We start from the raw sequence: 62072 nt of genomic DNA on the forward strand, positions 1-62072 counted from the left end.
GGTAACATCCACAAAAACGCATTTGTCAGCAACAGAAGACAATGGGCACTGTTCATTTTAAACTACACTGTGACAATAATACATAACATTATTTATCGTTATTTCGCCTTTTCAACGTTTAACAAATTACGTAGAGGTCTTACAAATTTAATGTGCTTAACGACGCGTTTTAATAGGTAACTACATTTCTTACAATGAACAGATCGTTCATAAACTTTCACAATTAGAATTAATTAATAGACCTCCGTATGTAGATCACTTAACCAAAACAACAATGTTCATAATCAACTCAGTGTTACAGAAAATAAACCGACATTGTAAACACAACAAAGTTTGTTCGCTATTTGGACATTGTCCCCCATCTGTTTTGTCATCTATCATCTATCAAAATGAATCATCTCTGTTCATGTTAATTAAGTTTGAAAGTTATTTATTTACGTCCATGTACAAACCTTCCACACAGGCAATAACTTAACTTTCGCTTAAAATGACGTTTTTATGTCGGGGATAGTATATAACTTTTGTTTAACATCTCCTTTCAATGTTTTATTTAACGAAACATATAAAGAAACCTTTTTAAAAAAAATTTCAAAGGCACTTTTACACTTGTTTTGATTTATATAATATTGCGTTAGAACGAATCCCATTTTACGAGGAGACTTCCGATTTGAAAATGATCGATTCGCATTTTGGTCATCCAACTCTCTTTGTAAGAGTGGAATGAAGGCATGTAAACGATGAATAGTGCTTAATCGATAATATCATTATAAAAACATGATTGATTTTTATTCAGAAGTTATGAAAATATAAAGTTGCATAATATTTTCTTTACAAAATAAAATGCGATAATGAAAGAAAATGTGATTGTGCAATTGATGGCATTATGTTAAAATCTAAATTTTAATATTCTTGATTGCAAAATACACACACAAAAATGATAATAATAATAAAATAAGACATTAGTTCTGTCTGATTTTGTGATCTCTTTTATTAAGTTTTTTTATTATCTTGTAAACCATTTCATTCTTATATCATAACTTTAGCCTGTTTTCTCTTGATTATTATATCCTTTTTTTTGTTTTTTAAATGCCGCCTCATTTAATTATTTTGGTTAAAATAAATCAGAAGAAAAGTTCATCTTTGTCATACACCGTAACTTAATTGTATTATATTAAAAATATATACCAGTTTACCAGTTTTGTAAACAAATAATTTTACCTTAGTTTATTTTAACCCTTAACAGTGCGTTTATCTCTTTTTACTTAAAACAATAACTGTTTCATAAAGATGAGAAATTACATAAATTTCATGGTGATCAATCAAATGTTATTTAATTTCTTTCTGTGTAATGTATAAGCTGTTTTTTATAGTTGTATGTTAAACACTGTATCATGTTTGCTTATTTTATTTTTATTATTTTGTTGTTGTTTTTTTCTATATAAGAAAATGATTAATGTTAATTAATGTTATAATCAACTGCAGCACAAATATACGATATAAATATAAGTTTATTCAAACTTAAAACATTTTACAATGTTTTAAGCATAAAATGTATACCTTTACAAAGAGAACATGGTATTTTTCAGGCATTAATACACGGTACAGATTATAAAGCGGAAGACTATTTGGCCACCGATAAATTTAAAACGTTTGACATTTTTATAGATCATCATGAAGTGTACAATTATGATTGACAAATATAAAGTGTTAATGTATTTAAAAGCGTTATTTTAATGTGTAATATGTCTATCTGACGCGTAGAAAAAGTCGTACATTGTATTTATATACGTTTAAGACTAAACTATCACGTTTTTCAGTCATTGTTAAACAATTTGTGTACTTGTAAAGCGCTTGAAAGATGGCAATTTGTATGTTAACTTTAAAGTAATTTAAAAGAAAAAGCAAAATGTGATTAAGATTCAACCTCATTGCTGCTGATAAGATGTTCATATTATCTAACTACATGTACACTTTTATGAAAAGTTTGTTTGATCTGTTAACACTGTTTTATTCGTTTCAGACGACATTAATAAAACTACTTATTTTTCACCTTAAACCAACGAATTGTCAGCGTTTGAACCACGTGATGTTCTAATATTTATCAATATTGAATCAATTTAGTCTCGTTTCCATTACCAGTGTCCAAAAAGTCCATGTGAAATGGATATTTGTCCCATATAATTTTGACAACTGTGTACTCGTGCAACAAAATTAGGTATTGCACTCAACAATACAAAATAACCTCGCTTTAAATTGTATACTGGCGTTTTTTATTTTAATGATTGAATCGGAACATATACAGATCTTTTTACGACACGGTCTGTTGCTATAAAAATTGACCAGGTGAAGTATTTTCTCGCGCATGCGCAATCTGCGTTAGGCAAAAGATGGGTCAAATGGAACATATTATAAAAAAATCTAAAATCCGTTACGGTATTTTTCAGGATGGTTATACAGATGGTGAAATTTGGCCTCGAGCATAACATTTCCAATTTGATTTTTATAGAAAAATATGCGGATAGACGGGAAAAATGAGAACAATCGACATTTTATCTTTTTTATTAAGCTATAAGCTGTTGAGGTTATAGTAAACATGCTATCTTTAAAAACACAATTTATCCGTATCGTTACAGAGAAATCATACACATTACGTTTGTTTGTTTTGTTTTGTTTGTTATTTTTTGTTTTTTGTTTTTGTTTTTTTTCGTTAAAAATGAACATTAGAGTAGTCCGGCAATAAATGTCACATAAAGCACTTCAAATTCGTCCTAAACAAAACTAAATATAATAGCGACATATAAAAAGTGCGAAATTTATACCAATCTCAAATATTGAATTCTAGGCCTTTGATATAAAATGTAAAGACAAGGGAAGTAAACCATGTCGTTAAGGCAACTACTAAAACTGCAAAACTATAAGCAGTGTCTTTATACACCTATTCATACAACAAAAATACTGACAAAATAATGACTCTACAATAATCTTTTAGATAAAATGCTAAATTTGTAAAATGAGGCTTCTTTAAAAACATGACAATAAAAAGATTATATAATTTCAAAACATTTCTTAGCATGCATTGCATTTTTCTTAACTTTTAACACGCACACGCGCATGCGCATACACACGCGCGTGCGTACACACACACACACACACACATACACACACACACACAAAACAATGTGAACATTTATAACGCCTAACAAGTTGTGTAATCTTACTTGATATTACTCAAACAACCTTTTCTGGAACAAATTGTATTCTACATATACATATATTTGCTACAATATGTTACTCAATGCGTAATTCAGTATGTAATGATTTAAAGTTTCAACTGTTCACAAATCAAATTTTAAGCCGTTCTTTTTATAAACAAAAAATTTCTACATAAAACAAATTCATGATGATAAATACACATCAGAATATGATATAAACGATGGAATAGGCACAATATATGTGAACTGGCCAATGAAGTATATAAATTGTGTAAAGGTCTGTTTATGATATTATGAAAAATACAACATCTGTGACGCCCCCTAGCACCGCCTTAAGATACATTCAATACTAAATGGATTGAAATGGTGATAAAAAGGTTATGTGACAGATTTAACAACTTCAGAATAATGATATGGCTTCTAAGCTGAGGTCAATAAAAGCCTACGCATATACATTTTATAGTTATTTTAATTTTTCAATATTTTTTCAAAGAAAGTGTCAATGACTTTCTTAAAGATGAATGACGTGTGAACTGTTTTAAAGACAATTTATAACATAATAACGCGAGGTCATTTGTACTTGTTATCAAAAAACAATAAGGAACACAGGAGCTAAACGAAATTACTTCCTGTTTTAACAAGAAAGGTACAAGTTAAAATATATATACTCGCTAGAAAGGTACAGTGCTAGAAAGGTGCATAAATCATTGTAATAAAACAATATCTGAAGAAAGAGTGATCCATCGGAAGTATCAATCACAACAAAATTACATGCAAATTGCAGACTCGGTTTAATTGAGTTCGTACATGAGAAATGACGAAACAGTGCAACATCCATCACGCTCCCCAGCACCGGCTTAAGCGGCATTCAATTTTCAATACTTAAAAGTGCTGGAATCAATGATCCCTAAGGACCAGAACAAATATAACAACACCGAAGTGAAGTACGGGGCAACATTTAACAGCTGCCAAACGGCACTTGACATCTGCTATGTGTAATGTATAATAATCTGGAGAAAAAGTGATCCCTAGGAATCATTAATCACAACAAAATTACATAAAAATTTCAGACTCGGTATGATAGGGCTGTACGTGACATCGTACATAATGAAGTGTATAGGAAAGCAAGACATACTACAGTGATGTCGTTTATCCAATATGAAGAAAGTATTTGTATGTTCTCTTAATTAATATTTTCAAATCATGAGCCAATCTCTAACCTTTAATGATTGAAAGCATGTTTCGTACATTTACGAAAAGCACATTTCATGTACTGATAAAAATGTCTATACCGACACCAGGAGAAAGTATTACCGCTTTTCTTTGATGCTTATAGCTTTGCAGTGTTGAATCCACTCCATGATTTGATTTAGTCGATAATCAAATATAGTAGCATACATTTTGGACCTTAATTCTTTTGATATGGTTCGCATTAATGGTTCATGTGATAATGTAAATTCCCAAAGAAATTCAAATGCTGAGGAGTGCTCTGAAATCTTCTTCAGTCCGTCTACGAATGAAGATTGAAATATACACATTGTTTTGAGCATTTTGTCGTAGAATGGAACTATTCGAATGTAGTTATACGTTGAGTCAAAGTATTTGTAGCGGTAGAAAAATGCGGATTCATGGTCAATCAGCCATATCTTACCATTTGAAGATTTTACACTATTGTGCAAGCTGTCTGCATGGACATCATATCTATTCTCATCACCATAGGGTTGCATTCTTACCAATCTGAAAAAGATATTTCTCTTAATGTCAACTGCGATAAAACATATACCAAATCGGTCTTAAGTCTGAAAACACTTTACGAAAAGGTAATTGCAATTTCTGTTTGGACAATGAATGAATAAATTTAATCGCCTGATTTTAAACTCTGTCAAAAGATATTTTAAACAACTTTATATATTAATCATTTGAAAGAGGATTGATATGTGTTGTCAGCCTGCTTTTATTTATTTGTTTGTTTCGTGTCTAGACATCGATTTTTTTTAGTTACCAATAAATATATAAAGTTATCTATACCCAGAATGATAGTTGATGATGGTCATCATTTACGTATGTTAATTAAAGTATTTAGATATTGTTTACCCCTTTTCCTTGCAACAAGGACACACACCTAAATATTTGACTTGTTTGCATCCCTGTTAAAAATCTTTACGATAGTAATAATTACAAGTTTTAAAGGACATATTAAATTACACAACTAGCGCAATAGATGTGTTTTTCAGGAACTAAAAAACGAAAAGTTATGAAGACAATATTATTTTTACCTGTCAAAATGGCCAATTAAATCATCAAATATAAGTATCGTTCCCCATTGTATAAGTTCAGATAGCATGCCAGGATTGTTTTGAAGTGTCCATGAGCTGTTTATTAACTTGCTTGTAATTGTTTCTTGTCTAAAGTAAGCTTCTCGTATAGTTGCTGGCATGAGTGTTTTGAGTCTGCAATAAAATGATTTGCATTGTATGAAAACATGAAAAAGAGAATGAAATATGTAGTCAACTTGTTCAAGATTCTACGAGAAAGTCGAAATTGTTTGGCAGGGGATGAAATCAAAATAAAGTTGATAAAGGCATATATCTGTTTGACATTTATTATACTTTTTTGAGGAGACATTTTTTCGGGTGGGGGGTTTACGTCTCACCACACAGTAAAGGTCATAGGACTTTCCAGCTTTACTGGTTAAGAAATATCTCGTCAGATGCTCCTTCGTGCGTTATTTCAGAAACAAACAGGTACCTTAGTAGAACCACCGATGTTCCGTAAGCTAGCTGGATAGCTTCCTTACATGAAATAAAGGGCCGACATGGAAATAAAAATTAACAACTTAAACATTTCAAACAACTCATCTTTAAGACAATGTACCAACAGAAATACTTTTATGACACTTATACCTTCTAAACGTTCTCTTACAATTCATTAAACAATATATAAATACGTTTTCACTATACTTTTGGGTCACACTGTTTAGTCTAGGCAACAATTATCAAAGTAAATGTTTAACCGAGGTGTGCTTCTATAGTAAGATTTATATTGCAGAACAAACAATCGAGCTTTGAGATGACATCTGAAAACAGGATAAGTTTACATCAAACAAACATATAAGTCGCACGAAATGTTTGACAACATTCAATCATACTTTGAATAGTAAAAACCAAATTACTTGCAATTCTTCTGCCATGTCACCAAAGCAATTATTTCGTCCTCGTCCCATGACAATTTTCTAGGGTCAACATCTTTCCAACGTGGTGAGGATGGATCAATTCGTGCAAGAAATACCTCCGGAATGTTATCCATATTAAGAAGCCGCGATAGATAGTATGACAGAACTTCAGCTTTAATTGTAGAAGATTGTACAAATGAGCAAACTGACGATTTTGAGTATTGCCTTTCTTATCTCAAGCACCAAATCTTTAGGGAACGGTATACTAGTATTTTGTTTGCCTAGACAAAGGTATGTCCAAGTCGTTTTAATAATGTTACAGTATTAAAATTTAATATTTTGTTCTTTTTTTTAATTTGTTGTATTTTAAGTAGCAATGACTGAAAAGGTTACATTTCGACTTTCCAGATAAACTGTTGCCTCTTCGTATATTATTTCATGTTAATAACATTGAAAATGAACAATTTATTGCAATATTATTATTAGAATAACGAAGTCTTTTAAAGCTATATCAAAAACAAATTATTTTCCTACAATATTGAAATTATATTTATACATGCAACAATTATAAGATATTTATATATTAAAATATTTTGTAAAAGCAACCTAAATATGGTTTATCGATTTGTAACGATTATTAGATGAGTATTTACCATAAACCGATCGTTGTTTTCTCTTATATTTAGCACACATTATTGTACCATCTTGCAATGTCACAATGCCACCCTTTGAAGTTCCACACATGTAAGTAGTTCCCTCTTTCAATGTGTTAATTTTCTGTGACCTCAACTTTTTAATTAGCATAAAACTATCATTTTTCGATGATCCTAAAATTATAAAAGTATTTTGTGCTTCGAAATTGTAAATGATATATATGTTTGTGATGAAATACAATGTAAGAGGTTACTAAAAGCTTGCAAAATTTGTCCCGACATTGTACCAAAGTTTGACACTTAGAAACAATGGCAAATCGATTTCAACTCAACAAAAAATAATTTTTACAAGCATAAAAAAATTATTGTATTTCTTATACAGTGAAACATTGTTATAATGTTCCTCATATCCGAGTATACGCTATATCCAAGTTCGCTATAAAAACAACATGTTTATAATTACTTATGACTAATTTAAATGACACTAGTTATTAATTTTTAAAAAAACATTATTTCAAAATTACTTTTACCTTTCGGCACACACGATTCTGCGTAATCCGACCAGAAGATTCCATTCTTTATTAAAGTTATACTTTTTCTTTCGATATCTTTAACCACGATAGTTTTATTGTTATCAGTAATTTTTGCCGATGTTATTTTATTATCATTAGTTTTGGCAATTCCGTTGAGATCCTCTTTTTCAATGTTAATTAGACTCCTTTCTGTAATTGCCAAGACGTCTGAGTTTCGTAAAGAAATCAATACCGAGTACGGAACGACCGAAAAAAACATGATTTGTAAAATCCAAGTTCGGTTCCCCATAGCGTATATTTCTGTGAAATCTCATTGCGAAACGGTGATTTCAACGTGACATTAAAGTGTGTATTGGATTTTTAATTGCTGTGAAATACGTTAAATCGAAATATAATTGTTAGGTATAAAAAGTTCGTAACAAGTTTTTTTCAACAAACATTTTGTCATCAATTTGTTCACATGAATTAGCAAAGTTTTCAAAATAGTTCAAAAGATTTCATCTTCAATATATTACCACTGTTCTAAGGAAAAGATTTTGGAAGTTATTTCTTGTGATCTCAATCTGATATTATCGTAGAGTTATAGAAATGATTCAGTTGACACCTGTATAGAGCAGTTGTGCATTTCATGCGTTTTTCAAATACATTTAGATATGAATTTTTGTTTCAAAAGAGACCGCAAATTGTCATGTTGAATTTCCAATCTTTTGAATTTCAATATAATATTTGATGTGGAATAAAAGTCCATGATTTCATGTCTTTTACTTCTTGTTAAAACTTTTCAACACAGACAATAATGTTGCTGACGTAAAATAAAGCATGTCAAGAAAAATTCGCCCTCAGGTAATAACCATAACATTAGATAAAAATCACCAATGTCACAGCTTAAATATTCCACAATCGATATAAAATTATCTTTGTGTGAGGTTTTGTTTTTAATCAAAACCATTGTAACTGTAAGAACCTACATATTGTCGCGTCTGTATACAGAACAAATTAAAACCTGTTTGAATTTCATGCTTTGAACTTTTGTACAAAGCAGTACCATTTACGGCATCATGTATGGGATTTCTTTATAGCCGACATAGGAATATACTGATATTTAGACTGGATGAATAACCCAAGAAATGTACAAGAAAAGCATTGATGCAAAGCATCAAAGGCGACGCCAAAAACATTTGCCTAAATACTTAACAAAATATTTGTACTTTATAGCGGTACCATTACATGTGACCTGGAGGCTAGGCCAAGTTTAAGTTGAAACTTAAACCAAAAATAATAGACTCTGTCTTGTCAAGATACAAAGACAATTTATAGTCAATTAACCAATCACTTATAAGACTCGTGCCATAAGAGAGAATTTCTTAGATTTATTTTACAAGATACAAGGATACCTGAGCCATCAGCATATAAAAAAAGCTTATTGCTTAAGGTTGCAGACAATGTCATTGGCATATATTAGACATAAAAGTGGACCTAAAATGAACCTTAGGGGGGGGGCACCTTAGGTACTCGGAGCAGTAGAAGAATGAGTACCAGCCACATCCACCAGCTGCTGTCCATCAGAGATAAGACTTGAACCATGTACGAATGTCATTACTTTTGGCAGATGCTTGAAGTTTCATGAAGAAGACGAAGAAGAACTTCTTCATGTGCAGTATAATATGATCAACTTATCAAATGCCTTTTATAGATCTAAAAGTATCATACATACAATACGGTCTTTGTCCATTTCAAATTTAATACAATCTGTTAAATGAACCAAACATGTGTCAGTTGAAAAACCCTGACTGAAACTGCTGACCATGACTCGAACCCATGACTGTCAGAAGACCAATTGAGCTATCCGGCTGGCTACACATTTTCTCTTTAATAATGAACAGTTCTAAGCCACAACATATTTTCCCACTATAATGATTTGTGTCCTTGAATTTCTGATGTTTACAGAGCATAGTGAATTACTAGTAAACTCAGGGTTATATGCAAGCACAGGATGAGAAAAACTTTCAGCTTGACCAGGATTGAAACCTGTGACCCACAGAATAATGTACCGTGGCTGTAGCATTTGAGCTATCTGGCCGCTTACACATTTTCTCCCTTAAATAGTGAACAGTTCTAAACCCTGACAGATACTTTTAGATTTTTTAATTAACAGGTAGATTAATTCTAAATAAAACAAATAAGAAAAAACTTATATACCCATGTCTTAATCAAAATAACAATTTATATATTGTATAATTAATTTTACTAAAAAAGGGCTACGACAGTATTTGGTTGTGCCATTATTTATAACCTGTCAATTTGAAAGTGAACATAACTGTACTAATACATGTACAATATCTAATTTTTTGTACAGGTAAAACAACTAACCTTTTTTCTATGATAAGACATTTTATGAAGGCTGATTTGTATATTTCATCAGGGGGCACCGGGCGAAAACATAAAAATACAACAAACGAACTATGTTGTGGAAGATTGTATTTTCATGTTTTCATTTGGCGCCCGGTCACTTTTTGTACTTTGTTGGTTTTCATGTGGCATGAATCACCCACTTTAGTGCGAGTAACAATCTACTCTATGAAAAGTCTGTTGTCCGGCCGACTCTGGAGACCTGAAGGTAGAGACCGGTGTCCCTCCTTTCCACATTGATAAGACAGAACTGTCCTTTTCAAACTATGCACATGTTAGAAAAAAATTAGAATAACAATTAAGAATATGATTTTGTGAGACTTTATTAATTATATTGCTTGATCCAAGTTTAAGGGCATTTTCAATCAATACTTGTATTATCATTTATAACTTTAAATGAAAGTCTTCTCCCTTTAGTAATAATGTCATAACTGTAACTCTTTAAATACAGAACTATTTTATGTCATATCATATCCATATACTAAGATATACATGTTGTATGCACATAACATTAATAATTCCCAGTTTCTATTAAATAAATATGAAATCCTAACATTAACAATAACATTGTTAGTAATGGATGGAATTTAAAAAGAAAACTATAATGTATAAACTCTATTATAGATACTATTATTAGCCAGCTAACACTGGGTAGAAACACCTATAACCTGTAGACTTATCAATACATGTATTATCATTCATAAATTTAAATGCAAGTCTCATCCATCATAACTGTAACTCTTTAGATACAGAAATATTGTAAGTCTCATCATATCCATATACTTAGATACAAATGTATGCACATTACATTAATAATTCCCAGTTTTCATTAAAAATAAATGTAACATCCTATTGCTAAAAGTAAAAAAAATATCAAATAGTCTATATCATATAATAAAAATTGAGTTGTATGAGTGTCTAAACATTAAATGCATATCTCTTACAGTAACAAATACTGTCCCTCTTTTAATCTTCCATTAGACTTTACTATATAATTAACTGCATATATATCAAGTGTTTAAAATTGATAACTTCAGGATGTTATCCTTTCTCTGCTTTAATATATGGACATGAGCACCTATATGCATAGCTTTATTTTCTACATGTACCTTTCATTTTATGATTTTGTTTACAATTTATATACAAACAAATATAAAATAATAATTAGTTTCACGTAGTGATTAGAAGATTCCTGTAACAAAAATAACTGTAAGTATGTACTAACTGAACAGACTAGAAAAATCCAGTCTATGGTATATAAAGCCAGTAAAAAAATCTATCAATTTTCACTCCTCAGGGCCTCTATGCTTTTGATGAGCTTACAACTGGTAAATTTTATACAACAAAAAAAGTAAGTTATACCTAAGATAGACAGAAAAGACCAAATATTTTAGTAATCCTGAATTACTTCCCCTTAAAAAAGAAAATAGAGAAAACCTGAAACCCAAAAGAACGCCCTAAACAGCAAAATTATAAAATGTTGCAGGCTCAGTTTTATTAAGCCATGCAAAGTAATGGTAAAGTATTCATAAAAAGTTAGATGACCATGTGACAGCAGTGATTGCATAAATTCGGATAGCTTTCAACATCCGGATACTGGTACACTTTGAAAAAACAATCATTCTGTGCAATAGATAAATGTAATATGGATAAAATCAATAGGATAATCGTTTACAACAGTTCTATTACCAATCCCAATACTCATTTGCAGGTGAACGTTCTTCTTGTAGGAAAAATATTTTTGAAAATATGTAAATGAATGAAAACGAATACGGCATCAATGTAGACCACAACGATATTCGAAATCCGGGTTTTAGTATTGTCAATAAAGCTAAGGGACAAGCTGTTAAACCGAGCCTGCAATTTCGTGAAAATAATATCACAATGCACATGCTGTTTACATAAAGTTATTAAATACAAATATAACAACATATTTGTTTACTTGATTTTTACGAATCGAAATAAAACTAATTAACACAACATGACATTAACTGCAAATAATAACAGCTCCTTCCATAGGCCAAAATAAAAAGCATTCCATAAGAGACGACGCCGCTCACCGGCGTCGCCAACAATTAGATATGCTCCTCTACAATATATATTTGTCGAGGTCATGAAAGCTAGGTTTTCTCTTCTCAGACGGCTCTATCTATATTTGTTTAAAGCAGGCAGCTGACTTGACATGCTGCTTAAGCCAAATGATATTTCATATTATGTACATGTTGTATACCAGTTTGTTAAGAAATATTGTATATTATGTTATTTATTTGGTTCATTGTTGACATTGCAATGCAATCATTTTATAATCATGCTAATATATGTTATTTTTTATGTTATATTTTAGCGTTCCTGTAACATGTGGTCATAGCACAGGTTCGTTTTTATAAGGATAACATATTTTATGTTAATATACGAGTAAGTTAGAACTAAGGAAAGCTAAAGGAGTTACAGAACGTTTTGGCAAGAACTGTTGCTTCTTCATTTGAAGTTGCAAGGCATTTGCTCTTACATTGGTTCATTTACTCTGAGGTTGCATATTCTGACGACAGGGAAAGTGTTTTTTTATTTTATTTGTGCCAATGAGAACATCAATCGCTTGGCAATCTGAGTTATACTAGTGGGCTATGTCCCCTCGTACAAATCACAAACCCTCGTGTTCCGAAGCTCTTTCTGTTACTTAATATTCATGCATCGGGAATTTTTTTTAAATGCTCTTATTTAAACATTGTCACAAAAAAACATGAGCATATAATACTGTGAATACAAAGTCATTCGTATTATTCAATCTGTCTACAGATTTGGAAAAAAAGAAACAATATTTTTCATAACATTAACTTTTATTTGTGAATTTTATTTAATGTTATATAGTTATTATGAACTATTGCTAATTAAACATACTGATAACATATCTTAGCTCTTACATTCACATACACACAGTATTGTTCTGCAGGAGTCATTTACACAAAACATAATTCTGAAAACATAACTGTGCAGGTTTGTGCCGCTAATTATCTACTCACAGTCGCCACTCAGTCTGTTCTAACTCCTAAAACGGGCGTGCTTCATAATTTACAATTCTATTTGTACAAATGAATCACAATAAAAGAAATATTAAATTCTGTAACACTGTTTATATCATGTTATATTATAAATTTGTTTCATGACACGTAAACCCCCTATGAACAATCGTCCTACACGGATGCATAACTACACATGCTGACAAACATTTATGAAATGTTTTATTGACTTAAGGTCAAAAACATTTAAGTAAGACTCGGCACAAGTTGAAAATTGCATTTTTAACAAAGTAACAGGCAATTAATGTACTGAAACAAAAAACCGAACGCGAAATCACAACTTTACATGCTGATAAACATTCCTGTACATTTGTTGACTCTAGCTCAAGCATTTTTTGAGGTACATGTGACCCAACATTTTTGAATGGTTTTACTAAGTTATGGGCAATTTATAAATACTAAATAAATATGCAAGCAAAACATCAGGTTCAAAACTACACATGCTTGCATTTCTGTGAAGTTACATGACTCGAGGTCAAATACTTTTAGAGCTGAAAATTGCAGTGTTTACTAAATCAAGGACAATAAGTCCTTATCTCAAAACTGAATCAATCCAACACCAGGTGCACAACGTCATATGCTGATCAACATTACTGTCAAGTTTGTTGACTCTAGCTTAAGGACTTTTAAAGCAACACGTGACACAACATTTTGGAACGGACGCACGCACGCGGGCTAACAGTTAATAGTTGAAATTCAACATGATCCATGTCAAGCTCTTTTCTGTTAGTCATCTGATATTGACCATCATCATCAATGATGTCTCTTCTGACTTTACAATGATAAACATGATGAAAGAAGTCAGATAATTTGTTCAGGATATTTTACAATTTTGAGTGAAAGTTAAACTGTCAAATACTGAAATTCCTGTCTCCATTTCTGCTTGCCTTCATTTTTCAAAGCTCAAAGCTTTACAATGATCTATCCAGTCAATGATGTCATCAAGGCGTTTATTAAAAAATCTAGCGAATTCATTGAACCGATAGTCTTTCTTGAAAGTAACAAATAATGGCTCAAATGTACTGGCATACATCCAAAGATGGTGAAAAGGCGAAGGGAGGTTTGAAAGTTTTCTTAATTCCACCACAAGAGATGATTGAAATATACACATAGTTTTCAGCATTTTATCATGAAAGTTGAGTAATTGGATGTAATTGTAAGCAGGGTCTCTGTATTTGTTTTGATAGAAGAATGCAGATTCATTGTCAATAAGCCATATTTTCCCATTTGGCGACTTTAAGCTGTTGTATAAACCACTAGTAATACTTCGCCTACTAATTTTACGTTTTCCAACTGGTTGATAAAGTATTAACCTGTTATTTAAAATGAAATATCACTTTCAGAGTAATTACATCAATATTTCTTTTTTCCAAGTATATACTTTTCTTATGGAACACACCATGATGCAAATCAAAGCACGCTACTATCATTTAATAATATATACCTGTTGTATAAATAATTATGTTTCTTTTATTTGGGGGATTACTTTAAAATTTTTATACTCACAACAGGCATCAGTGTTGTGTTGCAGCTGTAAATATGCCCCGAACTTCACTTCGTTCGGGATCATTAATCCAATACTTTATTGTGTACTGATAATCGCGAATCTAAGGGATGTAAGAACAGATTCAATCAAACTAAGTCTGCATTTTTTTGTTAACTTTAAACTTTGTGTTCAATACGCTCGAGAAATCTACCATTTTTAAGAATTCTTTTATGTTTTAATTGTAATAGAATTGTTTTTGCATTGATTTGAAATGATTTCAAAAATACCTATCATAGTGACCAATCAAATTGTCGAAAATTATCATGGTTCCCCATTGCATGAGCTCGGCCGTTGCAGTACTGTGAGTGCTATATAGTGGTGCTGTATAATGAATGACGTCACTGTTTACCGGCTTTCCTGTTCTGTAAGCATTTTGTATGGCCATTGGCATAAATGTTTCAGAACTGTAAAGAAAAACATGAATATATATAAGGAATTCATATTTCGTTCGAGATTATATCATGATTAAACAATTTAGATTTCTAGAATATAAACTATCAGAGTATGAATTTGAAAGCCTTAAGAAAAACAAAAAAATAAACAATCGAAATGTTAAAGAATTGCATGTAGAAAATATTCATTAACGAAAATGTAATCAATGTACATAAAGAAACGTCTATTTTACGGTACACTAATATGAGATTCACTAAAAATGACATAATAGAATATAGATCGAAAAATTGAACTTTTATCTAATAACCAAATCATAGACACATCATATATAATGTGAGGATACTACGTCATGGTGGACCTGCAAAATGCTCCCAATCGGCTTGTTTTGTGTTTTTGGGTTTTTTTTTGTAAACATCCCGTCGACTCGGAGGTGAACTATGTTTTAATCCTAATAAATCGTCACAATATCATAAAATAATGTAATAATATATCCAAATGTTGGTTTTAGTGCTTTTTTCAATTTTTCAAAACGTTTAAAGTTTTACTGTCTGGTTTAAGCCTAACAATGGGATAGAGATTTTTTGGGAGTCCGAGTAAAACAATTATCCTGTTTTAAGTTCTACCTTGCGTTTTGGAGCCATTTGATAAGGGCAACTTCAACATTTTCTTTCCAATTTAGTTTTTGAAAGTCCGAACCTTTCCACTGATCCGAGGATTCATCAGTTTTTGAAAGAACTATCTCTGGTACGTTGTCCATGCCCAACAAGCGGGACAGGTAAAACGCCAATGCTTCCGCTATGTAAAAGAAAAGATAATTTCTTAACATGTGAACCTCGTTTCATGATTATAAAGATTAATTAAACTATTTGTTAGAAAAAAATAATACTCATTTATATTTTGCAAAGCAACATATTGAAACATGAATTCGTATTTCTTTTTAAGTTCTTGTGACAGCTATCACGATTTAATCTTGAACGAAATATGAATTCCTTCCCTGCAAACTTGAAATATTCATATTCAAGTCATAAGGTAATAGAATAAACCCGATCTGATTGTTTTGCTTCAAGGATTCTGTGTCAAAGATATAGATTTCTTACATGTCAGACAGGATTGTCTTCCGTTTACACCGGTGCTAGAAAAACCTGTCTTATACTCCCCATGTAAGACAAGTCACGTGCTTTAATTGACGTCATTGCCGCATTATGAATGAATTATGAATGAATTGCGTTCTTAGGAAGACGTCATTTTACATTTATAAATGAAGTTGTAAGTTCATATGCTACTATAAGAAAAAAGTGCGTAATGAGAATATCAGTTTTCTAAATTTCTGTTCCGAAAATAATTGACATGTAATATGCAAGAAGAAAAATCAAACACTGGCTGTCGGTACAGACAGGAATACGAGCAACCTTTTAGCGGGAATTCGACAGAGCCTCGTTACCGCCGTAAACAGCTACCCTCGAGCTAGATATTACAGTCTGTACGGCAGCCAGTGTAAGATTCTTATACTGCAATGCTCATCTTTATGTTTTTATTCATCTTTATACTTTTATTGCAAAAAATTATTAAAATGTAGGAAATTCTTACTGAATATGTCTAATATGAATAAGAGAATGCACAAACTAGGTTTGGAAAGCTGCATTTCTTATACACTTAACAAGTCAGTTTAATTGTGGTATTTCTTAATTACACTATGTATTCATACTGAGTTTGCCTATAGTGTGTAGTGTTTAAAACATATCTTCTATGTGTGTACTCAAATAAGTTAAAAAAAGAAACTGTATATAAATAATCAGAATTTTCAAATATAAAATTTAAACATAATACATGCATATCTTTAACTTTCTAACAAATATAAGACTGAATATTTGGCATCATTATGAAAACATATATATTTTTATTGAGCAAAATAAATTGTATTCAGTAGAAATTGCAATATTATTGAAGGTATTAAATCATTCTTTCAGAGCAAAATTAATGATTTCTTCTATTTTTGGGTAGTCTATTGTGTATCTTGAATTACCAAATATAAGATATTGGTTCTTTTCGTATCTGGCACACATAGAAGTACCGTCTTCAAGTTCAACAATGCCATTCTTTCCGCTGCCACATACAGACTGTCTTGCATTTGTAATATTCTTTACTTGTTGATGTCGAAACTTCTTAACTAATTCCATACTATCGCTGTGTGGTATTCCTTGAAATTACAGAAAGAGTATTAAATATCAGATTTTATGAACAAAGTTTTAAAAATATGAACAATATTATCTTAGTCTAATTTATCTGAATTAATTCCGTATTAATTAAATTCATGATATCTTTTTGCCATTAATCTATACAACTTGCAATTTGCGATCTATTTGTCATCAGTAAATGTACAGTCGGGTTTTATTTTTTCAATCTGGTAAAATCGTTCCATTAGCGTTAAGTTCATGTACCTCCGATCCATCATCCTTCGTTCAATTTGCCATTACTGTTCCCTTTTCCATCAATCCAAACACATGAGTTATTTCTTTTATCAGTTCAAGCACTTTGTTCTTTTTACCATCGGTTCATGCACCTTCGATCTTTTTGTTTATCAGTTCAAGTACAATTGTTAAATATGCCATCAGATTCAAGAAGCTTTGAAAAAACTCATTTTAATTTAATATCCCGCAGTAAAGTGTGGTTTTGTACAGTGCAGCGACATTTTTGTTATTACACACAAAGTTAAAGTTAAGCGCCTGACTAATGCAGCAACAAAAACATATTTAAACACAACGCTTTAACTTTGACTAGCAACAGTTTAATTATCTGAACAAACGCTTAAAGTCGGCTTATTTACTAATTGCAATGCAACGACGTTTTTGAAATCTTAGATTCCTGACTAATGCATTTGTTAAATATTCCGCTTAAAGCTCCTATTCCCGGTCAAAGCAACGATATTTTTATCAATTTAAAATCAGGTTTACAATTGTGCTTTCTGACTGACCATCTATACATCCGAATATTGTGAACAAGTATACTTCCGAGAAAAAAATATATGCATATTTAACACTGAAAGTTACTCGAGAAGTGTATCTTTAATTGATCTAAGTGTGTCTATGGCATTGTATGAGACGTCAAATGAAAAAAGTGTCTCGTTATGCATGTACCGATTTATGCTTAAAGTTACATTCAATAAATATGTAAAAATATTTTGCCGTCGACCTTAAAATCAAGCATTTTACAGTATCATTAACCTGTTTAACAGTATTGTTGTAAATATCATCAAATATTGTTCATAAATTAGGATTTTAAACGGAAAACCCCACGGTAACACTAAAGTTCGTATACGAATTTTAACATGCAAATGAAGATTATAATCAGCTTGTGTATGCGCTACGTCACAGTGTAATAGCAGCTCAAATGTGACATTTTCTTGTGCAAACACATTTTAACCGTTTAACTTCACGGTGCATTAGGCCCGAGGTTCAGTAAAATGTAATCATCTCATAAAAACAGATTGAATTTGTATGAAAACATCCGTTACAATGCGGAAATATACCGTTAAATTAGAACTGCTACTTATAGTCATGTTTGTTGATTTAATATTGATGTACGGATGATCTGAAGGCGGAGTTTCCCATGCAAACAGATATTGAACTTCCGAATTCGCCACAATGAGGTTGTCCATTTTTATGCTTATAAAACTCATTTTGGTTGTCTGGACACCAAAATAAGATCTGGAGTCGATATGAAACCCAATTTATTAATGAAATGTCGCTATTTCTGTTTTTATGAATTTTATTAAATGTAACTTTAAATAGTTGAAAAAGATAGCAAAGGGTCATTTTGTTATTTTACACACGAATGACTGAAACATATTTAACAGAGATTCCTATTATGTCTAAATTCGTTTTGCAGTCAATATCTCTTAATCTTGCGACAGAAAAAATCTATGGGTCTTTGTGACAGATTTAACAATGTTAAATATTATAACATGATTTAAATGCCCATCAAGCCTTATAATCGCTATTTTTTATTTTGCAAAAGCTTATCTTTTTTTATGTCCTATTACAAGTTACAAGAATTACTCATCAGTCAACCTCAGGTGATAAGCAATCAATTCTTCAAACTTAAATAACATCTTTTAAAACAAACGTTTTCCCTTTCTGTAGCAGAAACAATCTAAATAATGATTTCTGAAGCGTAACGTGGCTTTAATCGTTAAATTACAATGTATGTCACTTAAGGTTAAAAGTTTAATGGGCAGAATGTTACAAATATGACCTTTTTACTATGTGCCATGTTGCTTTTTTTCTTTAAATGATTTGAAATTAAACAAGTATTAAAATTTATGGAAATAAGAAAAAAGGACATTTCAATTAACGAATACAACGTTTATTTTATACGAATTTATTTTAGTTCGATTGTGTTAGAGGCTGTAAACTTATTGAAACACTCTCGAATCCGTTCCTTGGACTAACCTGTACTATGCAATGAATGTAAAGTTTCTTGCTCAATGAAACAACAGCTTGCTCCTGATGCCATTCGGCCAGGTTTCACATATCAATTAAAAATGATCTTACATTTTAGAAATATGATTTGAAAAGTTTCGGGGTTTTAGTAAAGGCAAACCAATATCGCTATGTTAATGTTATTTTCAATCTTCATATACAATCTCAAACAATCAGAAGCAGAATTACGGTATTTATTTTTAAGTTTTCAATTAAATGCGGATTAACAAAATTGCATTAAATAAATGGGAACTTTTATTGCATATCCAATTAAAAAAATCAATGTATAATTTCCACTACAAAATGTCAATTACAAATGTATCCTATGTCCTAGGACGTCAGGTCAACTTTAGGTCTAGCTAACTATGAAAAGACGACTCAAACCAAGCCTGCAACACCCAAGTTTTTAATTCAAAATGTCACCTTTATCATGTTTAAATGTCGAATTCTGCGTAAGCCGGTGCTAGGCAGCGTGGACGCAACCGCCATAATTTGAATAAAATTATTTTAATTATTATTTTATTTTTCTTAATTCAAAACGTCACCTTTATCATGTTTAGATGTCGAATTCTGCGTTAGCCGGGGCTAGGACGCAACCGCCATACTTTTATTATTTTTTATTTTCTTATTTTTTTAAGTGGCGAAATACTGACTTACCAGGTGTTTATTGGATTTATAAAACATATTATTGTACTAAATTATGCAAATAAACAGTCCTCACTCTGCCTTCCTGTTGCAATGCTCCTTCCTTAGCAATATTTTATTAAAGAACAATTAAGTACTTTTAAACTTAAATCGCGATATTTTCCCCGAGAATTTCATTAACTTTTTACCTTTTTTAATCAGCTGAGGGAATTTGTACGTCTTGTAAATAACAAAACTTTCTTACCTTTTGGCACGAACGATTCTGCATAGTCAGACCAAAATATCCCGTCTTTTATTAAATCTTGATCTCTGTTTTCATGTTTAGGAGTTTCAAGTTCTGCAGAAACACTGAGCGGTGCTCGTTTATATTTGTGCAGTTCTTCACCAGACGATTTAAATGTAAATAACGAATGTCGTTCAAAATTGGTCTTTCTTTCAGATGTAGTAAAAGAAAAGACAATGAGGCAAAAGGACGGTATAAACAGCCGCTTCAACCTCCAAATCATTACTGTTGGTCTTCCTTTTCAATGTCATAAACGCAACATCCTCACGTTCTGTCAGTCGCCACACCTTTGTTTCATCTTTCCTCTTAGAATAAATCCAATGAAAAAGCGAAATATAAAAAGAAAATCCAGTCATATGTTACAGACCTGGTGTATTAGATTGATAACTTTTATTGCTTGCTGATGTAACATATTTAACTTTAGTAACGGTTTAAAGATTTCTTAACGTGTCATCTTGAACAATAAAGATGGTTATGCATTAGCAGCTGATTAAAAACACGCCTACGAGGAGCGTCACAGTTTTACAAGTGTACGTCAGAGTGGGCTTGATTATTAGTTGGAATGTTTTGTACGCCAATTTTAGCACATATTTTATCACATCTCGGTGGTCAGCTGACTTTACCGGCTTTCCTTAATAACAAACCAGTTATTATTAATTTTGCAAATGACCCTTATGATTTATGGATCAGCAATGACAGACATTTGACAGAGATCATTTGTCTCGGAGAAACTTCGACTCGCCACAGAATTTAACCAGCGACCTCTGTATTTCAAATAATAATCATACTCTCTTTATTGTGCTAGGCCGGCAGATTTGATAAGTTAAGGCCTCAACAGACGGTAGGATTTAGTTGTACAACACTAATTAGAGATAAGATGTACAATTTTCGAAGCAATACAACACTTGCATTCAGACCATAATTCTGCATTGTAGGAATCATCTAAGGGTTCCCTCCCAATTGACCCCTTACATACTTTACTCACTAAATATTTTTTCTCCATCAGTAATGATTGAAACGACAAACGACTCCATTTTTTTAAATTGTTAAAAAAAAATATTTTTAATGTGCAGCCTGACCGAGACTCAAACTTTGGACCCTCGGAATACCGTAATACGGTTCTACTGACTGAGCTATCCGGCCGCCTAGAAAGTACCTCCCCTGATTAGAGAACAGTTCAATAGCGTGACATAAACATTTTCGGAACAATTTGGGATTCGAACATACCACAATGTTGGGTCTCCAGGATAGTTTTTCAACATCATTTTACCCCATCTTTCTACTATGTTTACCTTTTTGCCCTAATTATTCTCGAATTTCATTCATTACACCCATTATCAGGAGATAATTTGGTAATCTGTTACTTGTCATTGTGGGAGTTCTGTAGAAATCTGTACGACAAGATTTTCAAAATAGAACATGTCCTATCCCTTACATCCAGACTTAAAGTTTACGAATTCAAGAAATAGTAACCTTCACACATAAATATTTGCTTGTACATCTTAGTTTTAATTGGTATTGTACTTAAAAGTCCTACCCTTAGAATACATGTTAAAGTACCGTCTAAAAATAAAACAAAATATTTAATATTCTGACCTCTATGACTTTTTTTGATACTTGATGAAAGCTTGAGTGTGTTCCTGGCTACCTATATGATATCTAATGATATGCATGTCATCAGATGTCAGGATTTTCTGTTTTCTTTTCAATTAAATTTAAAAAATATTCACAAAAATAACAATGCATGTATTTCATTTTTATCTTTATATTACATAGAGCTGTTATTTATTACCCAAATAGAGAGAAATAAGAAGACAAAGTTACAGAAATGCTATCTTCAAGCCATTCAGTGGATTAAGTGGTCACGGACATATGTTATTTAATGACTTTGATAACACGTGTCCAATATATAATTGTAAGAAACTTCTTCTTATAATATACATTAATAAACCTATTACAGGCTTATAAGTTTTATCTTATTAAGATAATTCCTGCCTGTTTCAGTGGCTACTTTTATGTCAGAGGGAGCGTAATGCTTACAATGAAACTGCCAAAACAGAAATAATTGACATGGATCAGGAAACGTCAATCCCGTTCTGCTTCATATATGACAATCTTTAAAGTACGGAAAAGGAGTTATAAAGTCCTACGTAGGAGTTTGTAAGTCCTACTTAGAACTTTAAAACTCCTAATTAGGTTTTCATATCTCCTACGTAGGAGTTACAAAGTCCTACGTAGGAGTTATAAAGTCCTACGTAGGAGTTATAAAGTCCTACGTAGGAGTTATAAAGTCCTACGTAGGAGTAATCTTTTTTATAGAGCATGTTCAATTGGCACCAGTACGCTTCCGTATAAAAGTCCAAACAAAGTACAAATGTACTAGTAACGAGTTAAAAAGAAATAAAAACTTCTGTAACAATACGACATACCTTAATTTGTTACTTTGCTGACAAAATAGTTTTCCTTATAAAACTAGCAGCATGATAAAAATGGCATTAAATCCTAAAAGCGAAGCAGGAAATTCAAGCAACTTTCTTGAGAAAAATGCATACAAATCATATACAAATATTTAATTTAAATATTAACTATTAAAACAATTTTCACAGGGCAATCCATTTTCACAATTATAACCCAAAAAGTGTATCAATAAAACTATGGTTTGGTTTTAAATCACGTATTAAATAATCACATTTGCCTTAAGACAATCATTTATCGAATTAAACACGAGTTGCAATCTTTTCCGATTAATTTGAACATTGTTAATTTTTAACATTGCACGTAAAAATGGGTTACAACTTAAAAAAGCAAGCACTGTAACAGGTAAATGTTCTAACATTAACCTTTAATACATTTTCATGATATGTAGATCGATCAAATGACATCTATATTGCAACAATAATACTGTGCGCTTCTTCCAACCGACATTTTAGGGCTAATTCCTTTTGCTGTTCTCATCCAATCAAGTTGCATTGTATAAAGTTTGGCAATGTTCAACCCATTCTAGTATTTGACCGAGCCTAGTATTAAAAATCTTAGCAAACAACTCAAAGCGAGGATCCAATATTACATTTGCAAGCAGAGGTTCATATGAACCTGCAAAGTCAAATAGGTAATGAAAGGCCGAGGGCTGTCTGGAAAGTCTTCGTAGCTCAGCAACGAGAGATGATTGAAAAATACACACTGTCTGTAACATTCGGTCATTAAATTTAAGTAATTGAGTGTATTTATAAATTGGGCCTTGATACTTTGATTGATAAAAGAAAGCAGATTCGTTGTCAATCAACCATAGTTTGCCGTTTGGTGATTTCAGGCTGTTATATAATCCTCTTTCTAAGCTCCGCCTACTGTTACCTAGTGGTCCGATTGATTGGTACAATACAAGTCTGAAATAGAAACAAAACTTACGTTTGTGTATTTATGGCACCACATCCTAAACTATAACAATTATCCAACACCATATATATATTTAATTGTTTTATTTTACAGATATTGTAATGATAATGTTGTAATATGTTATTATATACAAAAATGTAAAAACTGAAATTTGATGGGTTTTTATGCCCCCACAAAGTGAAAAGCATATAGCGTTGCTCTTGTCCGTCCGTCCGTACGTCTGTCCGCACAAACATTGTAGGTATATGAGCTAACTAACGGTGCACTGGGACAAAAGAGAACAAAGGACTTCATTCCGTAAATAATAGTTAGCTCATAAGGAAACAATAGTTAGCCCACAAGGAAACAAAAGAAAAGAACAATAGAAATAGCTCATAAACCTGAAAAATTGGTACCTCCGTACGTCTGTCCGTCCGTAGGTCCGTCCGTACATCCCGAAATCTTTTGAACGCAACTCCTCTTAAAACGGATGGCAGATTTTGCTTAAACTTCCAGGGATGAACAATCTTAATGTGTAGATGGTAGTAAAGGAAGGAATTTTTGCTGCGACCAAATTTAAGAGAATTATGGCCCTTTGTTGTTGTTTTTTCACTATATGCTATGAAGAAAGTTTGTGTACGCAACTTCTCTTAAACCGGATGGCATATTTTTTGAACGCAACTCCTCTTAAAACGGATGGCAGATTTTGCTTAAACTTCCAGGGATGAACAACCTTAATGTGTAGACGGAAGTAAAGGTAGGAATTTTTGCTGCGATCAAATTAAACAGAATTATGGCCCTTTGTTGATTTTTTCACTATTTACCATTTGGAAATTTTGTGAACGCAGCTCCTTTTAAACCGGATGGCAGATTTTAATTAAAAGTTCCACCTATAAATCTTACATACATATATGCATGCTCTTGATTACGAGCACATTTGCACAGTGGGGGTATCCATGTCCTTTGGACACAATTCTAGTTAATTAAATTTTGATGATGATTATTGTTATTATAACATTTATATATTGTTTTAATTTTTGATTTTGCAATCATTGATTCAGATTATCAACATTGAAATTAGTTGTATATAGGATGATGTTATTTCAAAAGTCAGTCATTTTGCTTGCTATTTTTCCAAAATTTCTATTGACATATTTATATACTTTTTTATTTGAAACACTATTTACCTATCATAATGGCCTATTAAATTGTCAAAGACAATGATAGTTCCCCACTGTATAAGCTCCGCCACAGCATGAGGTTTACTTAGAAGTGGTTTTGTATATTGTGTAATAATATTGCTTGTCACTGGGTTTCCTGTTTTGTAAGCGTTTGTTATGACTGGAGGCATAAAAGTTTCCAAACTACAGTGAAAAAAAAATACATTTCTTTGAGAAAAAAAATATTTTTGCCGCAGGCAAATAAAAAAGGAATTCATTTTTCACTCTGATGTTAGTTTACTATATAAGACATACATTATAAGCATTTATTACCTATATACATTTAATTATTTGAAATATATTCTATACAAAAATGTTGAGGTCGGCTTTTGTTATTAAACTTAAAAAAAGTCAAGCATTACAAGTTACCTTATACTTTGTAAAGATATTCAAGATATGTCGAAATAACATTTCTAGACATTGTCTTGCAATATATAGTCGGCTAAATTGAAGTGCAATTTTACAAACGCTTATATAACGATTCAATTTAGTGGTAATATATATTTTGTTTCAATTTTTTTTAAATTAGAAATTGTCAGCTAAAAATACTTCATCAAAATTAAAATATCAAAAAAGTAAAGAATTAGGCCTGGCAATTTAGATGAGCTGGATGACCTTGGATACTTACAACTTAGGCAATGCTAATTACTTTCAGATACTAAATAAAACAAGTTTTACCGAGCGTTATCGAGCCATTTTATCAACGCTAAAGTTTGATTGTCTTTCCAGTTCAATTTACTAATGTCCAAATCATTCCATCTTGCTGATGAGCTATTTGCTGTTGCTAGGATGACTTCTGGAACGTTATCCATGCGCAATAAGCGGGATAGGTAAAAAGTCAAAGCTTCCGCTTCATGAAAATAGTTCCAGCAATAAGTGTTTAGTTTACGTAAATATTAGTATATTACTAGTAAATTTCCGTACATTTCAATTTGTTAACAAATATTTTTACAACAGCATCAAATTTGAATATTGAGTAGAAAACAAAAACAACAACAAAAAACATTAGAATGTTTCACGAAAACTATTACTCTGGGTCATCTCTATTTACAGCTTTCGTTTTGAACATGTTGACTGAGATACGAAATTGTAAAAAAAAGTCAACAACAACTTAATAATTTCAATATATAGAATTAATAGAAAGTTAAAGAAACAGAAATGATCTTTTAATGTAGTATCTTTTTGGATGGCAGAATTATCATACCGTATACTGAGAGTTTATACTTTTCATTTCGTGCACACATTTGGATGTCGTCTGCAAGTTGTACTTTACCATTCCGTCCACTGCCACAAACACTCTGGCTAGCTCTACGAATGCTTTTAACACGCTGAGTACGTAACTTCTGAATTAGCTGCATGCTTTCATTGAACGACAATTCTTAAATTGTTTTACAATTTTACATATTTTTAAAAGTATTTAACTTCTCATACAATGAAAATAATAGAACGTACAATCTATTTGAATATGATAAAAGAAAAGTCAAAAATAATATAATATTATTAAGCATAATTATACATATATTTCAGTATTTCACAACATATCTTACATAAACATTATAAATGAGTTCCAAATAGTTCTAATTCCTGTATTTGTTTACCTAACCTTAATTGAATAAGTGTATTTGGAAAAGAACATCAAGAATTTTATTATTGTAAACCATGTATTAATAAATTAATAAACAACATGTAGATATTTGATTTATACGAGGAATTGTCTCTCCAATATAGATTTTGTTATCTTCTTAAATACTTAAAAAAATATATAACATTAAAAGCATTCGAATATCAAAGTGTTTTAGAATACCTGTATATTTGAATAACTTACCTTTCGGAACCAATAACTCAGCATAGTCTGACCAGAAGATCCCGTTAGTTAATCTAGATAGTTCTTTGTCGTGATCTAGGTTATTTTGGCGTTCAACTTCGCACGATTTATAATTAGTACCATTACCTTTCAGGTCTTGAAGAAGCACAATATGTTTTCTTTGTGCAAAAAGCACATTTGTATAAGAATTGAATTCGACTTTACCTCTAAGGCATGAAAGTAAAATAATAGGAAGAATGAGATTTTTTATCCGTTTGCTGATCATAATTTGTATTTAGAATAACACATCTTTGTTTATTTAAGACAGTTTTTATCACCTTAAATTTTAAAGTTATTTCAAAGCATGTACAATTTGTCGTTTTCTGGTCATAATTTGATTAGAATAACACTTATTGTTTATACAACACAGCTTATATCACCGTAAATTTTTAACTTAATTCTAAACGTGTACGATTTTTACATACCCAATTAAAAGTCACATTTTTTTCAGGAAGATAACTAACTTAAAAACAAACAAAAATGCCTGGGGTGATAACAGCGTGTCAGCTTGACAGAAACATATTTCCATGGTTTTTAATATTTCATTGAATTTGATTGCCATGTGATTGATGTAATGAAGAATTAACTTGGAAGCTAGCCAAGATTGTATATATGAAAACCATTTCATTTTATTTGTCATATTTGTGTTTCTCTATACATATGTCAATTCGCACTGTAGAACAATTTATCAGTATTTTGTAACTCTAAAAACATTTAAACGAAACAAATACCTGTGCAACTAATTTGGTATGCAAGCAAATGGCACGTCGCTTATTAATTGAGAACATAGTTTTATCTCAACAACTCAAATATACTCATATACACGTCGTTAACTAGTTCCCCTAATTCAACCAATATTTCGAAGCGAATACTATATATGTGAACGCACTAACCCTGAAAAGCTGATTAAAAATTATTTCTATTGACCACATGCATTATAAAGCTCAATCAACTTGCAATGCAGGTCTGGCATTATGCTACTGATAAGACATTCAACAATGAAACGAAAATGTTAATAAATGATAGTAATAATGTACAAAGTGTATAATGTAGCTTTGATGTGTCAATGAAATTCAAGGTATGTTTGTTATACAAATCTTATCCTTATTATTTAACACAATAGGCATTTCCCTGTCCTCTTATTGGATTAACATTAGAAATTGCCAACTTCTTTATTTATAACTTCATTAAAAATGCCGTGTCGCGCATATAGACTTAAAATATGAAAATTTCAAATTAAATTAATTTTATAATATTCACTTTCTGTTTAATTTTTTGTACTCGACAAGCAGTGTGGTATATCTTTTCGCAATTTAACGCACTGTCTGTATTGGTTTTATCATTTAACCCAAACACATTGCCTGATGAGAAGCTCTCACATGTATGATACAATAAAAGAGTTACCAATTAAATGATGAAACACTGAAGGTACAAATAATTTAAGAATGAAATTGTTAATAGAAAGCATTTTGGAAAAAAACACAAGTCAAGTGTTAAGTGTTCCCGTTTTTGTATAATCACTTCTAAGAAATAGTTCTTGCGCTTTTATGTTTCTGATCTTAGATATACCTATATAAATATTTTGTTAGTTGCATTGACTTTAGATGTCAATGAGTTCTCTTAATTAATTAATTCTGATATACTTCAATCAAATCACATCAAGAAAAGCAGAGCCTGAACTGATTGTGGACGAAGGTGTTGTTTCTTTGTACAATGCAGCAACTTTATCGAAACTCCTCTTTGATCTCAAACTTCCATTAGGCCCAGGCATTGAATAACATTGCTCCCTATCTCGTCGAATATTTACATCTCCGTTAAATGTTTCTTTTAAGCTTTTTCGTTCCTTTTTTGATTTCCGTTCAATTATTGACGCTGCAGTGAGTTGATAAGTATAACTGACTGATTGAGAAGTGTAATCACTTGTAGCTCTATGCTGACGAGATTCTTCATCTTTGTTTTGCTTACTTCTTCTCTCCATGTTATTTTCAGTCACATGACTATATAACTTACCGCCAGAAACACTATTGTTTAAAGGAACAGATGGTTTTTGTCCTCCCGTACCAGAATTGATGTCTGATTTGTAAAAATCTGTTTCATTAAAGGAAACAGACCCAATTTCCAAATATGATCCGTCATCATCATTATGTTTGTTACATCTTTTTCTATTGCAATTTTTTCTTTGGATTTTTTTCTAAAAAAAAATTAAATTATTTGTTATAAAGACTAGTGTAAAAGAAAATGAGACAAAAATGTTAAGCAGGTATGCCCCATTTATTCTTGCCTTTATTTTGCGGCTTACTTTTGGGGAGTAAAATGTCCAACATGAAAAGTATGAGTTGTGTCCAAAAGACTACAAAGCGGCATCTCTTGTTTGACAATATAAAATATACAAATTATGAAAATACACGTATATACTGTGGTATGCGCATTAAATTACTTACTTTAAGGCAGTACTATCATTAACAACATTGTATGATAACTTAGTTTACAGTAAGATTTCCGTGGCTTTATAAAAACTTACATGTGCTTTCCATCGACGTTGACACCAAAGAAATATAACACAAGTTATTCCAAAAATGGCAAATATCAAAATTGTTAGACAACTACCATAAGGAAGGATGATAAGCCAATGTAAAGACTCTGAAAAATACATTTATAGATGATCAGAAATTATTTATATGCAATTTGAAACTTTCATGTTTATCATCAACGTATTATGTTAACCACTTATTATATATTTTGAAATACATGTATAACAAGGCATTTTAACAAGGGTATCTTTTTATTTTGATGTTACTATGATAAAGGTTTCTAACATCTATTTTCAGGTTTTCTGGACATGTACCCATCTTATTTTACCATTTTTATGTTTAAAATTTGAATCATTCTTAAGCATTGCTAGGGAACGCTGACGGTACCTTGTGCCTACCACTACCGACCCATTAACAGACTCAAACAAACCGTTCCTGCAAGATTTTCTATTTCGTTGTTATAGGAAAACAGGACAATTTTATATAAAAAGAAAAGAAGGCAAAGTGCCGAAATTTATGATGAGCATTAAAAATTTTGTGTGTTAATTTGCAAGATAAAATACAAAACCTCCATTGTCTTTCCCACTTTTATAACTGCCATTGTGTTTCGCAATATCTGATGTTTTTTTCGTAAAGATGTTTGTTGTTGCAGAGGGGATAATAGCTGTTGATCCATTTGTTAAGATATGTGTTGTTGCAGTAGTGAAAGTAGCTGCTGTTTTATTTGCAAAGATGTTTCTTGTTGCAGTCGGCATTGTAGCTGTTGCTCCATTTGTTAAGATATGTGTTGCTTCTGTCGGCATTGTAACTGTAGTTCCATTTGTTAAGATGTTTGATGTCGCCGTCTGAATAGCAGCTGATGTTCCATTAGTTAAGATGTTTGATGTCCTCGTCGGGACAGTAACTGTTATTCCATTTGTTAAGATTTTTGATGTCCTCGTCGGGACAGTAACTGTAATTCCATTTGATAAGATGTTTGATGTCGCCGTCGGCATAGAAGCTGAAGTTTTATTTGTTAAGATGTTTAATGTCGCAGTCGGGATAGTAGCTGTAGTTCCATTAGTTAAGATGTTTGATGTCGCCGTCGGGATAGTAGCTGTAGTTCGATTTGTAAAGATGTTTGATGTCCCCATCGGAATAGTAGCTGAAGTTTTATTTGTTAAGATGTTTAATGTCGCCGTCGGGATAGTAGCTGTTGTTCCATTTGTTAAGATGTTTGATGTCCCCATCGGAATAGTAGCTGAAGTTTTATTTGTTAAGATGTCTAATGTCGCCGTCGGGATAGTAGCTGTAGTTTTATTAGTTAAGATGTTTAATATCGCCGTCGGGATAGTAGATGTAGTTCCATTTGTGAAGATGTTTTGATGTCGCTGTCGGGATAGTAGCTGTAGTTCTATTTGTTAAGATGTTTGATGTCGCCGTCGGGATAGTAGCTGTAGTTCTATTTGTTAAGATGTTTGATGTCGCCGTCGGGATAGTAGCTGTAGTTCCATTTGTTAAGATGTTTGATGTCGCCGTCGGGATAGTGGCTGTAGTTCCATTTGTTAAGATGTTTGATGTCGCCGTCGAGATAGTAGCTGTAGTTTCATTTGTTAAGATGTTTGATGTCGCCGTCGGATAGTAAATGTAGTTCCATTTGTTAAGATGTTTGATGTCCCCGTCGGGAAAGTAGCTGTAGTTCCATTTGTTAAGATGTTTGATGTCCCGGTCGGGATAGTGACTGTAGTTCTATTTGTTAAGATATTTGATGTCGCCATAGGCATAGTAGCTGTATTTAAATTTTTTAAGATATTTGATGTCCCCGTCGGAATAGTAGCTGTTGTTTGATTCGTTAAGATGTTTCTTGTCGCCGTCTGGATAGTAGCATTTGTTCCATTCGTAAAGATGTTTGTTGTTGGAGTCGGCATAGTAGCTGTAGTTCCATTTGTTAAAATGTTTGATGTCGCCGTCGGGATAGTAGCTGTAGTTCCATTTGTTAAGATGTTTGATGTCCCCGTCGGGATAGTAGCTGTAGTTCCATTTGTTAAGATGTTTGATGTCCCCGTCGGGATAGTAGCTGTAATTCCATTTGTTAAGATGTTTGATGTCGCCGTCGGGATAGTAGATGTAGTTCCATTTGTTAAGCTGTTTGATGTCGCCGTCTGGATAGTAGTTGTTGTTCTATTTGTAAAGATGATTGTTTCTGTCGTCGGGATAGTAGCTGTTATTCCATTTGTTAAGATGTTTGATGTCGCCGTCGGGATAGTAGCTGTTGTTCTATTTGTAAAGATGTTTGTTTTTGCCGTCGGGATACTAGCTGTTGTACTATTCGTAAATATGTGTGTTGTTGCAGACGGCATATTGGGTGTTGTACCATTCGTTAAGATGTCTAATGTTTTTGTCGGCTTAGTAGTGGTAGATTCAGTAAACAATCCTCTTGTTGTTACATCAGTTACGGTTGTAATGTCCTCCTTAACCATGTAATCCGTCGAAACAAGAAGATTGTTGTCTGAAGGAACAGACACCGGTGCCAGTCTGACTAAATCTATATGAAAAAAAATATGATTAAGATGCATGGATATGTATCTATTATTTAAACATACATGTACATGTTCATGTTTTTTCCAGTAAAATATTATTGAAAAAGACCATTGAATTCATTAGGTATAACAACTCAAAATTCCTACAGATTAAAATGATTTAAAATAATCTTATATCATATTCCCTGATTCATTATAATTATCGTATTTCTTGAGTCAGATAAATTTTTTAATTTCTAGTAGGAAATTTCCTCTTATTTTAAGATATTTAGCTTAAAGTTTCGTTTGGTGAATAGTGAATAAAATATTATGTTTCTGTTTCGATGTGTTGTATCTTGAAACGTAAACATTTGTCCATGGGCAGCCTTCAAAGTATTTGAAGTGGTAAAATGTTATTAAATTCATTGTTGAATCAATGAATCTAGCACATTTATTAAAACAATGACTGGTGTTCCAAATTAAACTTTGACTTGTGTTTAGATGTAAGCTACATGCATGGTTATTTTACAAAACAATAAATAATAACCATAGACAGACGGTCGTACGAACGAACAGAGACAAACCGTGATACGAACTGAATATATAACTTAAAACGTCTGTTAAAAAGATATATTTATTTTGATTTAAACTATGTAAATGGTATTTCAATGTAAGCTAAATAGTAGTTCATTTTTTGAAAAACAGTAGTGCGCAACAATACAACAAAGAGACGCGCGTTTTCGATTCCTTTTATTAATCTAAGTATATTTATATGTGTATTTAATGCTTATGTCATTAACGGGATTTCATTGAAATCTATTTAAAAATCAATTGTCTTAATTTAGCAAGGCTTTGAAAGCTGAAAGCTTTGGGAACGATTGCAATAACATAAGTTACTGAATAATTAAGACCAATAAAAACGTAATACTATGCTTTTGTGTTACATCAATGGTGTTTAAGCTCATACTTCGTTATTTCAATTATTTATGATTTTTTTACTTATCATTTTTAGACGACCATTTTTAAAACATTTAGGAATAAACCTTAATTCTTTAAAAATGGCCTCCGCTGCATGCAACATATGGCTTGAATGATAAACTTTTAATTACTTGACATTTCTAAATTGATAAAGTTCAATGTTTATAGTTCTTTTGATCGTCCTACAAGACTTTAAGTTCGAATCCGCATGAGCTTGAAATACATCACACACTTGTGCATGAATAGTGGGCTTCGGTTTAGGTATACTTACTAAGTTGCAACACTAAAATCGCTGTTTTAATTAACATCCTTACATATATCTCCATTTCAATTCAAATCTACTTTAAACACGTATTTATAAATAATTCAGCAAAGCTGAATGTTAGTTCAAATTTATAATTTAAATTAAATTTAAAATTTAAATTTGTAATCTTTCCAAATCATTGCATGAATTTCCTGTGTGTGTAAATAAATATATATATATATATACATGTATTATATATTTAGCGCTTTGGAATGATCTAACTTTACCTAATTCAAATCTTATTGAAGCATAGTAGAACTATTATGCGATAGATAAACATTACGAAATACCGTAATAAATGAACTTAACAAATACTTAAAACTGTTATATTGTCATTGCACCATTCTATTGATTTCAACGCCATGCGTTCCATGCAGTATCTTATTGATATTACGCTCATTACAAAAGGGAATTTTATTTTCTTAATTTCAAGCGGGGTTAGTCCTCTTTTACAAAATAAGTTTCATTTAACTGTGTTAAATTGATGTTTTGTTAAGTAATACGTAATGATATTTATTTTGTTAAATTGCCATCATTTTTAATACAAATTATGAAATGAATCTCGCCATATAACTATTGTCTTCTCTATCAATGTACAAGGAATAGGCATCGTATTTTGCGCGTCGAACTTTTTTGCGATGCAAAAATACTTTATTGTGAATTAAATATTTAGTTTGACAGACGGAATAGAAATATGATGACAAAATTTAATCTAGGCATTGAAAAAAACAACGTTTTTTTTAACATCATACTCATTTTACATCCTCAGATTTGAGCTGTTTTAAAGGTGAATATTTTACGGAAAGGAACGTTCGAGCAAATTGCACAACCTTAGACTCAAAGCAAAAAATGAAACTGCAGAATTATCTTATTCAACTAGATTATAAATATAACAAACAAATTAGTAGGTATAAACGATATATTTGTTCATCCAATATTTAAACACACATATATAATAAAGCACATTATTTCAAACAAGATGCAAGTAAAAGTATAAGTCGGAGAAAATGTTATATTCGCTTGTGGACAATCTTAAAGTTAAACAATCAACATTGTGAACATGATATGGATGGAAACCATTTTAAACTTATATTGAACATCATTATATTAACAGAACGAGTTCATTTTGCAAAAGACAAAACCATGTTGCAACATCTTCCTCAAAAGCATATTTTAAAAAGTTTGTCCCTTTAACATACCTCTAAAAATTTCTAGAAATCAATCCGGAAATATTTGATTTTATTTTCAATTACATGTATAAGTCAAAGATTATACAAGCTTGCAACGAGAAGTGTTATAGTGTTTTGTTAACTGGTTATTGCAATGAATGGTAAAATAACATAACTAAGTGTGTTTGAAGTCAAATTTACAACATAAATCGTCGCCAAAAATGATAAATCATGCTACAAATGTTAGACAAACACAAATGCGTATTATCGTTTACAAAATAAACGTATAGGTAAAATCTGGACACTTTATAAAAAAATAATGATTAAACGCAAAAAGAGCCACCAGTTTTGAGGAAAACAAGAAGTAAAAATAACTTGAATGCAAAAAAACAAACATTGATCTAACAGGGATTTTCGGCAACACAAATGTGACTTTTTATGTCAGTAAAACTGAAACAGACGATGTCAAGATTTTTTTCTAAAACATTCTGTATGTTGTAAAATTAATAAATTGTTTCGTTAATTTTTTTACCACAAAGTTGAAGAAAATAATGTATTTTTGAAGAAAAGCAGTAACTGTTATATATGTCGTCTTGAAATTCATTTGTCGATCGCACGCTTAAAATGGCTCAACCCAAAATTTAAGATATTATAACCTATAACCAAAATAAATCGCAAAACAACCAACTATTTTACCCGATTTTAAAAAATGTATGGTTATTTTTGCCTTTGTTATGACTTAATTTTCTAGTTGTTCTGTTATCTTTTTTGTTACACTAACCCGTATTTCTATCGACTGTGTAATGAATGTTGCATTTGATTTGTCCTCTGTCACTTGCGTTGCGCTAGTTTTGTAAAAATTGTTTTTGTGGAATGAGAAGCGCTATTTTCGTTTGCTTCGGTTATAACAACTTTTGTCGTACTAGTATCTGTTGTTACATTTCTAATGGCATTTGTTGTTGCAGTCGGAAAGTAAAAATTGTTCCATTTGTTTTGATGTTTGTTTTTGTCGACAAAGTAGCTATTATTCGATTTACTTTTAATTTTGTTGTTTCTGTGGCCAAATTTGCTTTCGTTCCATTTGTTTTGATTTTTGCTGTTTCTGTCGGCATTAAAGTTGAAGAACCACTTGATTTGAAAGTTTCTATGTTTGTTGTTTTTGTCGTCATAGTAGAAGTTGTTTCATTTGATATTATATTTAAATCTGCCCCACTTGTCTTCATGTTCGTTATTTCTGTCCACACAGTAGCCTTTGTTCCCCCCTGTTACGAGGTTTGTAGTTTCTGTCGGGAAAGAAGCTGTTTTTCCACTTGCTTTTGTTAGATTATTTTGTCCCAAAATGGCTGTAGTTGCATTTGCAAAATACTTTGTTTCTTTTATTGACAAAGTAGCTGTTGTTCCGTTTGTTGTGATAATTGTTGTTTTCATCATAAAAAATAGGTAGCTGTTGTTTCATTTGTTATGCTATTTTTTTCTGTCGGCAAAATAGGTTTCGTTCTACTTGTTCTGATTGTTATGATGTCTGATGCTTAAGTAGACATAGTAGAAGCTGTTTTATTTGTAACGATTGTTTCAATTGTTTTGATGATTGTTGTTTCTGTAGGTATGGTAGCTGTTGTTACATCTGTTAAGACGTATGTTGTGTCTGTCGACAAAGAAAGAAGAAGTGGCGCCGTATGTTTTTATTTTAATCGTTTCCGTAGGCATAGTTCTTGTTGTTCCATTTGTTATGGTGTTTGTGTCTGAGAAGAATATGTAGCTCCACTTGTTTTGATTTTCGTTGTTTCTGTCGGCAAAGTAGCTGTTGTTCCACTTTTTGTGATGTTTGATGTTTTTGTAAGCAAAGTAGCTGTTGTCCCGTTTGTTATGCTGTTTGATGTTTCTGTCGGTAAATTGTCTGTTGCTTCATCTGTTATGATTATTGTCTGTCAGCTTTTCTCTATCTTGCTCTGAATGGAGCGGTTACTCTCGATTGTGTTACCGATGCTTGATTTTCTGTTGATTGCATAATAGTTGCATTACTCGTTCCTTGTCCTACTGATTCCGAAGTTTTTGATACTGTCAGACCTGCTCGTGGTGTGATTGTTGCATTGTGTGTTGCTGATATGTACATTTACAGTTAACGTTTCTTTTGTTGTTTTCTCTGTTGGGATTTTTCCGTAACCACATAATCCGTCGAAGTAAAAGGATTGTAGTCTAGAGAATCTGACAACGGCGCTGCTCTTGTCGTAGGGCTGCTTTGCCCGTTAATAACTTGTTCAGACCCTTTGTACAAATATTCGGTATATCGTTGAGTTCAAAATGGTGAAGAAAACTAAAAACAATATTGTAATACTCGGTATAGGACGAGGTGGTGTGTTGTCCTCGGTATTATGATTAAATAGGTATATTCTTGAATGGCCTGTACGCAGATTTATACTAATAATGGAATTAAGAAAAGACTTCACCCTGTTGTTATTTATCTGCTTAATTTAGCTCAATCTGGGTATGTCCAATTTAGTGGTGTAATACCTTTTACTGACTATCTTATAACAACAGCATTTAAAACATTTGTATATTTATTAAACAATAACTGTAATAAGAAATTATATTTGAACACAACAAAACTGGATTCTCTTTATTGTTCTTAGTAATAATATATAAGTGATGTTAACTGTCTTTTCTCGGAAATGGTGCCTTTTCGTTTAATATATAAAGGATACCATAGAAGAATGGTTACGGATGCGCGGTTACGTATATGTTTAAAGTAAAATCAAGAGAAAAGGTTACGCCGTAACTAGAATGTAACAGTTGCGCACACAAATATACACAGTAACTATATAATGACTTAGTTAACATTGGTTACGGGGTGGTAATTAGTTACGGACAATTTACAAAGTTTTCCTAGTGGACCAAATGTTTTCTTGACATTGGTTACGTTTATTCAAACCAGAACCGCCAAATGAAGTTCTTCGCCTCTATTTATAGACTTGTTGTCGCGTATGAATTCCGTACCGTAACTAGAAAGCAGTCTATGAATTCTATTGGTCGAGCTTTCCTGGAATTGGTTGCGGAATGCGTTATTTGCCTGGATTCATACACTTCAAAACTACAGTTCCGTAACCAACTTGCGTAACTCGTATTTAAAGTCATAAAATACTTTTGCAAGTAAACTTATTATTAATTCAGTATTTGCAATAAATTATCTGTCAAAATGTCTTTCTGTTATTTAAAAATCTTTCCGTATAATAACTAGCGTTTGGGCACTATTTTTGTACACAAACATTTGCAGACATCGTGACAGTATGAAAACATACACAAATATAAGCTACTCTCTGGATGTTATGAGTTCATTCATAGTTGACATGAATAAAGTAAGGTCTATAGTTTACATTTTAATAGATATTGTTTTTAAATTGACTTTATGTTTAGGTTACGGATCATTTGTAACATATTTCCGCGATCTTTCAAAAGTCGTCCCGAATTAAACACAACACATAACATAGCTGTATGAAGTTTATTTAGGCAACCATTTCCTAACACTTCCCCCACCTCAGTTTCAAATTATCCTCCTGGATAATAACCAGTTTTTTTTCTCTGTTCTACTTACATGTTTTTAAACTTATGGCATTTAGTATGAGAACACAGATTTAACAGCTCTAAAATTATTAGAACACATTTAGTATTAACAAATACTGAACAATTAAAATATTAAACTATTAAAAGAAATACTATAAAGTCATTCAACTTAATTAACAACATTAAACACTAGCATTATTTTCAAGTTCCAGTCGTTTTCTTCCATATACATGTACTATTTTGCTTCTATGCGAGCATTTAAATATATGCTCTTTAGAAACTCTTAACATAAGAAATATTAATTGTAACATTAAAACACAACTCTTATTTTATAAAAACTATAAGTTTTTATGTCTTTGTTATACTAACACGATAAATTAATATTTTCAGGCACTTTTCATAATGTTGTATGTTTAGCTTTTCAATTATTATTGATCACTTTAGTTTTGATCCACATATGATTCCCCGTTTTGCAATTGAAGTGGTGTGGTGAAGGTGCTTGGATCCAGTGGTAAATTTTGATAATTTGTAAATGATTGTAATGCCTGTAACTGTTGGATCTCTTTGCAAATGATGGTTTCTTCCCAGCTGCTACTGCTTTTAGAAATTTAAAGTTATGGAATCGTGCCCTTGTTGTATCATCCTCTCCTTGCTCCTTGCGATATTTTAGAGCTCCTGGCAACATTAGAAATTCATACTTGTCAAGGAGGTAGCACCTTGACATCTCTGGAGCAACTTTTCCTTAAAAGAAAGCCTCTAGAGTCATGGCCATCATCTTTACAGTAAGTAACCGTTTGTCGGGCGTCATGTTAAGCCATCCTTTAGGCGGCCATTGTACTACCTGACCGTTTCCTAAATTTATCTCTTGGAGTGTATTAGGTCCTCATTGACGTCGTGCTGGAGGACACAAAGGCATGGCACCTTTCCTCAAAATATGAATTGCTGTTTCCATATGATTCAGCTCTTCTGACTTATCTGCTACTTTGTTTCGCACTGTTTCTATGACCTCAACCCTCTCTTGATCTTCAACTGTTTCCGTTACCTAAACACTTCTCTGTTCACTATTGAGCTTTCCTGATTGTTTTTCGTCCTTATCGATTTCATTATTTTTGTCATTGTTATTTGTGTCTTTTATTTTCCTCCATATGTTGTCTTCTCCTCTTTTCATTCCCATAGAGTCACCTTTTTCATTTAATATTACTTCTCCTCCATCAATTACACTTACTCTTTCTTTTGTCTGTTTACCGAATTTTACTTTCTTCTGTTCATTTTTGTAATTTGTCTTTCTCTTTTCCTTGTGTTTGGTTTTGACTTCTTTTTCTATAATTTCATCTTTCGTGAGCTTTTGTGCTAGAAATTGACTTACAAATTCCAGTTCGCCTTCAAGCGGGTCAATTAAGGTTTCTTTTTCTCATTTTCATTACCAATATCATCATTAATTTCCCTTTCATCTCTTGCTTTATTTACCTCTTCTACCTGTTCATTTGCATCATCATTTTCTACCCATTCACAAATATCTGCCGCATTACCAATTCTTGCTTCCTGCTCTACTTTCCCATCATAACCAACCTTTACATTTTGAACCATCTCCTTCTCTACCATATTTATACTGTCAACACTTACTTCTTCCAACAACTTCTCTTTACCTACAACATTTCTTTCACCAACACTCAGTTCACTTCTACCTTTACACACTTCATCTGCTTCTTTCCCAACTTTGTCTTGACCCTCTTTCACCATCAAACGCCTTACCCCATTTTCATCAAACCTAGTAACTACCACATTTACATCCTCCTTTCTGTTTACTTTCTCATGTTCAGCCTCACTCATTGGAGGGGTCTCATTATTTGGAATGTTTGGTATGATCATGTTTATTGGATCAGTTTTAAATAGTTCATCATACACTGCCTTTGTTTCTTCCAATGTTCCTTTTGGTTTCCTTCTCTTTGCAGGTGCTTCAGTTTCTTTTATGTTCTTTCTCTTTTTTTATTCTTAGTTTCTTTTTCAGCTTTGATTTCCTTTTCTCTCTTATCAATTCCTTCTGCGATGTCTAACCCTGCCTTCCAGCCCTCTCTTATCTCTTTTCTCATTGTATCTTCTGCCTTTATTGCCTCTAGGAGATTCATTACCACCCGCCTTGCTTCAAAAGCAATTGTACTGTCATACTTCTGAATTTTTGTCATAGTTGCATAATCTCTTGGATATACCAAGATAGAAACAATTTGGAACAGACAGAAAACCATCAGGCATCAAACTATACTCTCGGAAATGGACTATGTCACAATGTCTACTTAAATCACTAACACGTGTAAACACATTAATTTTCCTGCACCAAGGGCATCGAACTGATAGTCTCCGGTGTGTGGCGGAAGACATATGATGGAATAATTATTTCTTTTGTTTGAATGTCTTCGTGCATAGACTGCATTGTAAACAGTCACTGCCACTGTGTTCATCACTCATTGTCTGTAATAAAATAAAATGAAATAGTGTTGTTGTTGTTATTATTTTTCATTGTTATCACTCATTTTAAATTGTTAATCAAATGTATGTGTTTCTGTAAGTTTGAAGATTTTAAATAGCTGGACTATTGTTTATTTATTTATTTAATTTTTATATTGTTTCTTGTTACTTTATACTTTATATATTTATTTTATTGTGAATGCTCTCTTTACAAACATCACTTAATTTTACAATATCTGTGAGATAAATTTCATAAATATGTCTTTCAAAACAAGATTATAGTAGTTTTTTTTTTAACAATTTGTTTTAAATTGCAACTGTTACATTCGAGCTTTTTCGCGCGTAATCCATAATGGAACATTTACTCCGGAGTAAGGCCAAAGTCTATCGATGTGGTATGCTTTCGGTTTCATTAATTTTGAGCGCTTAACGAGGCAGACAATGTCATCTAATACTTTTGTGATTAAGTAAGGACCTTTCCATTTATTTATCAGCTTAGAGCACACACCTTTGTGTCTTGTAGGATCATGCAGCCAAACACATTGACCGGCATAATAATTTCGTTGTCTTGCATTAGTATCGTAATGTCGTTTTTGATATTCGAAACTTTTCCCGATATTTTTTCGAGCGAAGTCATGAATGCATTCTAGATTTGTTCGTAACTCATTAACATAGTCATCAACAGTTTCTGTTTTATTTCTTTCAGTGATTGGTCGACCTATTGCAGCCGCCATAGGGAGAGTAACATTTCGCCCATAAACCATTTTATTTGGAGATATTTTGGTACTTGAGTGACTTGAACTCCGATACGCCATCATTAATATGGGTAGCAGTTTGTCCCAATGCTTTTGAGATTCTTGACAATATTTAGACATCATAGACACCAATGTCCGATTAAATCGTTCCACGACCCCATTGGCTTGTGCTCGCATACTAGTAGCATGTGTTTTTTCGATAGTTAATAATTCACAAATTTCACTAAGAAGTTTTGATTCAAAATTGGAACCTTGATCCGTGTAAAGCTGTAAAGGTACACCAAAACGACTCACAAAATTATCAATGAATGCATTTGCAATTGTTTTTGCTTCCTGGTTTGGCAATGGAATAGCTTCGGTCCATTTAGTAAACCAGTCTGTAATAACTAAGATGTATTTATTGCCACTTTCTGTTGTAGGCATAGGACCTAATATGTCCATCATTACACGTTCCATTGGCTCGCCAACTGCATATTTACCTAATGGTGCTTTATTTTGTGATTTTGAAAGGTTACGGGCAGTGCAAAGGTCACATTTATTGCAATAGTCTTTAATGTATTCAGTCATGCCAGGCCAATAAAATGTTTGTTTTATTTTGTCGTTAGTTTTGTTAAAGCCTAAATGTCCAGCTGTTGGTGCGTCATGGTAAGCACGAAGTACTGTTGAACGTTTAAATTCGAGTACAACTAACTGCCAAATGTGTGGCTTGGTATCGGTGTCAAACCTACGATATAATATTCCACCTTTCACAGACAGTCTGTCCCATTGTCGCCATAATGTTTTCAATTTGGCCTTACCAGCAGAAACTCCTGACCACCGAGGACGATCTAAATTATCTAACTTAGCAGCAAGTATTGGCGAGATAGACGAGTCATTCAACTGAGCAGTTTGTATGTCGACTAGAGACCACCCATCTAATAATATATGATTTTGAGTAAGATCCTTATTTTGAGCTTCTGCTTGATCAGCCCTTGTGTCGCTGCTGACTTTGGTTTTACAATCTGCTTCACCATTTTTGTTTTCAAGTTCTTTGTCAGGCACATTGTCGTTAACATTAAGGGAACTATATGAAGTTGTTTGGGATGGTCTTGATTTTCATTGATAAGCTTGTGCCAGACTCTGTGTTGACGCACTCGTTATTCTCCATTTAAGTTTCTGCTGTCGCGAACATGTGCTACATAGCTTTCCTTGATAAAGCGTCTGCGGTTACCAATGCTACGACCAGGCCTGTGCAATAACGTTCATATATATGTACTCAACTCTTGTAGCCCAGCGAGCTGTTTGACCAGTTTGGTTGCCTTCAAGGTTACGCATCCAGCTTACAGTTGAATTATCTGCGAGTAGAAAACGAGCGACCATATAAATAGTGGGTGGAAAAAGTGCTTGTAGAGACTCTTACTACAGCCAAAAGTTCTTTTTGGTAATACAATAAAGTCTTTCATGTTTGTTCATGGTCTTGCTCATGTATGCTATCACATGTCTTGCCTCCTATTTACCTTGCGACAAGACATCCCATGTAGCATGGTCACTAGAGTCCGTATCTAGGATGAAGTCGCAACCTGGCTGTGGGTATGCCAGAACTGGAGCAGTGATGAGAGATTCTTTAAGTTTGTAAAATGCCACTTGACAGTTTTCTGTCCACGAAAATCTTGTGTGCTTTTCACATAACTTGTGTGATGGTCTTGCTATGTCAGCATAACCATTTATAAATTTTCTATAGTAACATGTGAGACACATGAAGCTTCTTACTTGCTTCTGAGTATGTGGAATTGGCCAATCTTTAACTGCACTTATTTTGCTCTCATCAGTTTGGATGCCATCTTCAGATACCACATGACCTAGGAAGGTGATTGACTTCTGGAAAAAGAGGCACTTTGATGCTTTCAATTTTAAATTGTAGTGTTGGTGACGTTGGAACACATTCTCCGGCCTTTCTAAGGATTCCTGTACAGTCTTTCCTGGTGTGATGATGTCATCCATATAAAGTAAAGACTGTTTCCATTGTAGTCCCTGAGTACATTTTCCATTAACCTCTGAAAAATTGCCGGACTGTTAACGAGTCCGAACGGCATGACTTTGAAGTGGTACAAGCCGTTAGATGATGTTGAGAAGGCTGTCTTATGTTTGTCACTTTCATCCATCTTTCACTTGCCAAAATCAACTACAAAGGTCCATACTGCTAAACCATTTGTTTCCAGCCAGTGTGCCTCCAAACAATCGTCAACGCGAGGAATGGGGTAGGCATCCACCTTTGTAACTGAATTTAATTTCCTGTAGTCGACACAAAATCTGGTTGACCCATCTTTCTTCGTTATGAGCACAATTGGCGAAGACCATTCACCGGCAGATGGCTCAATTACACCCTTTTGAAGCATGCGTTCTAACCTCTATTTTTTTATTTTCTCGTTTACCTAATGGTTGGCGCCTTGGAGCTTGTTTGATTGGCTATGCGTTACCAGTATTTATTTTATGCTTAACTTTATCAGTGCATCCCAACTCTTCGATTGATGTAACAAATATATTCTCATTTTTATTTAACACGCCTGCAAATTTTTGCTTTTCTTCGATAGTCAAATGAATTGAACTCTTTTTAAATGTTTCTTTTAGATGGTTTGGTACACTTAAAGGGTCATGACTGGCTTTTACATTTGCTGAAATGTTTGCACATTTAAATAGCTCGCTTTCCTGCTCTTCATATGATGATTTACAAAGTCCAAAACTTTCTCCTGGTTGAAGAAGAAGACTTTCTTTACTATTGTTGATAATACCTACTCCTACATTTGAACTATGCGGATCAATAAATCCTTCTATAACTTGTACATTTTGATCTTTCATAGTTTTGATATTCTCTATATAACCATTTGCCGGAAGTTGTTCACTTTCAGGAATCGTTACATTTACATATGCATATGATTGCGAAGGAATTTCAGTGAGCTCACCCACGGTTACTCTACAAACGCGATTAGCTTCATGACCCTCATAACACTGAACACGCTTGCCTGACCTTAATACCAATTGAAGATCATCAAAATCTAACCGCTTTGCATGCTTAAGGATAAAATCTTGGCCTATAATACCATCTGTGGTAATGTCACACACTATAACAGGATGATTAATTTCTTCTTGACCTTACTTTATTTGAAATTGCTCTCTTCCATATATTTTTATATTAGAACCATCAGCACCTTGAACACTTATATTTCTATTTCTAACTGAAAGAGATTCAATGCCTAATTGATCAAATGTATGCTTTGAAATAAGTGTAGCTGTACTACCACTATCTAAAAGAAAATTGAATGGTTTTCCATTCATGTAACCTTTAACATAAAGACCATTATCAATACTTGCATTTCCTGTACCCACACGACTATACCTATTGATGCTACTAAATAGCTTTTCTTTTGAACAACTTGTACCCATATAATTGACTGATTGACATTCTTTATTAAAAACTTCTTTTTCACTCATTTCAGGACACGTCACAACATATTCATATTCCTCTGAAACAGGTCTTTTTCCTTCAATGTTCGCCTGCTCTCGACCTTCAGAGTAGACCGTGACCCGTTTCCCGAACTTTCATTACCATTTGATGAAGCTCCATGACTGCTGTTATCACTGTACCTTCGTGGACAATCACGCGCGAGGTGCTCCAGAGAACGACATATATAACATCTACGAGGACCATTATTTCCACTTAGGGATCCCTTTTCAATACGATCTAGCCTTATCTGTATCGATCGCAGAGCCCGCTGCACACCATCCTCAGATCTTTCATTTTTGGCTGCCATCTAACTTTTCGCTCATAATGCCGCCGGTTCAAGGTTACTATAAGCTTTTCGTGCCAACAACCTCAGATCATCGCCAAAAGCTGCGATAGATTCTCTTACCAACGTAAGTCTTGTCTGGAATTTTGAGACATACCTGGTCTGTTGTCTGGCAGCACCAAACCTCTGTTCTAAAGCATGTGCAAGATCATCGAAAGAATGCTTATCATGTCCTATAAGGGTTGTATAGAAAGCTCGTGCTTGACCTCGTAAACAAGCTGCCAATGTGAGCAACTTCTCTTGTGTTGTCCACTTGCCAAGTTCTGCACAGTCTTGAAAGTGTGAAAAGTATTGTTCCCAATCTGCATTAACACTGTAATTATCTGGTTTAATAATAATAGCTGGTCTCTTGTTATCGACAGCAGTTGTTTATATTTTGACATCTGATTTCTCTGTCCTGGTCACGAAACCTTGTAGGGGAGACTCCTTCTTCCCTTATATCTCCTTGACCCATGTTAAACTCAACTTCAGAATCAGAGTCACCCATATTTTCAATAGTACGTTTCCAATATTTAAAGCGGACGTTGTTTTACCTGCCAGCAGGGGGTTCTGGTATGACATTTGATCTTTTGTTGTTGTTTTCCACTAAGACTTTGTAAAGTTCAGATGGTATAATCACTTCAATAACTTCTCGATATACTGGTGATAGACTTTTCTTTAATTCCTCATGAATGTTACATGTCTTTTTATAGGCAAGAGTTCTGGATATCCTGTAGAATGATATTTTCACTTCTGACACCACGTGTAATACTCGTTGTATAGGACGAGGTGGTGTGTAGTCTTCGGTATTATGATTAAATAGGTATATTCTTGAATGGCCTGTACGCAGATTTATACTAAGAATGGAATTAAGAAAAGACTTCACCCTGTTGTTATTTATCTGCTTAATCCAGCTCAATCTCGGTATGTCCAATTTAGTGGTGTTATACCTTTTACTGACTATTTTATAACAACAGCATTTAAAACATTTGTATATTTATTAAACAATAACTGTAATAAAAAATTATATTTGAACACAACAAACAGGATTCTCTTTATTGTTCTTAGTAATAATATATAAGTGATGTTAACTGTCTTTTCGCGGAAATGGTGCCTTTTCGTTTAATATATAGAGGATACCATAGAAGAATGGTTACGGATGCGCGGTTACGAATATGTTTAAAGTAAAATCAAGAGAAAAAGTTACGCCGTAACTAGAATGTAACAGTTGCGCACACGAAGATACACAGTAACTATATAATGACTTAGTTCACCTTGGTTACGGGATGGTAATTAGTTACGGACAATTTACAAAGTTTTCCTAGTGGACCAAATGTTTTCTTGACATTGGTTACGCTTATTCGAACCAGAACCGCCAAATGAAGTTTTTCGCCTCTATTTATAGACTTGTTGTCGCGTATGAATTCCGTACCGTAACTAGAAAGCAGTCTATGAATTCTATTGGTCGAGCTCTCCTGGAATTGGTTGCGGAATGCGTTATTTGCCTGGAATTCATACACTTCAAAACTACAGTTCCGTAACCAACTTGCGTAACTCATATTAAAAGTCATTTTACATTAGTCAATACTTTTGCAAGTAAACTAATTATTAATTCAGTATTTGCAATAAATTATCTGTCAAAAATGTCTTTCTGTTATTTAAAAATCTTTACCGTATAATAACTAGCGTTTGGGCACTATTTTTGTACACAAACATTTGCAGACATCGTGACATATATAATTTATTATAAATTATGTAATATAGATATGCGTCTACAAAAAGTGATAACAGTGACGGAATGCCATGATGCTTTCCTGTTTTCCTAAACCTAAAACATGTAAACAAATAACAAGAAAAGACATACATGTATACAGTACAGGTCTATCAATATTTAGGGTATTGTATTCTACTTATTTCAAAAGATTATTTACCATTTTATTAGAAACAACATTTTACAAAACAATTACATTTTAACCATATAAAAACCTAGGAAGATAGAACATTCCTAACCTGAAAACAGTATTATATTATCATAGATTATTTATTATATGTAATATAGTTAAATGTTTACACAAAGTCAGAATAGTGACGGATGCAATGATGCATTACCGTACCAGAAAATATCACTTTGCATAAACACTTATAAACGGTTAGTACATGTTACTATAGGAATATGATTTAAGGATTGAAGATTCAAAACAACAACCAATATTTATTCATATTTTATTTTTTAATGATTACTACCGTATGACATACTCCCCCCCCCCCCCCCCCCCCCCCTGCTAGTAAAAAGGTCGTCCCGACAATTCTACCTAATCCTTACAAAAATGAAACAAGTAGAATAGACAACACAAAATCATACAACAAAAGTCACAAAATTTTATACATGACATAATAAACAAACAGACAATCACAAAAACAATTCAACATCGCGAAACGTTTATAAAAAAAACAATAAAAAAACAAAACACAGAAAAGAAACTGATGGTTTAAATACATTGATATGTGTTAACCCAAAGATTCATTGAGGCCTAAATGCCCATTGAGCCGCGTAAATGATTTTAATTCTATATCGCAAAAGCTCTTTAAATATTATTGTCCTGTAATATGCTGGTGCATGAAATTCTTTGTTTGACATTTGACTGTATTGTCATTGAAAGAAATACATCTTTTAAATAAATATAATAACTGCAAAATCACTATTTTCGTCTAACACTCAATTTTAATAGAAAAATCAATCGAAAAAATTATTATGAAACGAAAGATGAAAGATTTTTTGGCGTTATGTAATCATTAGTTTTTTACTATTTAGCATAAATAGATATATTACAAATTTAAGAACTAACATAAATGTTTTTTGTGTCAAAACCACGAATTCAATGCCAACGAAATTTACCACATTCACAGAATGTTTTTCAAATTCAAAAGGTGTTCATGGCCAGTCTGTCAATGTGTGTTGTATACATTGTAATCGTCGTTGCTAAATTACTTCTAAAACACATGACTATGAAAGCCGTCGTTTTTATAACAAGGCAAAGAATTATTCTTTACAAGTTCTATTTTGCTTTTATTTGAACATAATTTTCTTGCACAATTTTCGAAAAGTTATCTTTGAAGAGACGTTCGGACGATACCATACCGTCATACGAACTGGGCCCAAAAAAATGCATAGATATAGTACATGTATATGCTCATCTTTGAGTAAAATATTCTTATCACATAATTTTATTGAAATCTATGAAATTCTAAATGAATTTGTCTTATATGAATAAAACAAAAAGTAAACTATACATGTATATTGGAAGCTGCGTTCCCTATTTCACAATAAGTTGGTCTTTTCTTACAAAGAACTGCCAGTTTTTTAATGACATTCCTATAACAGTGTTGAATTGAAACATATCTACTTTGTGAAATGTCAAAACATGTTTATTTTATAAATATTTTATATTTAGGGAGATAGTGCAGCAATGATCAATGTTTTCTAATGTTGAAATTGAGCATAGTATATCCTTAACCAATTGAATGTTATTTCAATGTAATCGCTGTGTACATTATTTGGTTTCTTTATATATTTTCATAGCATTCATCAATGTAAATTACTAAACTTTAATGCAAATAAAAGACCAATTTATAATGTAAGCTCTCCAATTCTTATATGTCGAGATTTCATTAGATAAGTAGATAAAACTTATTCATTCATGATGGAAAAGACCTTCAATTTGATCAATGCACATATTTATTGGTTGCTCTGTATTTTATAGTTTTTAGAGTTTTAGTATTTACAAAATCTGGGAAAAGACGTTTACGTGTACTTACTTAACTTTAAATACATACATTCAAATAGAAATATTGAATGATTGCGAACGATTTGAATGGTAGTTGTTGTTCTATTCGTGAAGAAGTTTGTTGTATCTGTCGGCAAAGTACTTGTTGTCGTATTCTTGAGCGACTTATATCAGAATGAAAAACTAATAATACAGTGAATGGGTTTTGTGGCTGTCTATAGCCGATTAGTATTTGGATAAAGAATAATGATCTATTATAGTGTGTTTATAGTCGAAACTTCATTTATAAAGTGTATGATGAAGGTCAGTCAAGATAAAATGAAAACACATATTTTAAAGTTTTGCTTTGTTTATTTGTCAAATTTAATTAAATTTTCAAACACAAATTAAAAGCAAGACAAAATAATAGATGAAACAAATATTTCAATCAAAAGTTTTAATGTTTATAAAAAAGTTTATTAAGTTACATAACACTAATTTAACAATAATGGGCATTCAAATGTTTCAATTTCAATACCAGTGTATGATTCTGTAACAATTATACATCAAAAGATATGTATGAAGTGTACATAAAATTTAAGGTTTGTGAAACATTTTTCATATTTAATATGGTTTACATTAACACAGATATACATACACTATTACAACTCCATGACATTAAGTTGTGTTTTTTTAATAAATTATAAAGACAACACTTATAGTCACATAATCTGAATGTCATATCATTATGTTAGATACAACAAAAATTCAGATTTAGTGTGTACGTTCGTGCGCTCGCGTGTGTGTCTATTTTTATCGAAAGGATAAGATGTTAAAATCATTTTAGTATATATAGGTTCAAATATTTTGTGTGCTACTAGATTCTCTTACAGAGAGAAAATCGGAACTTGTGGACGACAGGGTACTGTGTTTGGAAGATTTAAGTCTAGAACTCGAATCTTGTTGATCATTGCCCTGTGGAATATTATCATCTCCAACAAATGTTTCTCTTACATTTTTACGTAGTTTTTGTTTACGTAAATAGAGCCGCCCTCTTCGGAGTTGAGGGGTACTGCTAGTGGATGTTTAATTGTGTGCAACTTGTTCTTTAAGTTCATATACTTCTTTATCTTCGTTCTCATTGTTTCCTGCATTCGTTTCCTGAAGATATAAAAGTATATTGAAATATAATTCGACATGATGAAAATGGATAAAAATGTTATTTTATCAAAACAATATTAATTTTCTAATATTTTCTAATACATGGCTTATAACATTGAAATAAATAAAATATGTGTATGATATTTAGATAAAAAGATAAATATGTCATTGCCTTAATTACTTACATATGAGTTTCTTTGATGTCGGCGCCAAAGACATAAACAACAACATATTCCCCAACATGCAACGATGGCAATTACAAAACAACCAAGAACAAGAATCACAGTAATCCATTCTATAAAAACTGGAAAAGAACAATTAAAATATAATATTTTTAATACAACCAAAATGTCAAGCATAGCGGTCAAATTTCTGTGTAAACATTAAAAAGATTCTAATAATTTGAAATTAAGCATACATACGAAGTTTGACTTATCTTATATTATTGCTTATTCCCTGAAATTGCCAATGCAATTAAGCTCTTGATCAAACTTAGCAGAGTTATAAATTGTATCTTTCTTTTAAAACTTCATAATCAGAATAGTTTAGTTTTAAAACATATTCAAACATTTATTTTCTATTTTAAATATTAAATTCTAACACTATCGGAAGTTTTTCTATATAATTAAAAAAGGCCCGAAGCGTGCATTATTCTGCAACAATGCACTCGCCGTTCTTATTATCTCCCTGTGTATTTTCACAATGAGGGTGCCATTTTGTTTAAAAAATCTGATAAATAAAAAACATTTTTTGTCGAATTTTGTTTTGGAAACTATCAAGAATGAAAGAAAATGGTCTAACTAAGAAAATTAATCCGAACACCAATATCTTTAAATCAGTCGTTAACGCTGTACAGAAGTTTAAAGTGTTGTTTACATGACGTCACAACAGCACTTGCAAAACAATCAAATCAAGTACGCTATTTAATGTCACAAACAAGCTAAGCTTTACATTTATTTCACTTTTAATAGCATGTATTTCGCTTGAAAAATAGTATAATGAAATAAAATAAGCAAACAAAAATTAATCAACGTTTTCAAAATTCATTATTCTCAAAATGTTCCTACACACGGTAGATTTAACGACAGATTTTTTCCAACCCACTGGAACAGCCTTTAAAGAACGTTTCTGTTGGAAACTCTTAGGCGAAAACAAATTTAACCACCAAACATAAAGTCCAACTTTATAATGATAATACTATTTTTTCTTGACGTGTTAGAATGGAAAAAGATTGTATAATAATGCACGTTTATCGGCCTTCGAGATTGTATTACTACGCATTTGAACTCAAACCGTGCATTATTCTACAACAATGCACTCAGAATTGAATCTATTTCCTAAACATACAGGACATAACTAAATATAAATGATTAAATCAAATGAACGAAAATCATATGCGGAACTTTAATCTAAAATGTTAGAATAAAAAAAATAAACCTCCTTTGTCTTTTGTACTGTCTGTTACTTCATTTCTTGTTGTGTTTGTTGTTGCAGTGGGAAAAGTAGTTGTTGTTTTTTTCGTTAAGATGTTTGTTGTATCTGTCGGCATAGTAGTTGTTGTTTTATTCGTTAAGATGTTTGTTGTATCTGTCGGCATAGTAGTTGTTGTTTTATTCGTTAAGATGTTTGTTGTATCTGTCGGCATAGTAGTTGTTGTTTTATTCGTTAAGATGTTTGTTGTATCTGTCGGCATAGTAGTTGTTGTTTTATTCGTTAAGAAGTTTGTTGTATCTGTCGGCATAGTAGTTGTTGTTTTATTCGTTAAGATGTTTGTTGTATCTGTCGGCATAGTAGTTGTTGTTCCCTTCGTTAAGATGTTTGTTGTATCTGTCGGCATAGTAGTTGTTGTTTTATTCGTTAAGATGTTTGTTGTATCTGTCGGCATAGTAGTTGTTGTTTTATTCGTTAAGATGTTTGTTGTGTCTGTCGGCATAGTTGCTGTTGTTTTATTCCTTAAGAAGTTTGTTGTAACTGTCGGCATAGTAGTTGTTGTTTTATTCGGTAAGAAGTTTGTTGTATCTGTCGACATAGTAGTTGTTGTTTTATTAGTTAAGAAGTATGTTGTTTTTGTCAGCATTGAAGTTGTTGTTTTATTCGTTAAGAAGTTTGTTGTAACTGTCGGCACAGTAGTTGGTGTTTTATAAGTTAAGAAGTATGTTGTTTTTGTCGGCATTGAAGTTGTTGTTTTATTAGTTAAGACGTTTGTTGTAACTGTCGGCATAGTAGTTGTTGTTTTATGCGTTAAAAAGTGTGTTGCATCTGTCGGCATAGTAGTTGTTGTTTTATTCGTTAAGAAGTTCGTTGTATCTGTCGGCATAGTAGTTGTTGTTTTATTCGTTAAGAAAATTGTTGTATCTGTTGGCACAGTAGTTGTTGTTTCCTTCGTTAAGAAGTTTGTTGTATATGTCGGCATAGTAGTTGTTGATTTATTTGTTAAGATGTCTGTTGTATCTGTCGGCACAGTAGTTGTTGTTTTATTTGTTAAGAAGTGTGTTGTATCTGTCGACAATGTAGTTGTTGTCTTATTCGTTAAGAAGTGTGTTGCATCTGTCGACATAGTAGTTGTTGTTTTATTTGTTAAGAAGTGTGTTGTATCTGTCGACAAAATAGTTGTTGTCTTATTCGTTAAGAAGTGTGTTGCATCTGTCGACATAGTAGTTGTTGTTTCATTCGGTAAGATGTTTGTGGTATCTGTCGACATAGTTGCTGTTGTTTCACTCGTTAAAATGTTTGTTGTATCTGTCGGCATAGTAGTTGTTGTTTTATTCGTTAAGATGTTTGTTGTATCTGTCGACATAGTTGCTGTTGTTTCATTCGTTAAAATGTTTGTTGTATCTGTCGGCATAGTAGTTGTTGTTTTATTCGTTAAGATGTTTGTTGTATCTGTCGACATAGTTGCTGTTGTTTCACTCGTTAAAATGTTTGTTGTATCTGTCGGCATAGTAGTAGTTGGTTTGTTCGTTAAGAAGTTTGTTGTTTCTGTCAGCATAGTAGTTGTTGTTTTATTCGCTAAGATGTTTGTTGTATCTGTCGTCACAGTAGTTGTTGTTTTATTCGTTAAGAAAATTGTTGTATCTGTCGGCACATTAGTTGTTGTTTCCTTCTTTAAGAAGTTTGTTGTATCTGTCGTCAAAGTTGTTGTTGTTTTATTCGTTAAGAAAATTGTTGTATCTGTCGGCAAAGTGGTTTTTGTTCCCTTCGGTAAGATGTTTGTTGTATCTGTCGGCACAGTAGTTGTTGTTTTATTCGGTAAGAAGTTTGTGGTATCTGTCGTCACAGTAGTTGTTGTTTTATTCGTTAAGAAAATTGTTGTATCTGTCGACATAATAGTTGTTGATTTATTCGTTAAGATGTTTGATGTATCTGTCGACAAAATAGTTGTTGATTTATTCGTTAAGAAGTTTGTTGTTTCTGTCGTCATAGTAGCTGTTGTTTTATTCGTTAAGAAGTTTGTTGTATCTGTCGACATAGTAGTAGTTGTTTCATTCGGTAAGATGTTTGTGGTATCTGTCGACATAGTTGCTGTTGTTTCACTCGTTAAAATGTTTGTTGTATCTGTCGGCATAGTAGTTGTTGTTTTATTCGTTAAGAAGTTTGTTGTATCTGTCGACATAGTTGCTGTTGTTTCACTCGTTAAAATGTTTGTTGTATCTGTCGGCATAGTAGTAGTTGTTTTATTCGTTAAGATGTTTGTTGTATCTGTTGGCATGGTAGTTGTTGTTTTATTCGTTAAGAAGCTTGTTGTAGCTGTCGGCATAGTAGTTGTTGTTTTATTCGTTAAGAAGTTTGTTGTATCTGTCGGCATAGTAGTTGTTGTTTTATTCGGTAAGAAGTTTGTTGTATCTGTCGGCATAGAAGTTGTTGTTTTATTAGTTAAGAAGTTTGTTGTTTTTGTCAGCATTGAAGTTGTTGTTTTATTCGTTAAGAAGTTTGTTGTAACTGTCGGCACAGTAGTTGGTGTTTTATAAGTTAAGAAGTATGTTGTAACTGTCGGCACAGTAGTTGTTGTTTTATTCGTTAAGATGTTTGTTGTATCTGTCGGCATAGTTGCTGTTGTTTCATTCGTTAAGATGTTTGTTTTATCTGTCGGCACAGTAGATGTTGTTTTATTAGTTAAGAAGTATGTTGTTTTTGTCGGCATAGTTGCTGTTGTTTCATTCGTTAAGATGTTTGTTTTATCTGTCGGCACAGTAGATGTTGTTTTATTCGTTAAGAAGTTTGTTGTAACTGTCGGCACAGTAGTTGTTGTTTTATTCGTTAAGATGTTTGTTGTATCTGTCGGCATAGTTGCTGTTGTTTCATTCGTTAAGATGTTTGTTGTATCTGTCGGCATAGTAGTTGTTGTTTTATTCGTTAAGAAGTTTGTTGTATCTGTCGGCACAGTAGTTGTTGTTTTATTCGTTAAGATGTTTGTTGTATCTGTCGGCATAGAAGTTGTTGTTTTATTCGTTAAAAATGTTTGTGTTATCTGTTGACATACTAGTTGTTGTTTTAGTAGTTAAGAAGTTTGTTGCATCTGCCGGCATAGTTGTTTTTGTTTTATTTGTAAAGATGTTTGTTGTATCTGTCGGCGAAGTAGTTGATGTTTTATTTGACAGGAAGTTTGTTGTTTCTGTTGTCACGGTAGTTGTTGTTTCATTCGTTAAGATGTTTGTTGTATCTGTCTGCAAGGTAGTTGATGTTTTATTCGTCCGGAAGTTTGTTGTTTCTGTTGTCACGTTAGTTGTTGTTTCATTCGTTAAGATGTTTGTTGTTTCTGGCGGCATTGTAGTTGTTGTTTTATTCGTTAAGTTGTTTGTTGTATATATCGGCATAAAAGTTGTTCTTTCATTCGTTAAGAATTTTGTTGTATTTGTCGGCATGGTAGTTGTTGTTTTATTCGGTAAGAAGTTTGTTGTTTCTGTCGGCATAGTAGCTGTTGTAGCATTCGTTAAGATGTTTGTTGTTTCTGTTGTCACAGTAGTTGTTGTTCCCTTCGTTAAGATGTGTGTTGTTTCTGTCGTCATAGTAGCTTGTGTTTCACTCGGTAAAAAGTTTGTTGTTTCTGTCGTTTTAGTAGCTGTAGTACCATTCTTTAAGATGTTGGTTAATTCTGTCGACATAGTAGCTGTTGTTTCATTTGTTGATATGTTTGTTCTTTGTGTCGACAAAGATGCTGTTGTTTCATCCGTTAAGATGTTTATTGTTCCTGCCAACTGATTAGCTGTAGTTATATTTCTGTTGAAATCTGTTGGTTCTGTAGACACATCGCGTGTTGTTCCATTCGTATTTACTGCAGCTGTCTCTGTCGACTGTGTAGTAGTTTCGTTTGATTTCATATGGCTTGATTCTGTCAGTTCAGTAGATGGAATTCCAGTTGTTTTTAATACTGTTGTTTCCTTTGGCTGAATATGTGTGGTTTTGTTTGTTTTTAATAAAGGTGTTGCTATTGTTTTAGTAGCTGTAAGTGTATGCGTTTTTGATACAGTTGTCTGTGTCGGGTGAGTTACTGTTGCTTCGTTTGTGTTAAATACTCTTGCCGTTGTTCCATTTATAATGCTAGTTGTTGCTTTTGTTGGCTGGACATCTGTACTCCCACTTGCTATCGCTTTTGTAACTGATACTTGGTCTTCTGTTGATCGCATAAAAGTCGAATCGTTCTTCATTATTCCTGTTGATTTCAAAGATTTTGTAACACTAGCGTTTGACAATATTATGTCAGGTTGTATTGTTGCTGAACTGTGAAATGTTCTTGCTAGATTCAGTATACGGTTTTCTTGTTGTTAAATCTGTTGAAATGTCCCCTTTTACCATATAATCCGTCGAGGTAAGATGGTTGTCTGAAGAAACAGACGTCGGTGCCAATTTGACTAAATCTATAATAAAAAAAAAATGATTAAGATGCAAAGATATGTTTCTTTTGTTCATTTTTATATATGTTCAGGATTTTTCAGTAAATAAAAACATTATGGAGAAAGTCAATTGAATTCTTTTAGTATAACAAGTTATAATTTTGACTTGTGAAAACGATTTGACATAGAAATTTATGTCATAATCTTATAAGATGATTCATTATTGTCATATTCCTTGAAATTATTTAGAAATTTTCAATTCCATAGTAGGAAATTTCCTCTCCTTTTTTACAATTTTTTAATGCAATTTTACATGTTTATAAACTAGTTTGGTTTATATGAATAAAAGTTATGTTTTTTTATTTCGATGGATTGTATTGCCAGATTCCATTGTGTAGTTGGTTTTACAGCCATGGGTCTACGGACCAAATGCGAATACGGCTTTAATCAATCGATGAGGTGGTGCAATCCATGCGAAATAAATTAAATACTCATTTCATTTTTCCCCATTGTATGTCTTCTCTACTATGCATAAACAAATTTGAAAAAAGAATGATAATAAATCTGAATAGTCGGATGAATATAACGACAAAAACCAAACTCCTTACACTGATAACCTCCCTTGGCAGAATTGTAATCACTGCCTTCACAGACGCCACATGATGATAAAAGTCACATGACGTAACGTCGAAATTCAAATGAGCCGTGTCACGACAAAACCAACATAATGGGTTTGCGACCAGCATGGATCCAGACCAGCCTGCGCATCCGCACAGTCTGATCAGGATCCATGCTGTTCGATCACAAACCCTATTACAAGTAGAGAAACTGATAGCGAACAGCGTGGATCCTGATCAGACTGCGCGGATGCGCAGGCTGGTCCGGATCCATGCTGGTCGCAAACCCATTATGTTGGTTTTGTCGTGACGCGGCTCAAATGTAAATATCGACCGTTACATAGAAAATCTAACGTCATTTTTCTCTTTCTGTTTTATTTTTAACTTTTTGTACCTACGTCCGTTATATTTTCTCAAAAAATTATCAAAAGTATACAAAATAATGAAAAATAAATTCCTTTAATAATATCTTTTTCAAAAGCGGACATTGTTTTGGAATGAACGGTGCATTATTAAAAAAAATTCTCATAATATTGATAATATTTAAGTTTTTGAAATTATTTTTTATTTTAGTTTACATCTAATACATTATAGTCTTGAAACATTAGCAAAACCGTGTTTACTTTTTAAAATAAATATAAAAATTGAAAAAATTCATATCGTCAAAAATCTTGATCTAATTCTGCTGTAAGGGGAGATCACTATGTAGGAGATTGGACAAAAACACTAGTGACGTCGTGACAATGCAATACAGGGTGAGGTATTTTATACGGAACATTAATCAAAATGATAGTGATTTGTTTGTTTTTTAAACTAACTCTACGTTTTGCAATAAAAATATAGGTACATGTATGTTGTAAAGACACATTGTCTCTCTATTTAATGTTAACCCTTAACGTGCACAACTTTAATAAACAGCCTTCGAAGTTTTTGTAGTTGTTACAGTCACTGTTGAATTTCTATAACAATCCTACATTTCATAAACGATAAGTCGATAAAGATTAGCATACTGATCAAAAAATCTATTTGCATTTAGATTGCGTTGAAAAAATAAAATAGCTACAGACAGATGGCCGGACGAACGAACAGTGATAAACCGTGACACGAACAAAAAATATTCTTAAAACCCTTTGGGGCGTTAAAAAATTTATAAACATTGGTTTTTAAAAAACAAATTTAAATTTTATTTTAATTAATTTTCCCTGCAATTTTTGAAATACGTACTTTTTTGATAATACAGCAAGGATACGCGCTTAAATTTCCCTTTTTTTAAAACCAATTTCAAAAAAAATGCTCGTATGTTATATATCTTCCCCGGGATTTCATTTAAAATCTTATTTTTAAACTGATTTAAAAAAGGGGGAAAAAAACCCTTTTTAATGTAAAAATTAACAGATTTATGTTTTTGGAAAGCCGAACTTTTTATGTTTCTGCTGCCAAAATTGTGTTATATTTTAATTTCAAATGATTTTATAAAGTTTTTTTGTTTTCATTTCATTTTTAAAAAAAATTTTCGGGAAAAAAATTTTAATTTCCTTTTTTCAAAAAATGGCTTAATTTTTTCGCACACTTTGATCGACTTACTAGCTTTAAAGTTCGAAACCCGTGTGAGACAGAAAGATATCACACATTTGTTGCATGATTTTGTAGCTTCGGTTTTAGTATTTACTTACTAAGTTGAAACACATAAAAATGTTGTTTTAGTAGCATCCTTCAAATAAACTCCATTTTTTCAAATCTACTTTTAAACACATATTCATCAACAAAACAGCAATGTTGAGCGTATAAATAAGTTCGATTTTATTATATTGTCTTTCCAAACTATTGCATGGATTTCCTGTAACTATATTTAGCCGTGAATGAACTAATTATAATCCATTCAAATGTCATTGAAGCATAACAGAACCACTGTATGGCAAATAAACATACAAATCTCAATGAAACATTGCAGTAATATTGTACAGCATATAAACATTCGAATCTCATTGCAGCATAAAATAAATATTGTACGGCATATAAACATTCAAATCTCAATGAAGCATAGAAGAAATATTGTACAGCATATAAACATTCAAATCTCATTGCAGCATCAAATAAATATTGTACGGCATATAAACATTTAAATCTCAATGAAACATGAAAGAAATATTGTACAGCATATAAACATTCAAATCTCATTGCAGCATAAGATAAATATTGTACGGCATATAAACATTTAAATCTCAATGAAGCATAAAAGAAATATTGTACAGCATATAAACATTCAAATCTCATTGCAGCATAAAATAATACTATACGGCATATAAACATTTAAATCTCAATGAAGCATAAAAGAAATATTGTACAGCATATAGACATTCAATATCATTGGAGCATAAAAGAAATATTGTACGGCATATAAACATTTAAATCTCAATGAAGCATAAAAGAAATAGTTTATAGCATATGAACATTCAATTTTTATTGAAGCATAAAAGCGATATTGTACAGCATATAACATTCAAAATCATTGCGCATGCATAGAAGGAATATTGTTCAGCATTTAAACATATAAATCTCATAAAGCTGAGAAGAAATATTTTACAGCATATAAATATTCAAATCTCAATGAAGCATAGAAGAAACATTGTACAGCATGTCAACATTCAATATCATTGAAGCATGCATAGAAGAAATATTGAACGATATATAAACATTCAAATCTCATTAAAGCAGAGAAGAAATTTGTACAGCATATAAACATTCAATAACATTGAAGCATGCATAGAAGAAATATTGTACAGCATATAAACATTCAATATCATTGAAGCATGCATAGAAGAAATATTGTACGGCATATAAACATTCAAATCTCATTGAAGCATAGAAAAAATATTGTACAACATGTAAACATTCAAATCTCATTGAAGCGTACAAGAAATAGTGTACGGCATATATACATTCAAATATAACTGAAGCATAACAGAAACATTGTACAGCATATAAACATTCAAATCTCATTGAAGCAAAGAAGAAATATTGTACAGCATATAAACATTCAAATCTCATTGCATAATTTGTTTTAATTATTTATCGCCACGCGTTCCGTGCAGTATTTTGTTGACGTTATGCTGTATTAAATTAACAGAAACAACTTCTAATGTTACCAAATTAAAGCGGGAATGGTCATCTTTACAAATTTAGTTAAATCAAACTGTGGAATACTGATGTTATGTTAACGTTATGTGTTAAGATATTTACTATTGGAAATTTGAATCATTTTTAAACTGACAAATTACGAAATGGTGCATGTCCATAACTATTGTCTTCACTTTTTATATACATGTATAAGGCATTAACTAGATTATAACGCGTACACCTTTACAATGCTTTATAACTGTTGTTGGGCATGGGGAAAGGATACAAAACTCATAATTACATCTTAAAATTTAATTCAACCCGAAAAAGAATTACTAAATTAAGCGCCCGATACTTTCACAAACATTAGATCTTTATTAATATAACTTAAATGTCTCCAATTCAATTTTAAAGTGAAAAATCACACAGCAATTATGCTAATTACAATATAAATCTTAAAACAATCTGGCATCGTTATATATGAATGACATTGTTTTTTAGTTTCTTTCACCATGAATTACATAATCTCGCTTTATATCTCATAAGGATCTTGTTCTGAAAACTATACCTCATACTTATGACTTAAACGATTCTTTTCCTTTTTTCAGTATTAATGTTTGGAAACAATGCTTGACATTACACTCTTTCACAAATTGCTGTTAAATCATTTTCTAACTTTACAGTTTGATACATGATGAAAATTGACCACTATACACTTTGAGACACTTATAACCCGACACTTACATTTTTCAGTATAAATTGGATATTTGTGGACTTATTTTGTTTAAATTTGGACCATACAAAATTCAACATACAATACTTACCACTTAGAATTGTATTTACTATTCATTGACAGGAAAATAGAAAAAACAATATTTATAACAATTTTTGTCGAACTAGTATCTGCTGTTCCATTTCTTATTGCATTTGTTGTTGCAGGTCAGAATAGTAGAAGTTGTTCGATTTGTTTTGATGTTTGTTTCTGTCGACAAAGTAGCTGTTGTTCGATTTACTTTTAATTTTGTTGTTTTTGTCGCCAAATTTGCTGTCGCTCCATTTGTTTTGATGTTTGCTGTTTCTGTCAGCATTAAAGTTGAAGTACCACTTGATTTGATTGTTTCTATATTTGTTGTTTTTGTTGTCATAGTAGAAGTTGTTTCATTTGTTATTATATTTAAATCATTTGAAGGTTTTGTTATTAAAGTAGCTGCTGCTCCGTTTGTCTTGATGTTCATTATTTCTGTCCACACCGTAGCTTTTGTTCTCCTTGTTGTGAAGTTTGCAGTTTCTGCCGGAACAGAAGCTGTATTTCCACTTGAGTTTGTTTAAAAAAAAAATTGTCCCCATAAATAAACAAAGGCTGTAGTTGCATTTGCAACATACTTTGTTTTTTCTGTAGGCAAAGTAGCTGTTGTTCCGTTTGTTGTTATATTTGTTGTTTTCATCATAAAAGCTGTTTTTTCATTTGTTATGCTATTTATTTTGTTTCTGTCGACACAATAGCTATAGTTCTACTTGTTTTGATTGTGTTGATGTCTGATGCTTTAGTAGCCATAGTAGAAGCTGTTTCATTTATTATGATTGTTTCAATTGTTTAGACGTTTGTTGTTGCTGTCGACATAGAAGTAGTAGGCATAGTTCTTGTTGCTCCATTTGTTATGGTGTTTGTTGTTTCTGTTTGCAAAGAATATGTTGGTCCACTTGTTTTGATTTTCGTTGTTTCGTCGGCAAAATAACTTTTTTTTCCAATTTTTGTGATGTTTTATGTTTTTGTAAGCATAGAAGCTGTTGTCCCGTTTGTTATGTTGTTTGATGTTTCTGTCGGTAAATTATCTGTTGCTTCATTTGTTATGATGATGGTGTCAACTTTTCTCTAACTTGCTCTGAATAGAGCGGTTTCTTTCGATTGTGTTACCGATGCTTGATTTTCTGTTGATTGCATAATAGTTGCATTACCCGTTACTGGTCCTACTGATTCCGTCTTTTCCTAAAAAAATCTGCCAGTTTTTTAATGACACTCCAATAGTGTGTTGAATTGAATCATTTCTACTTTGTGAAATGTCAAAACATGTATATTTTAAAAATATTTTATTTTTTTTAAAGAGATAGTGCAGCAATGATCAATATTTTCTAATGTTAAATTTGAGCATAGTATATCCTTAACCAATTGAATGCTATTTCAATGCAATCCCTGTATACATAAATTGGTTTCTTTATATATTTTCATATATCTTCATCAACTATACTTTAATGCAAATAAAAGATTGAAGATTTGTTTCTATATAAAATCTATTGTGGTTAAGAGTTTTATAAATCATTTTCGTGTATACAGTAACTGTAATATTTTTTGAAATACAAACGAATTGTCAATGACTCCCTTTTGTTATTCATTATGTACCATAAGCACTAATCTATAGATGTGTTAAATTATTATGTCATTCAATTGTTCCTTTTAAAATATCTAGATAAATTGATAAAATATCGATAAAACAAGCTATGGTTCAAAAGTCGAGATATGATAAACGTTTATTTCATGCTTTCCAGTGTTTTATTGTAATATATCAGATGATTATATTCTGTTAAACCACTAGTGAAATTTATAAAATATGATTTTCACTGTAGCCGAACTATATCTGAATGCGGATGAAAAGAAAATCATAACTAAA

The 62072-nt window shown here is 32.1% G+C and overlaps 5 protein-coding genes across 5 annotated transcripts; all 5 read right to left on the bottom strand.

Moving 5' to 3' along the window:
- Positions 1–4863: 4863 nt before the first annotated feature.
- LOC132721026 (four-jointed box protein 1-like) lies at positions 4864–7859 on the bottom strand (the record flags this gene model as incomplete). The annotated part of the gene is made up of 5 exons (XM_060705273.1): positions 7568–7859; positions 7038–7211; positions 6385–6556; positions 5489–5662; positions 4864–4949 (listed from the first exon to the last, which is right to left on the bottom strand). Coding segments are annotated over exons 1-5 (898 nt in total), but the record flags the coding sequence as incomplete, so codon positions are not given.
- Positions 7860–13945: 6086 nt separating this feature from the next.
- On the bottom strand, positions 13946–17195 carry LOC132721022 (four-jointed box protein 1-like). The gene is made up of 4 exons (XM_060705269.1): positions 17019–17195; positions 15619–15790; positions 14830–15006; positions 13946–14369 (listed from the first exon to the last, which is right to left on the bottom strand). The coding sequence occupies exons 1-4, from the start codon at positions 17170–17172 to the stop codon at positions 13946–13948; spliced, it is 927 nt and encodes a 308-aa protein (XP_060561252.1). The 5' UTR covers positions 17173–17195.
- Positions 17196–23012: 5817 nt separating this feature from the next.
- Positions 23013–25130, bottom strand: LOC132721021 (four-jointed box protein 1-like). Its single transcript, XM_060705268.1, has 2 exons — positions 24961–25130; positions 23013–23784 (listed from the first exon to the last, which is right to left on the bottom strand). Exons 1-2 carry the CDS (start codon positions 25122–25124, stop codon positions 23361–23363), a joined length of 588 nt encoding a protein of 195 aa, XP_060561251.1. The 5' UTR covers positions 25125–25130; the 3' UTR covers positions 23013–23360.
- A 19783-nt stretch (positions 25131–44913) lies between these two features.
- LOC132721024 (mucin-2-like) lies at positions 44914–54174 on the bottom strand. Its single transcript, XM_060705270.1, has 3 exons — positions 51279–54174; positions 45471–45756; positions 44914–45250 (listed from the first exon to the last, which is right to left on the bottom strand). Exons 1-3 carry the CDS (start codon positions 54172–54174, stop codon positions 44914–44916), a joined length of 3519 nt encoding a protein of 1172 aa, XP_060561253.1.
- A 109-nt stretch (positions 54175–54283) lies between these two features.
- Positions 54284–55544, bottom strand: LOC132721025 (uncharacterized). The gene has a single exon (XM_060705271.1). It carries the CDS (start codon positions 55484–55486, stop codon positions 54284–54286), a length of 1203 nt encoding a protein of 400 aa, XP_060561254.1. The 5' UTR covers positions 55487–55544.
- Positions 55545–62072: the final 6528 nt, after the last annotated feature.

This window comes from Ruditapes philippinarum, unplaced genomic scaffold, assembly GCF_026571515.1.
Source record: "Ruditapes philippinarum isolate M1 unplaced genomic scaffold, ASM2657151v2 ctg9130_1_1_1_1, whole genome shotgun sequence".
Lineage (NCBI taxonomy): Eukaryota > Metazoa > Mollusca > Bivalvia > Venerida > Veneridae > Ruditapes > Ruditapes philippinarum.

Bases quoted from the DNA above. Each gene is read 5' to 3' on its own strand.
- LOC132721022 (XM_060705269.1), bottom strand. From the start codon at position 17,172: ATGGAATTAGTTAAGAAGTTTCGACATCAACAAGTAAAGAATATTACA. The intron at 15,791-17,018 runs GTAATTCAAGAT...TCTTTTACATAG, and splicing joins GAACCAATATCTTATATTTG to CGGAAGCATTGGCGTTTTAC. The intron at 14,370-14,829 runs GTATTTTTGAAA...TTTAAATAACAG, and splicing joins TTGATTGGTCACTATGATAG to GTTAATACTTTATCAACCAG.
- LOC132721021 (XM_060705268.1), bottom strand. From the start codon at position 25,124: ATGCCTCCAGTCATAACAAACGCTTACAAAACAGGAAACCCAGTGACA. The intron at 23,785-24,960 runs GTAAATAGTGTT...TTTCTATTTCAG, and splicing joins TTAATAGGCCATTATGATAG to ACTTGTATTGTACCAATCAA.
- LOC132721024 (XM_060705270.1), bottom strand. From the start codon at position 54,174: ATGCCGACAGATACAACAAACATCTTAACGAATGAAACAACAGCAACT. The intron at 45,757-51,278 runs GTTTATTTTTTT...ATCTGCGTACAG, and splicing joins CAGTACAAAAGACAAAGGAG to GCCATTCAAGAATATACCTA. The intron at 45,251-45,470 runs GTAAAACAACGT...AGATAATTACAG, and splicing joins CCAGAACCCCCTGCTGGCAG to TGTTAATGCAGATTGGGAAC.
- LOC132721025 (XM_060705271.1), bottom strand. From the start codon at position 55,486: ATGAAGAACGATTCGACTTTTATGCGATCAACAGAAGACCAAGTATCA.